Source organism: Chelonia mydas, chromosome 2 (genome assembly GCF_015237465.2).
Source record: "Chelonia mydas isolate rCheMyd1 chromosome 2, rCheMyd1.pri.v2, whole genome shotgun sequence".
Taxonomy (NCBI): Eukaryota; Metazoa; Chordata; order Testudines; family Cheloniidae; genus Chelonia; species Chelonia mydas.
The window spans coordinates 61,477,138-61,549,226 of NC_057850.1; the positions used below are offsets into that span (position 1 = coordinate 61,477,138).

General features: G+C 42.4%; 2 long non-coding RNA genes across 3 annotated transcripts; one reads left to right on the forward strand and one right to left on the reverse strand.

Annotated features, from left to right (window-relative positions):
• The first annotated feature begins 3,223 nt into the window (after window positions 1-3,223).
• On the forward strand, window positions 3,224-32,943 carry LOC122464459. Its single transcript, XR_006288504.1, has 3 exons — window positions 3,224-3,284; window positions 30,187-30,262; window positions 32,472-32,943. It is a non-coding gene; the product is annotated as an uncharacterized LOC122464459 (long non-coding RNA).
• A 2,045-nt stretch (window positions 32,944-34,988) lies between these two features.
• LOC119565496 lies at window positions 34,989-42,831 on the reverse strand. Of its 2 annotated transcripts, none has more exons than XR_005224167.2 (3): window positions 42,649-42,831; window positions 38,071-38,340; window positions 34,989-35,702 (listed from the first exon to the last, which is right to left on the reverse strand). It is a non-coding gene; the product is annotated as an uncharacterized LOC119565496 (long non-coding RNA). The 2 variants fall into 2 exon arrangements; XR_006288503.1 differs by lacking the exon at window positions 42,649-42,831 and adding an exon at window positions 38,918-39,286.
• Window positions 42,832-72,089: the final 29,258 nt, after the last annotated feature.

The following is a 72,089-nucleotide window of genomic DNA, read 5'->3' on the forward strand; positions in this document are numbered from 1 at the left end:
AGGGATTGTGTTTTTCTCTGTTTGTGCATGTAAGCAGGGTCTGAATGAGTTCTGCCTGGACAATGAATTGGTGGAAAAAAGACTTCAGGAACAGCTTGTATTTGCATAGACACACCTAGTCTGCTTAGGTGCTCAGCAGATGGAGCTGCTTTGCTTTGATCAATTTTGGCTGATTTTTGGGTTACAATTCACTTTAGTATTGAATGAAGGGGTAACGAGATGTCATCATCCTTATTGTATGAGTGTTAGGCGCCAACCACCCATGGGTGCTCAGCACCCACTGTAAGCCCCACAGATCAGCTCCTCTGCCTCAGCACCTACCACCCACCAGTGATCAGCTGTTCAGAGATATGCAGGAGATGCTGGAGGGGAAGGGGGGGCGGAGTGGGGGCAGGAAGAGGTGGGGTGGGGGTGGGAGCGTGCGGGAAAGGATGGAGGGGAAGGGAGTGGGGCCTGGGGCAAAGCAGGGGTTGAGCACCCCTGGGAACTCAGAAAGTCAGTGCCTTTGGTATGAGTACAGGACAGTAAAACTGTACTTAGCATGCCCTGATTGAGGGGGTCACCCTAAACTGAACCTCACTTGTTAAACATGGGTAGGGATGACAAATCCCAGTGAAAGTGGGGTGCTGGTGTGTGTGTGTGTGTTCCTACCTGATGATATGGAGTCTACCCTGAGTCCTACACCCCATGTGGCTCTCCCCTCTCCAGTGTTTAAAGATGGAGCTGATTGGACTCAATTGAGAGTCTTTGTTTCTGTTCAGTGATTATTAGAGCTGAAATCACTGGTGAGTAGGTCTAGTGGCTAAGCCTTAGATCTGATATGGTGACAGTGTTTCAGTAAAAGACAACAAAGAGATAGTAGCACAAAGGTTCCCCACTGCCTAATGAAATCAATAAGAATTGAAATCACTCAGACCTGGGCTCAGTGGGAGAACCTTAGAACACAGCATCACAAACGTGGCAGTGAACGGCAGCAGAGATGAGTGGTGGTAGAGGTAGCAGACCTAACAGCAGCACCAGTGAGCCAATTGCAGAGGCATTGCTCCGTAACCTCCCAACCCCTTTTCTGCGTGGGAGGTGGTCCTGTCTGAATACAGTTTTGAACTCTGGATCTTAACTGATTAAGGACCGCCAACCAGGAGTGGGGAAAGCAGAGGAAAAGGAAAGTGGCGTGTTAAAAGGGACATTTGTTCATTGAACTTTCACACTGCAAGGTGGGAAACTGAGCCAAAGAACACTGCCCAATGTACTGTGGGGTGGGCGTTTGCTTACCGTTACATGCTTTCGAATCGAGGTTGTGGTGTTTTCCCAAATTAATGGTGGATTCCGTTTCCCTTTTAATAAAAGTTTTCTTTTGTTATACACAGGCTCAGTGCTGGTAGGTGAGGAAGTATTACCTTTTAGAGACACCAGCAGTGGTGTTTATTTTTCCTAGAATTACTGGGTGGGGGCTGAGGCAGGATCTGTTTTGGATTGTTAAGAGGAACCCCTAAATATTGACCATTGGCCATTTTGGGGGGCTTATCTATAAAGTGGATTCAACTTGAGCCCTCATTGAATGCCTCAGGTATCCCTGTTACTAGAAGACAGTTCTTAGGATCAGCATTCATTCATTCCCTTGCACCAATCCTCTAACGGCTGTTTACACATTGTGTATACACATTGTAGTTTTCCCAAAATATAACAAAATGTTTCCCCAAATTAATGGTTTACCCAAGATGTGCTTGTGAGGGGTGCTGACCCAGGCATCCCAGATGAGCCCCTCAAAATGTAACCCTTCTGCCAGGTGGGGTTGGCAACAACAAGTGCTGGGTTCAATATCTAGGGGTTCCTCTTAACAATACAAAACAGACTCCTGGTATGACTTCAGTTAAGTGTGTCTCTGTGCCTCAGTTTCTATTTGAAAATAGGAAAGAGGAGTACTTCCCTACCTCACAAAGTGTTATGAGGATAAATCCACTAAAGATTATGAGCTGCTCACATACTACGGTAATGAGAGCCATAAAAGCACTTTAGATAGCATGCAAGCAAGTGAATAAAAATAACAAATGGGGCAATGAAGCATATTCTGTATAAAGGGAGTATGTAGCATGCCTGGTGGAAGCAACATTTCTGCATACCAGGTTCCCAGAGATTTTCTATTATCTATCGGTGCGAAACATATAAAATGCAACTGCACTGAATAAAATGTGATTTTCTATAGCATCTCATATGTTCCCAGTTTCCTAAAGTGCTTTCCTAAGTAATGGTAATGATGTCTGTATGCAAATGTGTCAGTCATTCTGCGCTCAGAAACAGCCTTGGACATTCAAACTTCTATTCTTCGACAGAAGAAATGTGGACTAGGGCTTTCGGTCTATTCTGTACTCTCTTCGCAATGTACTATGGGGAAAAGCTGTGCAAAGAACCAACTTTTCAGTTTCAGGTTGACCCAAACTGAAAAGTTCTTGAATTTTTTGTTGACCTGAAGAAGTAACTGTGATGCTGGCAGACAAGGTGCCAGCTCATGTGAAAGCCTCTGGGCTTCACTGAACGTTGAAAAATGCGAAGCTGGAAACCAGTCTGGCTCTCCTGTGTGCTAGTATTATTAAATAGATATTAGAGTTATAAGAATGTGCTTAGATTTTATGAAATGCTTGTAGGATGCTGAATGTATTAATCCTACTTATAATATCTCTATCCCGTGTTACAAGGTAGTACTTAAATATTTGCTCTGTAACTAAAAAAATGTTTGCTAAGACTGAAAAGCCCACAGTCAGGGGAGAAACATTACTAAGTGTGAAATACAAGTTTACCACAAGAGGTGTCATATCGTCCCCAATAAAGAAGGTCCATAGACATCAGACAAACCATTGTGGAATATCTGTGGACAAAAGACTCTGTTGATTGCTTCCCCCACACCCATGAAGATGGTAGGTGCACAAGCACATCTTAAATACTTCAGGAAGGGAATAAAAACCCCTGCTAAGGAGAAATTATCATCACCATGCTGCTTGCAATTCGGGAAGGGCAATATTTCTAAGCACTAAGGAAGGGATCTCCAAGCTACTTAGTTTGGATTAGCCCTAAAGGACATATAGAGCTTGCATATATAGCAGTGTAGCGGGGCAGTTACCCTGCTCCTGAAAAAGGTAGGCTGATTGGGTGCGGCTGCAGCTGTGGCCATTTCCCCAATTAGACCATAGCTGCCCCTATAAAAGGGCTGTGAGCCAGGAGCTGAGGCAGTCTCTCTGTAGCTCTGGAGAGAGAAGAACCTGACTGCCTGGGAGAGAAGAGTACCTGAGGTAGAGTAGTGCTGGGGAGCTTTAGCCTGATAACTCTGCAGGCCTTGTGCAAGGCCTACAGAGATACTGGGGCTGCAGAGTGCAGCCTGGGCTTAGGCCGAGGCAGCTGGTCCAAACCCCTTGCCAGTGATGAGTGGTTTATAGACTGCAGTCTGCCCCAGTGTGTGGGGGCTAGATGATGACTGGCAATAGCCACTGAGGCAAGGTGGGGATAGAGGGTTGTGGGTTCCCCTGGGAGGGGAGACCCCGAGCGGGGTGGGGGGGTACTGCGGAGGGCAGAACCTTGAGGTAAAGGGAAGAGGGGTCTGGGAGGGACACGGGGCCTGAGGCAGGCTAGACACCGGCCAGTAGGAGGCGCGCCATATGCTGGGAAGCTAATGCCCAAGATGACCAGCAGAAGGTGCCAAACCAGTGAGTCATAGCTTTGCTGCAAACAGCTACTGTCACCTTTTGGAACCTAAGACTGTAACTCATTTGTGTGTGTATGGTTACTTGCTTTAAGCTTGTAAACAATGCTCATTTCTTTTTTTGAGATAAGAATCTATACTTAAAATGATGCATAGGCATTGCTGTAGCACTTAAATGAAGATGTTCTGCTGATGGGAGAGCGCTGTCCTGCTAGCCTAGTTAATCCACCTCTCTGTGAGAGGCGGTAGCTATGTTGGTGGGAGAAGCTAACTTAGCGCTGTCGACAGTGGGGGGGTTAGGTCGGTATAACTACATTGCTCAGTGGTGTAGATTTTTCAACCCCCTGAGTGATGTAGTTATACTGAAGTAATTCTGTAGTGTAGGCTTGCCCTGAGTTAATAAATCTTTAGTTAATGACAGGATTGGATACAAGCATTGCCTTTGTTGAGAGATCTGGGGTAAGAGACTGGCCCTTTGGGGCTGGGAGTAACCTGAGTATTGTTGTGATTTTTGGTGTAAGGAACCATCTATCACTAAATCCGGCTTGTCAAGATAGACAGACCGTCCCCTGGGGTACTCTTGTGACTCCACGGCAAGGCTGTTGTAGTGCATGTGGAGTTCACACGTGTTACTTGGTTAGAGAAATCTAATTACAGACCATACAACGACTTTGGGGTTTGTGCCCTGCTTCTTAACGGCGCACCCTGAGGATAGCACCCACGTTCGTGAGCCTCTTTAGACAGCCTGACAGTAACACAAATGTCATTTTAGGTCAAACAAAATCTTTCATTCTGAGTTTTATCTTTAATAAAATGAGGAAAACTTCAAGAGCCATATCAAATTGAAAAATCACATTTTGAAAATGTCAAAACAAAAAAATGGAGGTTTTTTCAGATTGTTTAATTTGGGGAAAAGAGAAAAAAAAATCTGGCAAAAATTTACAAAATGTTCTGGTTGATCCAAATCTGCATTTTTCAGATGAGAAAAAATTTCAGATGAAAAATTTCACATGCTTTAATAATGGGATCTTTAAATAGTAGCTCAATAGCTGTCAGAAATCATCTGAAATAACTTGGTTTTCCTCGGCAATTCTAATCATGCGGTATCCTATTACTATGAGACAGAAGTGGAGTTCAGTGTGTTGGCATTAACAACTGGCATTTATCTACATTCTCTGATTGCATGTTTTAATCAAGAAATAATGTATGTACAAGACCTTGCTATATCTTTACTTCCTTTTGGAAGGCTATAGATAGGGCTCACACCCTTCTACCTCGCTCTTGAAATATGGAAACTAAAACAACACCAGAAATTCGTACATGTTTCTGGAGGGAGGTAACAGCTTTCACACTAGAAGTACTTTTAATTTCAGCACGTAAAAACAACAACAACAAAAAATCCAACATATTGCCACCATGGAAAAATTCCATGTGTGCTGAAAAAATAACAGCATATGGTTGGGTGGGGTGTGACCAAACTGAACATAGTTATCACATTTTGAACTTTGCTTTGTACAGACTACCTTTTTTTAAAAAAAGTGTTCTGGGACAGAAGCCGGAATGCTCCTAAATTATGCCTTTACAAAAGTGCACCTGTTGTGTGGGTAACTGCGAGGTTCCTCTTGTATAAACTACAGCTTAAAATAGGAGATGGACATTTTGTCTTTACATACGGAGCATGCACAAAAGAAACCAAAAGGACAAATGGTAAAGAGACAGGCAAGCTGTCCCTGAGCTGTGCTTTTGGATGGGAATGGTGCTGAGCTCAGAAGAGAGGTGAACAAAGATACTTGAACTCTTTGTGATTACTGCTGAAACAGCAGATATCAGATCCACTTATATAACAGAACCAATTTAAAATAGACTAGCTTGGTGGGACTGTGTGTTTCATAATCTAAAAGTAGCCTCTGGTTTTGCAGACACAGTTTGGCCCACAGTTAATTGTGGGTGCAAATGCTAGAATTTCTGGCCTAAATCTTCACATGTGACTAGTGATTATGGATGGCTTAGGTTTTGGGTGCCTAACTTGAGGCAGCCTGATTTTCAGATGGCAAGGGCCAGATTAACCTTTTGTGGGCCTGATGCCAAACATATTTGTGGGCCCTCATAGGGGCAGTGGGGCATGGCATGGGGGGTGGGGGGGAAGAGAGCGAGGAGCTGGTTGGGGGCAATGGGGTATGGACTGGCAGGAGCGGCCCCACTCCACCCAGCCCAGTACAAGGACACTGTTTACAAACCGGCAGCCTCCAGATGCACACTGACCCGCCTGGCCCTGCGCTGGCTTCTTCCCCTTGGGGTGGACCCACACCACACCATGTTACCCCCTCTGATCCCCTACGCCCAGTGCCACACTGCCCAGTGCCCTCCCACAGACCCCTATGCCCAGAAACCTCCCCACAGATCCTCTCACTGCCCGATTCCCCCCTACCCAAACACCCCCCACAGCCCTCCCACCACAACTGCACAACACCCTGCACTTTTCTGCCCAGAGCCCCCCCACAAATCCCCTCGCTAGCCAGTATCCCCCACAGCCCCACTGCCACAACTGCACAGTGCCGTGCACAGACCCCCCCACTTCCCAGCGCCCCAATACACACATCTCCCCCACTGCTGAGCACTCCAACACACACAGATCTCCCCATCCCACACTTCCCAGTGTCCCCCAAAGCCCCCCACTGTCCAGAATCCCAAAACATGCAAACCTCCCCCATTGCCAAACACCTCCCACCCCCTCACTGTCCAGCAAACCCCCCCACCCCGCCCCACGGCTCCCTAGAGACCTACTCCCCTATGCCCTGACCCCCGGCCACAATAGCTGGCCCTGATGGGAGGTGACTGTCTGCCAGGCTGATCTGGCAGCGTAGCCAGGGATGGTCCCAGGGCAGGATCACTCCGGGAGTAGTGCAATCAGCCAGGCTGGAACAGGAATAGGGCCTGCCTGGGCCAGGTTCCTCAGGACCCACATGCCTAACAGGACCAACCTAAGCCCCCCCACATTGTCCCCCACAGCTGGTTGAGACTGGCCTGGCCTCTGCAACAGTCCCAGGTGGCTGTGCCCCTGGAGAGGCAGGCTGGGTTCCACAGGTCCCAGGTAGCAGAGACCACTCAGATCTGGAGCCGTGCTAGGGAGTGGGGCAGATCCCTGGGACGTGACTCCTGAGATCTCACCCAGCCCAGCCACAGTCAAATAGGCAGTGTAACCAATCAGGCAGCCTAACATAGGCCAACTGTGCTCGTTAGGTTGCCTGGAGACTGGCTCTGCTGCAGGCCCTTCCTCCTAGGTTAAGATGGGGTTTACAGTTTCTTATAACTTTTGCCAAACGTTAACCATTTGGTGTGCAATTTTCCATGTTGGCTGTCTGCCTCAGACTGACTTTTGGAAATTTTCATCCAAAGCAGTTCTGCCATTTACAAGAATGAGCTTAGAGAAAAATACATTGTTTTGCCATGTTTTTTTAAAAAAAAAAAAAAAAGTCTGGTGATCTTTTCTTTGAGAAGTTCTAGAGTCTCCCTGCTTTGGAGCAAGGAGGTGGAGCATGGCCTTGGTGTCAAAGATAAGCCTTTTGCCATCTCCGTGAAAATCCAGCCAAATTTGGCCAAGTTATAAGCCTTTGAAAAAATCACAGTTGGCATATGCTCTGTAGGGACTTACTAGAGTGTGGCTAAATTTCCCAAAGATGCTTTTCGCACTGAGCATGCTCAAGCCCAGGCAGCAGAGGCTGAGCAGGACTTTCCCTGCAATTACAGCTCTGGGCTGCTGTGGACCAGAGCTGGGCACCAGATTGGAAAGCAGAGAGCCTCTCTCCCCTGTGCTGTCAGTGCCCCCCACTTCTCGTTGGTGCCCAGGTGGCATAAAGGAGGAAGCTGGGCAAGGAGATTGGATTTGGAGCTAGGGAGGGAAATGCTGAGGGAGGACAGACAGATTGGATGAGGAGCTGGGGGAGACTGAAACTGGGAACCATTGGGGCAGAGGATGGGGGAATGATTTGATGAGGAGCTGGGAGGGGAGACTGGGACTGACTGAGAAAGGAGACTGGGGGTGAGGGGGGCTGCAGGTGGAAGAGGGAACTGGGAATGGATGTGACTGGGAGCAAGGAGGTGAAGACTGGGACCAGTTTCAAGTACTCCATTAAAGGACATGAAAGGGTAATTATATGAAAGGGCTCCATGCTTTTTAAAACTAACCTGTCTTTTTATTATGTGACCTATTTACAGAGGTGCTGCAACTCGGGTGAAAGTAAGTCCAGTGACTTACCGGTACTCTGGGGCCAGCTCTGGCCCCCGGAAGGGGCGGGGCCTGGGGTGGAAGGGGCGGGGTTGAGGGGTCAGAGCCAGCTCCAGCCCACCTTGTAAGGTAAGTGCCCCCCCCCCACCGGGGTAGCAGCAGCAGCCTGGAGCTCCGGGGGCTATTTAAAGGACCTGGGGCTCCCCTCTTTTACTGTCCTGGCCCTTTAAATAGCCGCTGGAGCCCTGGGGAAGCGGCGGGGCTCCAGCGGCTATTTAAAGGACTGGGGCGGCAGAGGCAGCTGGAGCCCCGACCCTTTAAATAGCCCCTGGAGCCCTCACTACCCCAGGGCTCCGGGGGCTATTTAAAGGGCCCATGGCTCCCCTGCTTCTACCCCCCATTCTTTAAATAGTCGCCGGAGCCCTGGAGTAGCAGTGGCGGGGCTCTAGCGGCTCTTTAAAGAGCCCGGGCGGTAGAAGCAGGGGAGCCCCAGGCCCTTTAAATAGCTGCTGGAGCCCTGCAGCTGCTACCCCAGGGCTCCAGCAGCGGGGCTCTGGAGGCAATTTAAAGGGTCTGGGGCACCAGCCACTACTGGGAGCCCCAGGACCTTTAAATTGCCCCCTGGGGAAGCCAGGCTGCCCCAGTATGGTGCACCGGCTCTTACCGGTATGCCGTACTGGGGCGTACCGGCTTACTTTCACCTCTGCTGCAACTGTAGGTGGCATTCTAACCATGTGCACACAGACTGACTTCCTCATGCCTCCTCTAAATTCTTTCCTCCTGCAACCTGTGCTCCTCCCTTCAAGCTCCTTGCAGGTTGCTACAGGAGTGGTCAGGGAAGACTCAGACTTGGATGAGAAGTCTGAGGACTGAAGATTGGAAATGGCGAGATGAGAATGGAACTAGGATGAGGGGCTAGGACAGAACATATTGAAGGGGATGCGGCAGAAGGGATTAAGCTGGGGGCGGGGAGAAGGCAGAGGAGTCTGTGCTCACTAGCACATACTTTGCTCCAGAACCTGGAACAGAATCTGTGATTCTTGAGTCTCACAATTCCTCTATCAGCAAATATTTATAAAACCCACTAGCACAGATTATATGTGCCCTTCTAGTAGTGGTCCACAGAGAGGATGGCAACCTGCTATCAATAACTCAGATCGAGTAGCAGAGGTCTTTGTGATGGATCTAAAGTTTCCAACCCAGCTGATGACCCACGTGGGTGTCAATATGACACAGGATGGCCTTTTCTTTTCAATTTGCTTTTTAAAATACCTAGGAAATTACAGCTCCTTCCCCACTCTCCCCATAACAAACCCAACACCACCACCCCCCAATACCCCCCCACCCCCAGTTTTAGAAGAACATTATTAAGGTTGCAAAGTCAAGTACTGAAAAGTTAGAAAATGTTAGAATAGTTTGTGATCATGCCATAAAAGACTGAATCATAATGCATATTCACAAGGGGGACAGCTTAAGGTTGCACAAAGAACCTTCATTCTAGCATTTCCTAAATGTTTAGTGCTTGATTCTGGAACATCAGTGCTCTTTCAAGGTAGCTATTCTGTGTGCAATTTAGAGGTAAGCTGGTAAAACTTGCTTTGTACACAAGTAAAGAGATGTGAACAGAACCTCTTGTATCCTTAAATGGTCACTTGAATAGTTTGGGATATGGATGTGTAATAGACTCAGTCTGGCATTTGGCTCAGGATTCTGAATGGATTGCAATTCAGTCTTTTTCAAACTGTTCTATACAGCTGCTAAGAAGCATCAAAGATGTCTCTTGAGCCTTTCCAATGCCCAGTCCTAGCTCTGCAACATATCAGACAGCCCATCCCAGGCTGCCAACCATGGAAAGTGCTTTTTTATACGTTTTTCCTGTATTGAACGTGCAGAAAAGGGATTCCTAGGTAGATGATTCAAGGGAAAACAGCTGCTGTGTTCTTGATTTTCTGGGTCTTTTAAATTTTGCCTACTGTCCTTAACACCTTACTGATCCCAGATGCATACTGCATGCTGGCACTTAGACAAATAGCTAATATTATTTTTTAAAGCCTCATTGAAAACTATTGGAAAACATGGCTCGTTTTGTTTTCTGGGAGAGCAAGTTGGAAGGCTTTTTGAATATGTGAGGTCATGGACTAGTCTGCCTTGATGTCTACCATAAGCCCTTGTGATAAAGTCTTCCCCTTACTTTAGTGCCCTGCCCCCTCTACCTAGCAGTAGGACTCAATGTTTTCAACTCTCATGGTATGTGATATTTGTCTTAGCCCCAGTCCCTGGAGTCATTCGATTAGGTGGGTGAGACTCTGACTTAGCTTTGTTTTTTTTTAAAAAGGGTATCTAACCTTAATGGCTGTGGAGAAAAGCTGGAAAATGTGAATCCTACAAGCTCAAAACACAGAAGGTAAACAAACAGAGCCCACAATTTATTTTTAAAATCTCATTTTTGAGCCAATCTCATCATCTTTTCGGGGCCTAACTCATGATTTTTGAACACTTGCAGCTGGCAATACTGGCACGGCTGCATCTTTCACCTCTAACATGTTACAGAACTGCTGATCTTCCCTGGGCTGCGGTAGATTGATAACAGCTCAGTTTGATACTTAGGGTTTTTCTACCTGGGGAAATTGACCAGTATATCTATAGCTAGAATTATAACGCTATAGTTCTGCTGGTACATTTCCTTTTGTATACAAGCCCTTATGCACAGAACACCTCTCAGGACTGGCTGGTACTTGGGTACTGATATTAATTATACAAATGTTCCAAGCTTGGTTCCTTATAGTTCTCCCATGATTTTAACATAACTACTAAGTAATGTGAACACTGTGCTGGACACACTCCCCCCTCCCTTATCCTTTCACACCCTTCTTTAGCGTCTATTAAGAAGGATGATGTCTGGCTATATTTTGGGAGAGATGGGAGTTATTTTTTTCAGGTTTTGCCCATTTCTGTGGAGTTTCCTGGGTGTATTATTCCCCAGTTGTCTTTGTGGTGTGTGTGTGTGTGTTTTGTCATTGGTGCATATCTCTCCAGCATGCCCTCTTCTGGTCTTGTAGGTTCATTGCACCCCGTGCCCCTTGGGTCTTTTCAAACTATTACCCAGACCAGGTTAGTTCAATGCCTCTTTGCAGGGTCTGACTTATTCACAGTTCCAGCATATACCCCTTTACAGAGTGGGGTTTATTCACTCCTTCTACAGACGTAAGTCCTGGTCAGTTTCCTTCCCAGTTCAGGAAGCCCCAGACCCCTCCCGTAGCCAGGGTCTACTTCAGACTGTCTCCCTGTCCCTCTCCTTAATACAGGAGCCTCCTAGCTCTCCTCCTTGGAGCAGGAGTTAAGGCTTGTCTTCACTACCATGCTAAATTGGTGCCACTGCATTGATGCAGCGGCGCTGATTTACCACGTCTGTTGAAGATGTGCTATGTAGACGGGAGAGCATTTCCTGCTGACAGAGCGTGGTGCAGACCCCCCTTTAAGTTGATGTCCGTTATGTCACTTGGGGGGGTGAGTTTTTTCACACTCCTGAGCGACATAAATTACATCTACTTAAGTGGTTGTGTAGACAAGCCCTTAGAGACTTTAGGACAGCTGTAGAGCCTCATGCAACTTCTCCCCCCAGCTGGCTCTTTTCCCAGTCAGTCCTTTCAGCCTCAGGCTGGGGCATGGTTCAGCCAGGTGTAATGTCAGAGACTGCTTCTGTCTTCTCCCCGTTAACTCAGGGTCCTCCTTACTCCCGGCAGCATCAGCAGGCATCTGCTCTCCTATGAAGGAGAAGGCAACATTTATACTGACCCCTTCGTATTGTGTGTGTGAGAGGGGAGACTTGCTCCACCCTCTCTGCAAAGCCCCAGGTCCCTGGTTTGAATGTGAATTGGAGATATCGCTCGCCAATACTGCAAGTGCCTCCCTGTATCCCCCCAAATACCTTTCCCACCCTTGGGTGAGATCATTATTCATCTGCCTTCCCCATCTCATCCCCAGAAATACTGATGTGATGCAGACTTTCATACAGAAAGTCAATTTGGCCCTAAGACTTTAACTTGACTGCCGGGCACAATCCTACAGCTATGGTGTGAGAAGATAATCTGATCTTGACAGTCTGTGATTCCATGAGCTCTGCACAGAGGGAAGCTTGACTTCTGTTAATATAAATGACCATTCTTTATGGTTTGAGGGGTTACCGTTTAAATTCTCCAAAACAGATGAGAGGATTATTCTTAAAAAGTAGGGACAAATCTGGCTCCTGATTCCATAGGTGCCGGGTGGCCTTCAGCAGCAGAACTGTTGTGGTTCAACTGTGCCAGAGGGAGTGTAGTTGTCACCCTCTCTCCTTCTATGCTACTCGGCTGGACTGCTCAACCTATAAATGGAGCCCTGCTCTGCACAACCTCCTTGCATAGCAGTGAGATAGGGCACTGTCAAGGGCTGAAGAATCAACAAGTACGTATTCATACACCCCAGCATGGTGAGGGATGGGCGAGAATTTCAACGCCTTCCTTACCTCAGACTTTTGCCCAGCCCAACGTCTCTGGACAGGCACTGGGCAGAGTAGTTGTCCTCTAGTGTGTTAAATCTGAATGCTGGAATACATTAACAGAGGGCATTCAGATGTACATAGGACCCACAAGGTATTTGAAATCTTCCAAATGCATATTGGAGACAATGATTGGAACAAGTAGATAGCAAGCCATTCTGAAAGACTGCTGTGCTGAGATCATTTTCAGAACAGATTTTAGGGTTTTAGTGTTTGAAATGGTCACTAGATGGCACCATACAGCTAGGTTGTCCAAGTGAAGTCTCAAGAAACAGTGAAAGTGAGCTGTAGCTAAGGAAAGCTTATGCTCATATAAATTTGTTAGTCTCTTAATGTGCCTCAAGTCCTCCTTTTCTTTTTAGTGATGAGGAGTGTGTATAGTTTTTTCCCCCCTTCTTAAAAACACAAACAAACCACTAACAGCAAACCTCTGACACTTTCCTTTGTCATTATCTGTGAGAAGCAGCCCTATCTTTTAAAGACATTTAAAAACTAAGAAAAATGTTGCTAGAACAGTGATGTGAGTATAACTTCCATGGAACTGAAACTGCTTATGGAAAAAACAAAATAGACTTCCACGTGGCATATGTAATGTATATATGTTATGGCTGCATATTCTGATAACTGTTCAAAACTGCACCTGCAAAATGCTTTTAGCTTAAGTGGGGCAGAAAACATTTCTTTTGCTATAATCATTGTTATATTGGGATTGTATAATTATAAGCAATATGGTATTATGTTACAGATCAGTTTGAAGTCTGATACTAGAGGATCATTACTGCCTAAATTATCAGTATTTTATGTTCTACCTTTTATTTAATACTTAATGTTTCCCTAATACAAGGATTTCTCCACCGTGTAGTGATTCAGGGAACTTTTCATAAGAAATCTAATTCTGTTCTGCTCTGTGTTATACAATTTAGGCTCTGATCCTGTAGCTGACTGCATACAGGTGGACTCCTCCACTTGTGTGGAGTTGCAGACTTGAGGCCTCCTGTTGCAGAGTGATAGCAGGGTCACTGAACAGGATGATCGGGCACCTTTAAATATATGTGCTAATATTCCAAGAGCAATATTTCCAAAACCTTTTTCCTTCAGGAAAATGAAATCAATTTTGTACCCTCTGCAAATCCATCATGTGATGTTTAAAGACCAGCCACCTTACCATATTTCTATGTAAAGTATGTATTTTGCTCACCATTCCTCACTCCCCAGCTTGTCCTTTGCATTCCTGGCACTTTGAGAAACTCTGGTGTAGAAATTCATAATATATTTTCTTTCCATTTTTATCTTCTTTGAGCAGTAAAATAGTTAAGAAGGCTGACAGTCAAAGCGTCACCATTGGCATCTAATTTAGCACCCATTGAATTGAACTGGGGCAGTTCTCACCTCAGAGCTATAGTTTCAGGCTCTCTCCAAACTCTGACAGATGTTTCTGCATTAGTTACAATTGCTTCATGTTTTGAAGTTTGTTTCTTTGCCATCTAAACCATATATACTTTCTGTTAAAGTTCTATGCTACCTTTGTTTTAAAACAAAAGCAGAGACTCTGGAGAACACTGAGTGGTCTGTTTGCACAACCCATGCTTTGAGAAACACTGCCTGAGAATGCAGGTAGATATTCTGCTGTTGTTCTGGGAGCTGATATCTCTCTTACTAGTCATTATTTCTATGAAAGTATTACTTCCAACATGATATTTCTGGGAATGAAGTTCTGAGACACTGGGTAAAAGAGAGATCATGATCATTTATTTAAACACCTTTGTTTTGCATAGGTCTGATCCAGTGTGAGCGGCCATGCATGTAAATCAATAGTAATGTTACTTGGGACAAGTGCATATTGAACCTTGATGGCAAATATTGTAAGTGTCCAACTATGAGCTAAGTGGTCATCTAACACTTGGCTCTAAGATCTCCCCCTTTCATATAAAAATATACACACAAAGACTGTGTTAAAAGAACTTTATTTAGGTTGCAAAGTCAAGTACTGGAAACTTGGGAAATGCTCGATTAATGGCTGCCAGTGGAACTTTAATTCCCCTGTCCCCCAGGGTGTCTAGCCTCATGGAAAAAGTGATACGTGATCAGGTAGTAAATTATATTAAAATGCATAGGTACATGGGGGCCAAATTAAGGTGCATTGGCAACTGTCAGGCTGGCATTCAAATGCATGCCTTTTTCAACCTAGACAATGTTATTTTAATTTAGTGGGTTTTGTGTGGAATGTCCTGGTAAATTTTTAAAGGAAAATGTGAAAACAAAGTCTACTGTGTGCAACTGTAACAACTCCCTTTGCCTTCAGGGGGACTACATGTGTGCTTAAACAGGAGCACGTTTGCAGGATTGGGGCCTAAAAATCTGATTATTTTTGTAAATGTTTATTTTGGCCAATGACAAAATATTTTTATCATCAACATTAAATAAAACGTTCTGCTGCCTAAAGATAGCCTAGCAAGCCCAGAAAGGAGCGCTTGGTTCTAAATAAACAGATTCGAAATATATTATAATGTCTTACATCTGTACTGGCTGATCTCTCGTTGAACTGGGTAATCTAAAAATGATGGTAGCCAATTTCTAGGAAAGATGGGAAAATACACAATGTTTTTGCAATGCTGTGTCTTTTCTTTAAGAGGGCATGACTTACAAGTGAACACTCTTAGTCTCTGCGACAGGGGCAGCGAGTTGTATGGGCCCGTGGTGCCTATGCTCCACCAATATGAGAGTACGGGGGCCCAGCTCCACCAAAGTTTGGGGCTGGGTTTCTCCCCTGGCCCCGCCTGCTGCCCCTGTGTGCCTTCCCTGGAGCATCCTCCCCGCCCCCACCTGCCGCCCCTGGGCAATTTAAAAGGGCCCAGGGCCCCCACCGACAGTGCAACAGGGCTAAGGCGGCTTCCTGCCCACCCACTCCGCTTCTGGAAGCAGCCGGAACATCCCTGCGACCCCGGGGGAGGCGGGGTGTCTCCATGTGCTGCCCCCACGCCCAGCGCCAACTCTGCCAACTGCGGCCAATGGGAGCTGTGGGGCTGGTGCTTGTGGGCAGTGGTGCGCGGAGACCCCTCTGGCTCCCCATTTGGAGCCGCTGCCAGAGGTGGGTGCGGGTCACTATCGGGAGCTGCCCAAGGTAAGCGCTACATGCCTCACCCTCTCCCGCACCCCTGCCCCAGCTCAGAGCCCACACCCAAACGCCCTTCCAGAGCCTGCCTCCTGCACCCCAACCCCCTACCCAAACACTAACTCCTTCCCAGAGCCCACACCCACTCCTGCACCCCAACCTCCTGCCCCAGTCCAGACCTGCACCCAAACTCCCTCCCAGAGCCCATCCCCCACGCCCCCTCCTGCACCCCTGCCCCAGCTCAGAGGCCACACCCCACACCCAAAAGCCCTCCCAGAGCCTGCCTCCTGCACCCTGACCCGCAGCCCAGATCCCAGGGCCGGCTCTACTGTTTTTGCTGCCCCAAGCACTGAAAAAACTTGTCACCTCCGACAGCAGGAGAGAGAGAAGCTACCGCCGAATTGCTGCTGCAGCCGGAGAAACGGAGAAGCTGCCGCTGCCGTGGAAACTCTGCCCCCCCTTTCTGACTGCCGGCCCAAGCACCTGCTTGGAACACTGGTGCCTGGAGCTGGCCCTGCCAGAGCCCTCACCCTACTTCCCTCCCAGAGCTCGACCCCTCCCTGCACCCAAACTCCCTCCCAGAGCCTTAGGCAGGGGTGTGGGGGTGTGTGTGGGGGCAGGACTTGGACCTGTTCTGGGCACCACCACAAGTTCTACAAACCTGTCACCCCATCTGGGAAATACAAGCATCTTCCACAAGGAACACTTTTTAAAAAGGCTTTTGATCTCAAAAGCTGACATCTAGCCACACATTTAGGGCCAGATTCTGCCATCCATACTAAAACTGAGTAGTATGTTATACTCTGTGAGGAGTTCCATTGAGTTCAGTGGAACTATTCAGAAAGTGAAGAGACATTCAACATGAGTCAAAGTGGGAGAATGATACCGGTTAATTTCAGGAACAACTCTTTTTAAATGTATATATTCCAATGTGATTTAAACAATAAATTATTATTAAAATAAATCTTAATCTTAATAATGCTTAATCTTAATAATCTTTTAAAAAGAATTTCAAGAACATCTTATAGTGCATGCCAGATGTATCAATTGGCTGGCTAATTTAACACACTTGTATAATTGAAATGTAATAAGCTTTCTGCTAACTCACCATACTGTTTATGGTTATGAATAACAAAATTTTAATTTTCTTATGTGCATAATCTGAAATACCCACTCCCAGCCGCAGAAAATAAGCAGTTCCACAAATGAATGTGTTTTAATTATTTGAAACACATACATCAACATCCTGCTTTATTTTATTTAAACCAAGAAGATTTGATTCCCCTGGAGATTCTGTATGTATTGCAAATACAAGTTTCAAAAAATAAGATCAAGAAAATTGGTTTATGTCCTCCTGTCAAGTGATTTGACATCTGGAGACCAGATCATCATAACAGTCCTTGAAGCTACCTGAGCAAGACCAAAAGTTTTGAAACCTGCACTAGAAGAAGCAGAGACCATGCAAACATTAGCTTTGAGATGGATACCCAGAGCAATTTGGAGGAACTGGGAATCACCTGAGGTCCGTGGATTTAGTTTTCCAACTTTCTTGCCTGTTCTGAAAGTAGTTGTGGGTGCAAATACCACCATCATGTTGGAACAAAAAGGTTGCAACTGTGAATGTGGGAAGTTGGAGTTTCTTGTCCCTTATATGGGATTTTCCTGCGTAGAGGCCAAACTGAAAATCTAAGTCTAAATTAGTCAACAGGACATTGAACTTGGCATCAGAGTTCTGGCAGAATTTAAAACTCAGCATCCTTTTGGTTTCCTTTGGGGTGACCAGTTGAGACTGGAAATGTTGTTGACTTCTTATGCATCTCTCATCCAATCACATCCAAACTGGAAAACTGATTCTTCTTTTTAGAACAGATGCCATAAATAGCAGGGGATCTTTTAAAGCTTATATTGTAATCATATACACAAGGAGCAGGGTTAATGTTGCACAGGTGCTTTAACTCATTTCCTGATTTTTGTTTTGTGTCCTTTTGTATGTAACTTCCTCTAATTTCAAAAAAGAAAAATGAAAGAAACAAATGTGCCCAGGCATGGCTATATGCTAGATAGAAGTAGAATGCTCTGCACTGAACAATTTGAATGATCAGTGAAGCAGGAGTTCTGTCCTCATCCCACATGCAGCTTTCTGTATTATCGTGGATTTTACTCTAGTCTGTTGCTTTACAGAGAACCAATTACAAAGATCATATGTTCTCAGTTCTAGAAAGATTTCAGTTTTCCGCTCAGTAAATGGGCATCATTCCTAAAATCATAGAATCCTAGGACTGGCAGTGACCTTGAGAAGTCATCTAGTCCAGTCCCCTGCACTTATGGCAGGACTAAGTATTATCTAGACCATTCCTGACAGGTGTTTGTCAAACCTGCTTTTAAAAATCTCCATTGATGGAGATTCATAGAATATCAGGGTTGGAAGGGACCTCAGGAGGTCATCTAGTCCAACCCCCTGCTTAAAGCAGGACCAATCCCCAATTTTTGCCCCAGATCCCAAACGGCCCCCTCAAGGATTGAACTCACAACCCTGGGTTTAGCAGGCCAATGCTCAAACCACTGAGCTATCCCTCCCCCCTTCCACAACCTCCCTTGGCAATTTATGCCAGTGCTTAACCACCCTGACAGGAAGTTTTTCCTAATGTCCAACCTAAACCTCCCTTGCTGCAATTTAAGCCCATTGCTTGTTGTCCTATCCTCCGAGGTTAAGAAGAACAATTTTTCTCCCTCCTCCTTGTAACAACCTTTTATGTACTTGAAAACTGTTATGTCCCCTCTCAGTCTTCTCTTTTCCGGACTAAACAAACCCAGTTTTTAAAATCTTCCCTCACAAGTCATGTTTTTTAGACCTTTAATAATTTTTGTTGCTCTTTTCTGGACTTTCTCCAATTTGTCCACATCTTTCCTGAAATGTGGCGCCCAGAACTGGACACAATACTTCAGCTGAGGCCAAATCAATGCACAGCAGAAGAATTACTACTTGTGTCTTGCTTACAACACTCCTGCTAATACATCCCTTTTTTTGCAACAGTGTTACACTGTTGACTCATATTTAGCTGATGGTCCACTATGGCCCCTAGATCGCCTTCCGCAGTACTCCTTCCTAGAAACTCATTTCCCATTTTGTATGTGTGCAACTGACAGTTCCTTCCTAAATCTATGCAAACAGTTAAAAGAAAAATAATGGGCTGGAGCTGAAGTATTCTTTATGACAAATAAGAAAAGAGGCCATTCTTTCCAAAGTGGGGGATACTGATATTTCACTGAAGACTCATGTGTGTCATCTTTGCCCAAGACAACATATTAGCACTTAACATTTCCCTTATGGAAGAGTCCTATAGAATGGATTGGGGATAAAATCCTTAGGCTTCTATAGAAATATAATGGAGGAGAGATGGTTGAAAATTACTTTGGAAACCTACAGAATTTTAATAGGGATTTCCTTTCTGCGCTGGGGGATTTTAGTTCTATAAGATTCTGTAGCAGGGATATAATTTTCACAGTTCCATAGGACTTTTCAAGGATGATCATTTTCTATTAAATTCAATAACTTTTTCATTAGGGTCAACATTTCAAAATACATTGGACCAGATTTTCCCTGTGTTAGTGCAATTTTGTGCCACCTGCTGATGTGAATCAGCCCTGCTACTGGCTTAGCTGGCCAATAGGCGGTCCTCAGGTTCCTGGGCTGGCATACAGCTGCTGTAGAGATTTCTCTGCCAACCCCTCTCCTTGTGACTGATACAAGGAGTGTGGCAGAGCCATGGAGGTAAGGATGACATTGTCAGTTCATTCCTTCACGCTGACACCCTCTGGTCTTTAAACTCAGTGTTTGGGAAAGATGCTGGATTTATAGCCTTACAACCAGCAATTCTTTCCTTAGGCCTGGCCTATACGTAATTTTTGCACTTTCGTTAGAGGTGTGATTTGATTTTTTTTTTTAAACCAAAATAGTTATATTGGTTCAATCCCCCTATTGTGAGTGAACTTATATTAGTGTAAAGGTGCCTTATACCAGTAGAGCTGCTGCTTCTTCCCTTACAATAGCAGGCTGGGAGATTGACACAGGAGTTTATATGCTGTCTCTACACCAGTGACGGGTCCCCTTGCACTGAGAGAATCCTCCTGTGTCAGCTATGCTAATTCTGTAAACAGAATCCCCAACAGCACAGCACAAAATGGCTGCCCAGAACTGGAGTATTCAGAGATTCCAAGCCGAGAATCTATCTAGTCTGACCTCCTGTATAGCACAGGCCATAGAACTTCCCCCAAACTAATTCCTAGAGCAGATATTTTAGAAAAACATCCAATCTTGATTTAAAAATAGTCAGTGATGGAGAATCTGCCACAACCCTTGTTTAAGTTGTTCCAATGGCTAATTACTTTCACTGTTTAAATAAATAAATAAATAAAATGTACAGCTTGTGTAGCTTCAGCTTCCAGCCTTTGGATTGGGTTATACCATTCTCTGCTAGACTAAGGAGGCCATTATTAAATATTTGTTCCCCAGGTAGGTACGTATAGACTGTAATCAAGTCACCCCTTAACCTTCTTTTTGTTAAATTAGACAGATTGAGCTCCTTGTGTCTATCACTATAGGGGATGTTTCCTAATCCGTTAATGATTGTCATGTATCAGGGGGTAGCCGTGTTAGTCTGTATCTACAAAAACAAGAAGGAGTCCGGTGGCACCTTAAAGACTAACAGACTGATTTGAGCATAAGCTTTCGTGGGTAAAGTGAAGTGGGGTTTTTACCCACGAAAGCTTATGTTCAAATCAGTCTGTTAGTCTTTAAGGTGCCACCGGACTCCTAATCATTGTCATGGCTCTTCTCTAAACTCTGTCATATTTATCAACATCTTTCTTGAATTGTGGACACCAGTATGGACACAGTATTCCAGCAGCGGTCGCACCAGTGCCAAATATAGAGGTAAAATCACCTCTCTGCTCCTACTCAAGATTCTCTTTTTTTATACATCCAAGGATCGCATTTGCCCTTTTGGCCACGGCATCACACTGGGAGCTCATGTTCAGCTGATTATCCACGTGACTGCTTATATCTTTTATGTGAATTATTGTGGTGCTTTTTGAAAAACTAATCAAAACTTCTTACCTGTCATTTTTTATACTCACAATCCTACTATGATAGAGGTTATCTGCAAAAACACTGCTTCTAAGGAATGATGTTACACCATCAATATCACAATGTTTTTCAGCACAGGTGAGCTACTCATGGAAGTACAATCAACTGAATGCAGATCATCTGGAAATGATCCCTGAAAACTAGGAAATAAGTAAAGAACTGATAGACTAATTAGCATAACGGCAACAGTTAATCCATATCAGTTGTGGATATGAGCATATTCGCTATAGCAGGTTTCTAGTTATAAAATGTTGAGAAATAGCAATGGTCTGTAAAAAACCATTCAAAACTTAGCTACTGACTGAGTCAAAAAGATTGCTGCTGGTATGTCAACAGTGCAGCTGGATGTCAGCCGCCCAGCCCAGGCAGACAGACTCACAAGGCTTGAGCAAGTGTGCTAAAAATAGGCCCAAGCTGCAAAGGCCACAATGCTATTCTAGGTTTCAGAGTAACAGCCGTGTTAGTCTGTATTCGCAAAAAGAAAAGGAGTACTTGTGGCATCTTAGAGACTAACCAATTTATTTGAGCATAAGCTTAAGCATAAGCTAATGCATCTGATGAAGTGAGCTGTAGCTCACGAAAGCTTATGCTCAAATAAATTGGTTAGTCTCTAAGGTGCCACAAATGCTATTCTAATGCACTAGCTCAAGCCCTGCTAGATGGGTGTCTGTCTACCCAGGCTGGAGTATATCTATAGCTGCAGTGTAGACATACCCTGTGTGAGCTTGTAATCTTACTGGCCAATTATACCACACAATGTGGACCAGGTGTTCAGACCTTTTAATTTAAAATTGATCATAACAAAAATGGATCAAATATTGTCTCTGGCATTTCCTCCAATGCCACTAGATGAAAGAGAGGATATAAAAGAACATTCACAAGAGAATGAAATGCTGCCTTACTATGTATGGAGGTAGTTGGTTGTTTAAGGGGACATCAGTTATTTAAAATGTTTAATCATTTTCAAAATATGAATTAAAAGAGCTGTGCCTGCTCCGACAGTCCTGCCAATTTGGGGGATTTTTATGATCAACTCTGCAAATAGTTTTCTCTCTCTCTCTCTCTTTTTTTTTTTTCTCTATTACTATGTGAACTCTCCACCCCCACCTCCTACCCCCCAAAAAACACAACTGGGGAATTGGTGAAACTGACTAATGTACAACAAAAATAAAGAGTAAAAAAAGAGGCAATGTTGTTTGTTTGTTTGTTTTGTTTATTTGCAATCTCTTTCAGTCCCGGTAACAAGAGTGGGAGGTTAAAATAGCAAACAAACCCCTCAGACTTCTATTTTTAAAGATGATCATACGTCCATTTAATCTCAAGTAAAGCATCTCGCATGTGTTAGGAGCTTCATCCAGTGCATGTTTGGGTCTGTAATTAACAGCTAAAAGCTGTTTGGGCTTTTAATTTTGCGAGGGTAGAGGAGAGAACCAGTGCGTATTGTGAGAGAACCTTATTCTTCATTCTCACGCACTTTACACCATTGTAATTCCATTGACTTCAGTAATTATTCATTTATGCAAGAGTATGTTCTCTACTGTGATGCCTATAGAAAACTGGACAGGGGTTAGACAGCTCGTGGGCTGGAACCACTGCTTATCGTGTTAACCAGTAGTTGTTCCTTTGCTTTCTTATGCCCATTGCATCCACCAGTTGTGCCTCATCTTATATCTAAGCTCTTTTGGGCAGGGACCATTTCCTTGTATATATTTGTACAGTACCTAGAAGAATGCGGCTTTGGCCCTCGGTGCTATCACAATAATAATGTGTAAGGGTGAGGAATCAGGCCCATAGAGTCTTTCACAAGAGTCATTCTTCTGTTTTGAGGAGAAAATATGTTGTATAGTGATTCAGTTTCATGGCACTAATAGTATGTTATAGAGAGTCATATAATGAACTGTATTGTTCAATATGTCAACATTAAATCCCATTATACACAAGTATATAGAAAAGACCCAGTTAAAGGAGAGGTACTGCTGGCCCATGCCGAAGGCCTTTCTTTCTGAAGTCACATAATATAACACTCTCCACTTTCTTTTAATGAAAGTTTCTAGCCCTCACGCTTGTGAAGAAAAGCTCAGAAGCATGACATGAGTGTAATCAACACAAAAAGAAAAGGAGTACTAGTGGCACCTTAGAGACTAACCAATTTATTTGAGCATAAGCTTTCATGAGCTATAGCTCACTTTATCAGATGCATACACATATATATATGTATATATAAAACCAACACTGTGGTGTCTGCCTGAGCCTATGGCCAGCATGGAACAAAAACTCAAAGAGGTGTGAATTGCCCATGCATCAAAATGGTAATGTTAACACCAAGACACTTTGCTCCCTTTTAAGCGCCCTTTTAAGGGTTTCCCAGTTCATTACAGTGGAGCAAAAGGTGGGGAAATGCTGGTTTCTCCATCTCTCTGGGACAGGAAGGGAGCTCCCTGCCACCACCACTCTGATTGGGGCTCAGGTCCACAGCATGGGGGTGGGCCATGGGTGGCCCTGTGTTGTGTGGTGAGCGTTGGGCCCTGGATTGCCTTAATCTGGCCCTGCATACAGGGCTGAATTCTGTCACCAATTACACCCATTCAATTCCATTGAACTCAGTGGGGTTCAATGGATGTAAAAAAGAACAGAATTTGGTGGTCTATGTAACAATAGCTACGTGTTATAATTCGCTTTAAATGATGGTGTTGCAGAATCCTCTGTTAGGAACATAGGATTGATGCTTTATAGAACAGGCTTTAATACATGTTTAATATAGTTCCCTATAAACTGTTTTATTAATGAATGTACCAATAGCAGTAATTCACTTATTAATTAAGGCAACACATTTACAAATTGAACCTTAAATGCACAGTGTCCACTGTGAATCAGTGTATGTACTTCTGCCTTTCTCCATTGCTGGTTAGTGAGGTTGTACTGGTACTATAGCAATGGCTGCCTTCATTCAAGGGAAATTATTTTTCATATTTTCTTTAACAAGCGTAACTCTGTCTCTTTTACTAGTATGTTTAATAGAGAAAGTGCTTGTGGCGTCGGTGACATTGACTGATCTACTTTTGCAAGCACCATTGCTAACTAAATGCAGTTCCTCAGGACATGTGAATTTGCTAAACATTACCCTAGTGACCCTGGAAATAATAATAGAAGCAATGGCAAAGGTAACTGCAACAATACAGTAACCAGAGCTAGTAAAGGCATGTTTCCGTAGTTCACTTCTGATATTGCAGAGGTCCCAATTCCCATTCATTTTCTTGTGAATGCATTTCACTTTTCTCTTTGGAGAGCTCTGTCTGAGGCTAGCAGGAGATCACAGGGGACTGGGTAACAATGACAATACTTAGTATTTTATGTATAACTGCTGTACAACACTGGCCCACTGTCACATGCCCATAGAACTCCCAATCAAGTCTTTATTATACTTGCCCTTGAAGCCAAGTAAGAGCCTTTAACCCAGCTAGTCATTTGCTGCCAGGAAATCCCTAACCTGCAGATCATTATTGCTTTTATAAACCACAAAAGTACAGTAATTACCTTTTTGTGCAGTAAGCAGAGCTGGTCAAATATGTGGTTTGTGAATAAAGTACCCAATGACTTTAGCCCTTCTTTTTCTGATCATGAATCATTTGTGAACTCCTCCTTATTTCTGTGAATGTACATGGCAAATACGTGCAAACTACTAACCGTTTGTAGCTGATGGGTTCATTTTGACTTTTTGTGGTGCGTGACTGGTCATGAGGGCCACAGTGCCTCAGCTGGGCTGAGGAGAGTGTATAAAGCAATTCAGGTTGAGGGCAGGGAGCAAAGCTATTCTTTGTACTCTTCCTCCAATCCTAGACAGGCTGTGTGCTGGGCCGATAGCTCTGTGTAACTTACAGCAATCTGAAGGCTGCTGTAAATTGTCAGCTGCCAACAGCCCTAAGAGATTGATGCAGCCATTGGAGATGAGCAGGACATATGGCAGCACGGGCTGTGGTCCTTTCTCTCTTCCATTTACCCCTTCAGTGGCATCTGGGAGCAGTTGTACAGGAGATGCTACACTGGCTCTATACCAGTGAAAGATCCCCTACTCTAGAGTGATCCTCCCTTGACTAGTTGAGCTGGCACCAGGGTCAAGATTTGCTGCCAGCTCAGCGTGGATGAATTGGACTGAGGATTTTGGCCCATAATGTTTGTACTGTTCTCTGACTCTAACCCTAATGTGACTTTAAAACTTTTTACACAGGAGACTGGGAAGTGGTGAATAGTGTTTAATGAATACTATTCCTTTGCACAAGAATACACTTGCTTGACTGTAACTCCTGGAATGGAGAACAACATTCCCCAAACATTTGTGTGAACAAAAACTCATTCATCACAGCATATACAAAGGGCTACAAATATGTCTGGATCCAGCAGCTATTCAGAAGTCAAATGTTTGTGAAACAGGTTTCTGTGGTATTTGATCAGCTGTAGTGGTAAATTAGAAATTGAAGTGTGTGTTGCCCTGGAGATGATATTCTGCTTATGAGAGGAGGCCAAGATTTTCAAAAGTAACTAGTCATTTTGGGTGTTCAATGTGAGATACTTTAAAAATGGGTCTGTTTTTCTGAAAATCTTGCCCCTTAAAGGCATCTCAAACTGCGTACCCAAAATTTCTAGTCATATTTGGAAGTTCTGCCCCTAGTATTTTCTTATCAGTAAGACCAACACACAAAACAATAGGAAAGCAGAAGTTCATGCTGAGCACTCCATCAAATATAATAATTATTATTGATAAATATTGCCTTAAAGTCTTAGGCCCTAATTCAAGAAAGTACTTGTAAGCACATGTTTAAATGCTTTCCTGGGCAGGGATGTTTTCCAGAACAGGGGTTTTAGCATAGTAATGGGCTTACAATTAAAGGAAAACAAAAGGAACTGTGGGAATCAATACACCAGACTTCCATAGATCAAATAATGGAGCGGTCAGATCAGGACTGAAAGTTTTGTGAAAACTGTGGGGGACACGACGGGACGGGACTATGTTTTGGCAGCATGTTTTTTTGAAAAATCCAAAATGTTTTGTTTCGGGAACCTCTGGTTTTAGTAACCATATTACACTGTTATGTCAGATATTATATGAAACAGAAATAAGTATATTAAGTCAAAACATAATACAAAGGACAGATAAAATTTAAAAGTATGCACTGGCATGAAAAGTTGCTTATGTAGTACATTTTGCCAGCACTGTGGTTGACCCAGCTTTTTAGTTTTCTTCCCATTCTGAACTATTTTAAGCTACACTAATAATGCCATAAAAGTGAAAAGCAGAAGGCTAACAAATTTTTTCCTCCAACAATCTGAGAACTATAGTAGATTGCATGGTCATAAGCACTAAATAAAAATACAATTTTAAATAGACTGCTGCAAAGTTGAGTGTCCTTCCCTTTGAGTATTTCCCAGTGCGACAAAGTTCCTCCTCTACCTTGGTGGGTCTTGCGCTTATTGGCAGATTTGCTCACCTTGGAGCTTCACAACAGCCCTCAGTTTGGCTGTTTTCATGAACCCACAGTCCAGGTCAACTCCTCCTGTGTCTGATCAGGAGTTGGGAGCTTTGGGAGGAACCCGGGCCCGCCCTCTACTCTGGGTTCCAGCCCAGGGCCCTGTGGAATGCAGCTGTCTAGAGTGCCTCCTGGAACAGCTGTGCGACAGCTACAACTCCCTGGGCTACTTCCCCATGGCCTCCTCCCAACACCTTCTTTATCCTCACCATAGGACCTTCCTCCTGGTGTCTGATAATGCTTGTACTCCTCAGTCCTCCAACAGTCCGTGTTCTCACTTCTCAGCTCCTAGCGCCTCTTGCTCCCAGCTCCTTACACGCGCACCATAAACTGAAGTGAGCTCCTTTTTAAAACCGAGGTGCCCTGATTAGCCTGTCTTAATTGATTCTAGCAGCTTCTTGATTGGCTGCAGGTGTTCTAATCAGCCTGTCTGTCTTAATTGTCTCCAGAAGGTTCCTGATTGTTCTGGAACCTTCCCTGTTACCTTACCCAGGGAAAAGGGACCTACTTAACCTGGGGCAAATATATCTGCCTTCTATTATTCTCCTGTAGCCATCTGGCCTGACCCTGTCACACCAGTTACAACCCTCCTGGTTCCTACAGTACTTCTTAGAAGCTCTTTAGCAGCCCTGATCCCTACAGCACTCCGAAGAGCATCCTTGCTCTTGCAGAATTTAGAAAATATGCAGCTCTAGATAATTGACCGTAATCAGGCTATGTCAATGTAGCAGCTTCTACTGTATGAAACTGTTGCGCGCTATATATATATATATATATAATATGGTAGCATCCCATGGCTAATGGAAAGTTTTTACACAAAATCATAGGCATTGGAAACTGAAAAGGCCTATTATGTTTGCTAGTTTGTCTGCCCTGCCAAAGTATTCCACATGGGTACTTTGGAATTAACCAAAACCTAAGTCGACAATGATGCAGCTTTTGTAATCACCCACCTTAGCAATTTTTCAAATCCTGACCTTCAGTACCAAAAGCACAGTTAAAGAAGGAACTTTAGCTGGCAGCAGAGTAGGCTGCAGGAGTAGTCCCCAGCCTCTAGTGGGTGACATAACACATTTGGTGTGTAATACACACACACTCCTGCTAGGGCAAGTTGATCCCAAGCATCTGAGGTCAGTAGGTATTCAAACCCAAGCACAGGTCACAGCCACAGGTCATCAGCTATGATTCTCTTTTATGTGGAGCAGCCACTAGAAGGAACAAATATTGTAGACTCTACAAGTCAGCCCTCTACCTATCAAATCTGCATGATTGTATGTGAAACAACTAACTAGTAGTGGAGGCCTGAGAAAATACGTTTGGCAGATGGGTCCTTCTTGCAGTGGCTGGGGAGGATTGTGCAAGTTTTATCTTGCCCTCCCTATAGCTGTCGTGGTGCAGGATACTGCTCTGGAATCAGGACTGCCACATTCAGACATAAAAGAAATGGATCAGTCCTGAGGCCCTCATGCTGAGATAATTCAGTGGGGCTCCTGTTCCTTTTCTAGTGTTCTGATCTTCTAAGGATTTTCATAAATAAAATACTGGATGATGGTCTTCTCATGGTCCTTTTAAATACTTTGTGTTCAGCACATTAGCGCGTGAGAGGTTTTTAACCAAAGCAAGGTAAGTCATCTATTCTTACTACTTTTGGTTGTCATCTTATATTTCTTTTGCTCACCAGGTTTCTTTGCATTGTTTTAAATATTTACTGCTTGGGAAATTTCTTGAACTGAAGAGATCAGACATTTTTGATCCGTTTATTGGGCCTTCCTCAGGTAGCTATGATACCCATTGTTGGACTAGGAAAAAATAATTAAGGAATCTCTTTTATTCACCTTAAGCAGTACTCAAAATGCTTGGTTTTTCAGACAGCACAGGGACAGTAATCTATTCCTATGGTATTTACCATGAAATAGACCTAAGTTTGATTTCCAATCCAGATGTCTTGTTCTTCAGGTTAACAGGGCTGAATTTTACAGCCAACAGACTTAGCCTATAAGTAGAAGGAATGTTTCATGCCACTTTGCTTTTTAACTGACCAGTGTTGATTGGTATCTGCGGGAGGCCGTATTCTGTCCTCCTCAGCTAGAAATACTGTGGCTACAAGTGGAAAGAATTTCTGAAATTCATAAAACATTAGGCATGGATATACTCCACAGGATCCAAACTTTGGGTTACGAGAGATACCAAGGGAAACAAATATTTGATTTCTGAAGTGTGAAAGCAAGAGAGGATTTTATACAGTACAATTTTGCATTATACTAATTTATTGTATGTGGTATGTAACATACATGTTAGTTTAATATTTAGGACAATTAATCTTTTAGTGCAAATTGACAAACTCAGGAAAGCTAACTTTCCACTTTTGTTATATAGGTTTTTTGGAGGAAGTGTTAGAGAAACATTGTAGCAAGTTATAGCTTTATAACCTTCCCTCATCATCAATTCATCAGCTCATCATAACTTTCTTTCTCTTCAGTGTATCTGTAATTTTGTGTCCCTCTAACCAGTAGAAAAAACACCTTTAACCAATCCCTTAATGTCTCATCTCACTCCTCTGCTCAAAACTATCATTCTTCATTGTCAGGTTTGTAGTCCATAAATTAAAAAGTGACTCCTGGCCCCAGTGAAGTCAAAGAGAGTTTTGCCATTGACTTCAATGGAGCCAGCATTTCACCCACTCTTCCTTTTTTGGTCTGCAAACCTGTTTGCTTTCACCTCTGAAATATCTAACACTGTCTCAGTGATGCCTCTGAAGTTGTTTATGTCTTCATCTTCTGTGATCTTGACTGCTGCAATTCCCTTCATCATGGTCTCCATAAGTTTCAACTCTCCAGATTTCAATATTTCATTTGAGTAGCAGCTGGTCTGTTATGCAGAAATGGAAGCAAGAATTTGTTTTCCTCATCCTGTGAAACCTCCCCTGAATTCTTGTTCATTTCATACTTCAGGATGAAATCTCAATCTGAGCACTCAAAACTTTTTACCTCCTCACAACCTTTTTGACCTCATCTCTTCATTCACCATCCCATCCACATGTCTCAAATACCAAACTTATTTCTTCATTCTCTTTAAAGCAGAATAAATATTTTACAATAATTTATTTTGGCAAATGTGTGAGTAGATCATAATTTCCTCAAATGTGTTCATTGGATTTTTTTAATGTTCTTGATTGATCAGGATCAGTTCTTTGAATGATGAATACATACATTCACTTGAGCTGCATTGGTTACTTACCAGATAGAATTGTTTCATCACCCTGACTGGATCAGCGCTCAAGCATTTCCAGCATGAACACTTACTTTTCAAGACATTTTTTGGTGTTTTTTATGAATTTCTGCCCACAGAACTTTGAATTTTTGATTTCAACAAACATTACAACTCAATTGCACAAATGTTAGCACAAGGCAAACATAAGTGATGAGAAGATGACTGAAACAAATGTATTTAAAAATTCAAGAAAATCAACTTTTTTGCAGCTGTATTCCTCTCTACGCTGAGTATTCTTCTCTTGCGGTCCTTCCCTTCTCCTCCACCCAAACGTCTGAAATAGTTGGTTGATTTCTCTTCATCTAATCCATTCACTTTGTATATTCTCTCACACCCCCATTTCTTTTCACTGGCCCATAATTCCTAGCTCTCTCTAATATATCTCATTTCAGTACTAATCCTTTCTCTGGCACATGATTGTTTTATTAGAAGGAAAGAAATCAAATTCTGCTCTCCCAAAATCCCAACATGCTAGCATTTTCCTTGCACCTTGGGAAGTACTACCTTTGATCTCTGCTCTTTCACATCCATAATATGAGCTATATGCTATAATGTACATTACAGGAGCATGTATTCTGCTGGGCCTGTGGCATTGCCTGTATAACAAAGGGGTAAACAATGTTTAAAAGTTTCTAGTCTCCTGTGTTTACAGTTATAATATTCCAAAATGTTCTCATCTTCAGGTGCAGTTGTCCATGACTGGCCTCCACCCGAAGTTTGAAGAAAAATAACTTGAGATATTTTTGACAAGAAACTCAGGTTAGACATAATTTTCATTGATGATTAATACCTTGGTTGAAAAAAAAATTGGTGATGGTGTAACAAACCTGAGTGACATGCAATTTTCAAATAATCAGGCAGTGTTGTTTAGGATTCATATATATTGTGGTACATGTGTTTGTGTATATATGAATGTGCGTGTGTGAGAGGGAGAGAATGCAAGAGAGAGAAAGGGATCACCATTGATGCACCTGGAATTTTTGTGGACCTACAAAAACTAGGTCTACAGACTTACGTTTAAAAATGAATGTACTGAATATGCATGTGAAGCTATTGTAGTTAGCTAAATGTAAGCTATGAACTGTTCTCTTGTTAGTTCAAAGAATTTACGAGCAGACTACATTTGTATTTTCTATTCATGTGTCACCAAAAAATGCTGATTCGTTGAAATTGAAACAGGGTGAGTTTCAGAAAATCTCCTGAGTAGAGAAATTATTTGGGGGGGGGGGAGGGGGGAAAGGTTTGAAATGGTTAATGTCCCATTTTGACATTTTTGAACTGGAAAGTTCTTTGTTTTCAAGTCAAGATGACTTTTTGTTTTGAAATTGCAGTAAATTTATTCCAAAAAAGGTGGGGAAATGAAGGGGGGCGGGCAGGGGATCAAAAGAAAACATTGTTAGTGACTTGAAATGAAAATTTGTTTGGGTTTTCAGTTAAAAAAAATTGAGGTTTTGACTTTTCATCTTTATCTGGGCTGGAAAAATCTTTTGCTATCTTGCCAGTTTTCACAGGATGGGAAAACAATTTCTTGTCCAGCTCTGTTTTGCATGATTTTGGTCACAATCTTAACATTGCATTAATGTTGTCTTTTATTTGTATTCATTATTGTGTGGGGTTACTTGGAATTGGCTATACTTCATGAGAATGTTGGTCTCAATCCGAGCAACTCTTTTACATGTGAGTAACTTTATGCCTGTGAACTGCCCCATTCAACTCAATGGGAGTAGGCACATGCATAAGTGTTATGGGGATATGTCAGTCATGAGTGAGGAAAGCATCCATGCTCTGGACAACACTTAATCACGTGCTTAAATTGAAATCAGTTGGATTTAAGCATGTGCTTAATTTGCAGCACGTACTTAAATGCTTTCCTGAATTAGAATCTAAGACGGGAGATATAATATCTATTACTTTGTTTTTAATATTACTTTTTTGCCTCTATGTCATGTGCAGGTGTGTGTTTTGCATATTCAAATCCAGGTAGTTAGATGTACAATTACCCAAATTGCATTTCTAAATCTGGTCTTTTACATGCCTTTAATGCGGGGGGCTGTGTGCACAAACAGATGCAGCGGCATGTTTGGGGACCAGTTAAAAACTGTTTCAATTTTATGCTGAGAACACTAAGACTAACATTTCCTTATTGTAACCCAGTAAATCAAGCTCCTGGGCAACTTTTTCAGGATATGGAGATTTCTGATCTGCAGCCTTTACATTTCTTAGTTTAAGTAGAGTAGAGTATCTAATATTTAACCTTAGTTCAAAATGCAGTCAATAGAGGGGGCTGGGAGACCTATGTAAAGCTATTTGTTTTGTCTTTTAAACACAAACTATTTGCTCTGATGATATGTGGGACATTGTACACAACAAAGGGTGTGAAAACTTTGACTTTTTTTTAAATGGTTACATTTTTTAAATTCTCTTTTTAAATACTGAGAGCCAAATCCTAATACTTGTACTTACTTTTCACCTAATTCATACAAGTTCTCATAGAATTCAAGAGGCATCTGCCTGAGAAAGGACTGAGGATGAACTCCTGACCCTGTGAAGTCAATGAGAGTTTTGTTATCTATTGCAATAGGGCCAGGATTTCACCCAGTATATCTGAGTATCTTAAGTCTCACTTAAGTAAACGTGCTAAAAATGTTAAGGATACACTTTTAACTGTGTCCACTTTATATGCTCCCCTCAGTTTACACTCTCAGCTCACACTGAAGTTAAAGGCAGTTGTATGGACTGAATGCAGGGGGAGTATATAACCCAAAAAAAATGACTTACAGTGTAAAATTCTTTACTAAGTTTTGAGAGGAAAAACACATATTGCAGGTGAGAACTATTTTCTAGTGACCTGTACATTCTTTGAAAATGACTTGATTGAACCTCTTGCACTCTGAATGCTTTTAATAGTGTAATTATAGAACTTAGAAGGGTTCAAAACATCTCTTAATATTAATGTGTTTTATTATAGGTTTGGTGAACTCTGGATATTATGCTGAGGAGGATTATACATTTGGAGAACCATGCAAAAGTTCTTTTACTGAAGTGTTCTGTACTGTGATGTACATTAACAATAGTAAAATGTATCATTGTCAAAGACAGAAAAAGACCTACATATTCTAATTATTTTCTCTGTTAAAATAACTGCAAAGTAATTTTCAGAGAAGTGTTTCAGTTGTAATTGCTGAGGGAGAAATGGCCTAGCACAAACCTTCCATACAATTTTTTCTTTTCTGTTTCCAAATTTATCTGTTTACCAATTTATGAATAATATAGTTAGTTAATATGATATTTTCTAGTGCAGAAAAATTGTAAAAGTATAATTGCTAGGGACTGATTTAACATTAAGGTTAAATTAGATATTCAGTATTTTCATATAAAACCTTAGTTTGCATGAAAGTGAGTATCATTTAAGCATTGCATACTGACACAATTTAATAAATCAAATTTTATTTCTGGAGGATTTATTATAAACTAGTCCTTCAAATCAGTGTGAACAATAAATTAACTTCATTACATCAGTACTGATAGAATTACTACATTGTATTCTTTTATTTGAAAATTATTCAAGTGTATCTATGGTCCTATTATAATTTAGTAAGTCAGGATATTCAAGTAATACAGCTGTACATATATACCAATTTGTATAGAACAGTTGAAGAAGTGTAACTATAAAACAAGCTTCTCCTTCCCCCTCATTTTCCAACTGTGCTGCTTCTAGTCCACTTTTTAAAAAGGAACAGTGTCAGATATTTAATTTTTAAAAATACATTACTGTAGCACAACTGTACTATCTTCTAGCTCTACCTCTCCATAGTTTGAGATACTTAATTTCTTTTAGATCCAAATTTACAACCTGGTATTCTATCACTATTTACTGCAGTAAATTGACATCAGAAGAGCTGAATAATGCAATTGAAGCAATGAAGTTTGTGTATGCATAGCAGGGATTGGGACATGAATCTCATGTCATTCTTTTACTAGTTCTTGTTGGACCCCTCTTTTATCTTGGGTTCTTGTCTGACCGTAAAAGCCATTGTCACACACTAGTCTTTGGTAGGTTGAGAGTTATGCTTTATTGCCCTTTTCTTCCACCCTTTGAAATCTGAGGAACCTGTTCCTGAGGATTTCAGGATAGGATTAAATAAATTCAAGAGGGCAAGTTCTGTGGTAGAGTTTTCCTTGATCTTCCCTCCACTTACCTGTGTTATTTCAGGTGTCCCACGCCACATTTAAAATGTCAACACTGGAACTCTCTCCTGATCTGTCTAACTGGGCAGTATCTTGCCTTTTGTTCAGCTCCCAGGCTTTAATCTCAGTCCCTTGCTCCTGAGTGACTCTGGAGGGCTTGGTACTGGGCTGCAGACCAAACGTTCTCGAATGTCGAACTCCTTTTCTCCCTGAAGTCGGCATCCCGCTTTGTGACCTCAAGACAATAGAGGGAAATCCTCGGGTTCCAAGCGGCCGGTTTATCTCGCAGTCCTTTAAATTGCAAAGTACTTAGAATAATCTTAAGTATTACGTTACTATGTCATGTTTAGTTTCGGGTTCTTTTCCTAGATGTCATCGAACACTTTTGCAAATCGATGTTCTTCCTGTTTTGGCCAGTAGAGGGTACCATGACCTAGTTAACTAACCTACTTTAAGTTTTCTGCTCTGGCTGGCTAGAGTGAAATAAGAAAACAAACGTCTGCATACGTTTTCCCAATGGTGCAGCCTTGCTTCATCTCAAACAAAATAGGAGCGGTTCACTGGGCAAAACAGTTCTCCAAGAAGCTTTAACTTTAACCAAACAAACACAAATCTAAATGCTTCTGATGCAGAGGGGGCCCCAAGACAAATCTCTCTGCTCGCCTCCCACTGGGCAGCCTTCGTTGAGTTAGGATAGGACATTATGCTGCACTGTGTAAAAACTGCTGAGAGCAGAACTTTTGACTCCATTTTTGAAAGAGAAAGGAAGGTGGTAAATAGTAAACTCCGAGATTATTTTCAAATGAGAGAATTTCTCAGTATTCCTAGAGAATCAAAAATCTCATCAGACCTGGAATTATTCAGCCTTTAATAAAACCTTTCTTTATGAGCTCATGGTTCCTCCAGATCATAGCATACTGTCCAGTTCCAATCACTATATTATTTCCATTTAGAAAATACCAGGATTCCTTTTGTCTAATAAAAATGGGGAAGTATTTTTAACTGCCTCAGTAATTGGGCATTTCATTTATATGCCCTATTTGGTATTATACAGTATACATTGAATAGTATATATGACTGACTTGATGCATATGCGAAAGACAGAGGCGGGTTTCACCAGCGGGGTAATCTAGTATTTGAAATCCTTAAACCAATTAATTTAATGTTTCAGAGCTACGCTTTTATATTGCTCAGCTAACCTGTAAATTTATAATCTATTCCTGAGTTAGAATTTGCTTTGACTTTTAATGGATTAAACAAAATAGTATATGTTCTCATATATACATATACCATGATGTGTAGGTCTGGATGGTTATTTTATTGTTCCAATAATTACATTTTTTCTTAATTAAATTCTGGGAAGCTGTTCACAACGAATTGTAAACATAAGTCATGCAGACTCAAAGCATTAACAGTTCGGGCTTTTAAAAAGGAAACACTAGGTACGAAATTAAAGCTTCCATTTGTTCGACCAGCTCCCAGGAAAGGGTCTGCAACTGTCCGTTTTGACTCCTCTGCGTCAGAAAGCCCAAGGAGAGTTCAGTTGTGAAAAGTTCCGGGAGGGCAAAGGGAGAGAGGTAATCCTTCTCTGTTCTGGTGAATGTAATAGGCCCGAGCTGCAGTCTTCACTCGGGCAAAACTCCCACTGCAACCAATGGTTTCTTTGGCATGAGTGAGGACTTGCGGAATCAGGGGTTCACTTCTAACATGCTTGTTCTGCTCCAAAAGTATAGCACGTTTCCTGGTGCCTGTGTTTGTTATATTTACACCTAAATGCCCAGAGGTGGCTGTGTTGGCCTATTGAATGTTTGCTAAATGAATTATTTGAATATATTAGAATTAGGCTAAACCGTAGGGAGAGTAATATGCCAAAGTTAAACAGACCCTACCCCCGCCAGCAGCCGGTTTCTGTTCTTACTGAAGTCAATGGGAGTTTAGTCGTTGACTTCAACTACGGCAGGACCGAGACCCCAGTGACCAAGATAGCGGGAAAAGGTAGTTTTCACCTCGTCTGCAAAAGAGATCAATGTTAAGGGAGTGTCCTGATCTCCCTAGCAAATGACTAAATGTGCTGTAGAAAGTTATCACCCTTCTCTATTGCAGCTGTGCTTGCGCCCTCGGTACCCTGCCATGCTAATGTTCAGACAGGCAGTGTGTAGGAAGTAATGCACTTTCCTGCCCCTATATATTAATCTAGATTAAGCAGCAGTGTGTCCTATAAATACCTGAGCCTTCATTATCTGCAGTTATTTTGCAGACCCTATATTGCTTATTTTAATGTTCCTTTCTCCCCCAGTGGCATATTTTAAAGGCATGCACTTTCTCAGCGGCTGGCATACTCTGTGAAACGCCAAGAATCAATAGATTCTGGCGCTGTAACGTTGCATTTTGTAGACAGACGCATTCTGAGTACTATTATCTGCTTGCCGATCAATATGGTGCCTGATACCTGTTATTTTGGGGGAAGCGGTTAGAGGGTTTTAGAGTAATATGTCAGAATAGGTAACACAATAATCCCGCTTTACAAAATTCTGCTGTTAAACCGTAGGTATGTAATAGTCACAGCGGGTCTCTTTTTCACTGGGGCCTTTCAGTTACAGCCCGGATCCTGAGTGAATGAAATATACTTATGTCCGCAATCTGCAAACTATTCAAGGTGGGGGAGGTGGAAAATAAAGTAGCCCTGATCCAGTCGTCTGTTTTTTCTGGTCAGAGTATCCAGGTCTAGTCTGGATCGCAAAGCGAATGTGTTTTCCTGATGCGAATGAGTTAGCGTCAGAGAGAACCGGCGTCTTGCTGTTCCGAGCTGGAGAGTAAAGCGCAAGAGCTGCCTTCAGGACCATGGACAGCGGACGGGCTCCGGCCGCTGCCGATGGGACCTGAGCAGAGGATCTCTTCCCCCGCTTTGTTCCTCTGCAGGCGTAGGCCCGGCGAAACAAAGACATTGAGCAAGAGTTACATTCCGAGCCCTGGCTTCTCCCCCTAGCTCCAGCACTCCCATGTCTGTCTACCCTACTCTCAGGCGTAGGACGTTTTAAGACTTCCACCCAAAGCCTCTCAACAGAAGTCAGATTCTCTGTTCTTTCAAGCTTCCCTAGCTGTGAAACCTTCTCCCCCCGGGCCCTCGTGCGTTTAGAATTGTTTGGCTGCTTTAATTTCTTCAGCATCACGTTACTTGGAGTGCAAGTCAAATCAGGTAGAATAGCATGTCAAGAAGCCTCACAAGGGGACGAAATAACAAGCGGGCATTCCGAGCCTAATGCTCCTGGACGGTTGGTAGGAAGATGCATAATAAGCAATCCTGGGAAGAGGATGCCAATATATAAGGTGTCTCTTTAATTGACTTTACACTGGTTAGCGCAGAGAAGCAAAAGAGTAACCTACTTCTCCTGCTAAAGCACGGCTGCTGTATTGCCTATAATAAACCAGCCCCTCCACAGAGCCTTCTCGGGACAACTGCCACTTGAAAGAGCTGACCCAGTGGCAGCGTTCCTTTCCTCACCAGAGGATTTAGCCATTCCAGCTGTGCATTCCTGTCTAGTCTAGATTTTCTTAGGTGAAGGACTGTGGATTTTTATTTCTTGCGTCTCGCCTGTTTTTATTTTACTGTTGTGTTTGTTCTATGGTCTATGATCTTCAGTGCTGGCTTCAGGCTCCGCTCTTGGCATTCACCGCGTGCCTTAATTGTATGACATTAAATCAAGGTCCGCTGTGAACACGGAGAGTCAGAGCCTCGGATCTCTCACTCCGGAAACAAAATAGCAACTGATCTTTGCAAGGAAGGTAGACTCCCCCCCCCCCCCCCAACCCGCTCCTCCTCCAGGCCTGGGCTGAAGGTTAGTCATGTCCGAGTTGTCTTCCTAGCCCATCTGTTATTTCCAAGGGCCAGGGGTCTGTGAAGTGTGCGTGCCAAGTTGCTGCTCTAAATTGGCCAGCCTTTTCTGGTCGCTTGAAATAGAGAATCTGGTTTTGCCCTAATTTTGATTTCTCAGATTGATTCTTTTTTTTAAGGCTAGCAAATGTAGGGTTTGCCCCCTCCCCCCACCACACACGCTAGCTTTGGCACTCTGTGCGTCGGAGACAGGCCCAGCATCTCCAGCTCCTCTCCGCTAGGAAAGGTTTCGGAGGGGGAGCGCTGAAAAATGAAAGGACAGGACGTGTCATCTTTCTTTGTAAAGCAGAGAAAATTAACCCGATCGCACCTGCCCGTTCCCGGGAGGCTACGGACAGCCCATCTGGCCTGCCTAGAGTTACTGTGCAGTGGAAGGAAAACAACCTACTCTTTTACTGCCCTTTTAACCGTTTAAACGGGCATCAAATCCAGACTGATTCGGACGGCATCCCTGAGTCAAGGAGGGTTGCTGTGCAAAGCGTATTACCCAGTCTGAATGCGATCAGCGCCCTAAAACTGGGCCAGTTGACCTCTACCGGTGGCCTCTGAAGTTTAGCTTCAGTGGGAGAGAGAGAGGGAGAGAGAAGGCACATTGGGCTATTTCTTTAGACGAGCGCGGCTCCATTCTGGCAAACGGAAATGGGTGGCTCCAGGAGTTTGGTTTCCCAAGGACTTCAGTTGTACACCAGCTTCTGTGCGTACAGGACGTGGGGACGCGGCTCCTACCCTGACCACCATAGATCCGGAGAGTGAGCTCCTAGAAAACAGACAAAGCGCGAGAATTAGAAAGGACTGGGGGTGGGGGAATAGCGCTACAGCCCGCACGCAAAGCACTGGCTAATGTATGCAAATGACAAAGGAGGAGAGGGGAGGCAGTGTGTCGGGAGGGAGGGAGATACACTGAATAGGGAGAAATAAACGGGGAAATCGAGTTTCCTGAGCTGCCCCTTCAGCCAGGGAGAAGAGCTAATGAAGGACAGGAGTTTCCGGGGCCGGGAGAAAGATGGGGGAGCAACCCCGCGTTTGAGTTTCTATGTAAGCAAAGCGGATTTGCCAGTCGACGACACCGTTCGAGCCAGATAGGATCTTTCCAGAGCTCGCAAACCTCAGCCACAAACGGGCATCCAAAAAAAAACAAACAAACCCAAACCAAAACAAAAAAGGCAACAAAAGGTCCCCCTCCCCATCCCCCCAGTTTAGGTGCATTCAGAATACACGAGCCCAGCGCGAAATCCGTCCGGAAAATCAGAGCACTCCCCATAAACCGCCCCCCCCCCCACACACACACACACTAAAAAGGGAAGAACCAGCTAAACAAAAAGAAAGGTTCAAACCTGCGGAGAGCTCAAGCTTTTCCCCTAGCAGCGCCGGAGCCCGCAGAGAACGCGAGGTGAGGGTCCTCTTCGGTGCTAGGTGCTTTTTGGGGTGGGGGGTGGCGCGGTCTGGTCTTTCCCCCTCGCTTGCTGATCCCGAATTAGGGATTAATGGCTCTCCAGCCAAACAAATAAGGCATCTGCCTTCAGTACAAGCGGATTACACGGGGCTGCTGACGTCACCAGCCAGGCAGATGTTGGCTCCCAAAGTCCTGATCATCTCCCCGTGTCCTTGAAACCAGAGCGAACCCGGCAGGATCTCAGCCCTGAGCTGCTCAGCCCGGGGCCGTCACGGGCGAGAGAACCTCACCCGAGCCCCGCAAACCAGCTCTCTCTGCAGCAACCTCTCCCACTTGGGAGGGGGAGGTGAAAGGTCGATCCCAGTGCAGCTCCCCCAGCCTCCGTATCGCCTTAATCTGCACACTGACAGCAGCGAAGTGGCTCCTAATCCCAGCCTCACCCCATTCAACCCTTCCCCAGGAAACAGCTGAATTCAATGAGATCCCCTTCACTGCGGCACCGCTTTGGTGTTTATAGCGTCATTCGCTGTGGTTTGACAACAGGATCCGCTAGCTCACTACAGCCCATGCATTAACCACCGTTTCACCGCAGACTGCAATCTAGTTATGATCCAGAGTCAGTCTCCTAAAACTCTCTGTATTCCGAACAGGCACCCCTTACCCGTGTCCTCCAGCGGACTGATTCATCAGACCGAAACAGACGCTGTCCTAAATAACAGTGATCTGAAATTCAGACCCACAAATGAAACCAGTTTGGCCTTACCCTATCTATATCCTTTGAAACACAGGGTTTGAGCAAACCTAAACGGGTTATATAAAATACTCTCTCTTCATATTATTAGGATAAACTTTTGTTTATGGTTAGATCTATCCATGTCAATCAGAGGGATTCTATTCAGAGAAACTGGAGGTAGGGTGTTTATAGATGCTTATCTTTTTGTGTATCAAGTAAATCTGTTTAGATATTAAAAACAAAGCCAAAAACCCAAATAATCCAGCTGCACTCAAGGCCTCACCCAAATTGATGCTTGTTTAAAACAAAATCGAATCTTATATTTAAATGACTTAAATGAGGGAAAGTGTATTTATAAATCTTGTAGGTCGAGGTAAGGCCTTTCCATCCATAACTCGCCATTTCTAAGCTCAGATATATTTAAACTCCCGAGTTCGGGCGAGAGCTTTCTGTGCATGTTTCTGCATTGACTGGTTTGGGAGGATTTAAAAGGATTTGAAAAGGCAGCTCAACTGGCATGATCAAAACGAAAAGGAAATTTGCCTTAGAGCCATGGCTGTAGATTTGCTATGGAATAAAGTCGATGACTCATCATCCTAGTCTCTGCATCAAACAATTGTTTCAATAATGTCCGTATCGCAGTCAGGCAAAATAAATGGTATGATATAATGTAGTGGGGTGAGGAAAGCAGCCCTTCAATATCTAGATTATTTTTAAGGAGCTGTTTTATAGATCTGTTCCATATTATCCTTGTCTGTCAAAGTGGCATTTAATTTTCCCAATTGTGGAACTTGGTCACTGATCAAATCAATTTAATTTACACCAATGTCACTCAGCTGATGTTAGAATTGAATTGTAGATTTATTTTTGTCTCTGCGTGTAAGAAAAAGCACACAAATGCAGAGTGGGTTGATCTTTCTGACTTCCGTAACAGGTAACAACGGATGAAAGTCTTATAAATACTAATTCAATAGAATAGAAGGCGGACTGCTATGCAGCAAAATTAGAAATGCCACTTCCCTCATCTTTTGTTTTTGAAACTTCTACTATTACAAGAAATTGAAACCACATGTATTGAGAAAGACAGAGCAGCTAGTTTTCTTATTATTTTCACATGTGTGTATTTTGAATATTATCCTGTGGTCGCTTTACTCTATATTTTCTAGCCTGATATTCCTTTCCCATTTTAGTTTAATATCCGTTCGCTGTCCATGGTTTTGATCTGCATGATGGGAGATGAATGCTACATCTTAAAGAATGTAAATCGCTGTGTATTTGCACAAACTCAATAATGCATTTGAAGTTGTTGTCAAACGGCGAAGTAAACTGCAAGTTTCTCCAGGGCACTTTTAAAAAGCAGGCTCTTTGTTTTCCAGTGCAGAGCACTGAACACAGGTGGGAATTTGCATTTATTTATAGTTTATTGCTTTTAATAGCTGACAGATGTCCGATACTTCGAAATCATAATGAAATGGTGACTACTAAGCCCGATACTCTTAAAACCTAGGGCTCTTTCACCATTTCTTTAAACGGATTAACGTGGAAATTAAGAAGTGATTTTCAACTATGATTCAGGGAGCGAACATACATAACCTTCATTTAAGCTATTGGAAAACCACCATGTCTTTATATTTTATAGCGGACATAAAATATGCACGAATCTAAAATACTACTCAGAATCTAGAATCTAAAATACTACTCAGAATCTAAAATACTACTCAGAGACTCGCAATGCAATCGGTATATAAAAATCCCTTTCCTGTTTAAAAAATAGTTGATTACCACTACAGACTTTTAAAGCTTTAATAAGTTGCAAGAGACATTCAGGACCATTTCATGGCTGGATCAGCCTTTTCCCAGTTGAATTTTTCCTGTCTGGGCTATTTCGTGTTCTTGCTTAAAGTATAAAGACAATTAAACCACACAAAACACCCCCCCGTCCCCCCGAAAGGGAATAAGTATAAAACACCGCCCGCGCTTTCTAATTTCTTTCATGCGAAGAAACTCATCTGCAAAAGCGCCTGCAAGTCCCATTTCAGTGCAAGTGGCTTCGGAGCCCTGGGCTACCAATTGCCCCCTCGCCCTCTCAGAAGCAAAGAGGGGCTATCTCAAACGCGCGGTACCGGCGGCGGGGCAAAAAGCAGGGCAGCAGCCATTCACACTTCATGGGGTCGGTGGCTTCTTTCAAAGGAGCCTTGAAGTATTTAGGATGGGGGGGGGGGGGACCCTTGTACCGGAAGAAAATGGCCTAAACACAATAGGACTCGCCATTTTCTCCTGCCAAAGCACAAAGCAGCTCCGCGGCTTCAGCACCACACAAAGAAAGCATGGACCGGCTGAATTCTCTTACCTCCCCCCCACCCCCAGGATTCAAAAGCTTTCCCCTAACCGATCCGGTTTCCCAGGCGCTCTCACACAGAAAAGGCTATGGGGGGGGGCGGGGGGAGAAGGGGTGTATTGATCTCAGGATAGTGAAATCAAATCCTGCCAGAACAAGTCCGGCCAACACAAGGGCGTTTGCAAAACGGGAAAGGGATTTTGATCCCGGAATTCCTTCAAGCTGGGTGGACTCAGACCCCCACGTTGGGCTGAAGAGGCTAGACTCAGAGCACGACCACGTTGCCTTTAAAAAAAAAATTGCACGCGGGCCAGAAAAGACCTTCCAACCCAGTTGGAAATAGAACTAGCAAATCCCCCCTGAAACTGCGATGGGACCTGACATTCCACGGTGTGAAGCTACTGCGGCAGTAGCCCTGGCCAACATGTGCAGGGTGGTCCGTCCCCAACCGCCCAAGGAAGCGCAGGGCTTTCCTTTCCTTCCCTTTCCACCTTGGGTTCAGGACGGTACAAGGCAGCAGACTCCTAAAGAAAAGGAAAAACAAAACAAAACCACCCCTCGCAGCAGCGCCCTAAAATTGCAGCAGGAGGTTTGTACTTACAGCCAGCGCTAAAGTGAGTAATCCTCATCCCAGGTAGGGTTCGCTTTGCCTTTAGTTCTGGTTTGCTCCTAGTCTCCATGGTTCAGAATGGATGAAAATACAGATCTGCCGGCGGGCAGGAATGGATTTCTTTCATTGTTTAAATGCAGGCACGAGACACGGTGCGGTGTCTCTTCTAATAGTTTCTGCTTGGGATTCAGCAGCTCTCAGCCCAGTAAAGCAAGGCTCCGTGTGTGTCTCCCCCTCCTCCTCCTTCTCCTTCTCCTCCTCCCCCCCACCACCACTTTTTTTTTCTCCCAAAAGAGGGCAGGTCGCTCCCTGAATCCCAATGAGTTAAATCAGTCACTTTCCTTCTCATGCATCAGCAGCCACTTTAACAACCCCAGGGCTGCGGGCACAAAAGAGCATTTAGCTGCCTCCAATTTGTGCAGAAGGCCTGTCCTTAATTTGTTTTTGGAGTATAATTAAATCATGTATTTCGCCCGAAATAAAAATACCACGTCCCCAACTTTGGCGATTGAACCACTAATTGTAACCTTTTTAATAAACTCCTGAACGTGCACTCATACTCGGCGAGCCTGCAAAGACCCCCCCATAAATTGACGAGCAGCATTTCTCAGCTACGGAGACCTGCATCCTTTGGAAAGGTCGGCGCTGTACAATCCACAATCCCTTGCCAATGAAGTCTTATATCAACAGAATCGCTCAGAAAGGATTACAAGCCGTCCAAAATAAAGCTTTAATCTGAAATCTACCTGGTGGCACATTCAATTGCAATCAAATATCAGGGATGGTTTAAACAGCCCCGCACAACCCAGTGTAATTTGATGTGGATTTCATTTTTTCAGAGACACACACTGTGTCATTCGATAAATATTCGTTTTGGCCAGGTTATGACGCCGATTACTTCTTCGACAGCTACATGTATGTAACCGTCTAACTGCTGCTGAGGCGGAGAACTGATAAATAAAAGCAGATGCTAAAGAGATTCAGCTGTAGTCCTCGGCTTTGAGAAGCTAAAATCCACAGAAAGTCATTTACATCTTGGGTACTATCGCACTTGGAAACCAACCGGCTAACGTAATGCAATGCAGAGCGAATGTTGTCAATCGAAAACGTTAATCAGCAGAGCCTGTGCCAGTCTGCCTGTCGTACCGCAAACCTGTTCTTCATGCCCACTGACCACTAGGGTGAGAGATGACCCTTCGGGGGCGCTCACACCATCTTGGTTATATAAAAAGTTTTCCTTTGTACTTTCTTTACACCCCTGTCATCTCCTAATTCCAACTGTACTTGCTCAAATGGGTTGTAATCCGACTCTAGAGGAGATTAAAGAGCCAGAGATAGCTGCGTTTAGGATTACCAAAAGGAAATGAAGGGATCTAATCCATCCCCCCTCAAGCCCTCCACCCCTCACGTATTTTTCAGTTTCAATCAGATTTTATATTACCTTTTAGTATTTTAAATACCTGGAATCCTTTGAAGAAGGGGGCAGAAATAGACTGAGAGCTAAGGAGTGTTTTTTTCCCTTTGATGAATTCATTGGCACAGAATAAGGTGAGTTTGCAAAAGCAGCCAGTGCTGTCCCCCTGCTTGCCTTCCGCATCCCAAACACCCATTGCATGCGAATGGCTCCAGGGCCTGCAAGCTTACATAGAGCCTCTTGTCTTCAGCCTACGGTCCATAGCAAGAATTCCATGTATGGAGCTGGCATGTGCAATCCACAGAATAAATCCGAGAGTGATCTGAGTTGCAGCAGGAAGAAAGGGATCTCAGTTTCCCCACACCAGCGATGAGATAAGAAACAGAATATTATTTGCACACAATAGTAACAAGTTTTAGAATCCACTTACCTTTAAACAGAGGGACGTGAATGTGTTGCTCTAATCGCTTAACCCCGCCATGGAAACAACTAGCACTTACTACATCGATACGAAAATAAAATCGTGGGGTGCTTTCCACGTTTATCTTTAAAACAAGGAAATAGCATCATTTTGTGCTTAAAATGGCACGAAAAATCTATACAGAAGTGTAACATTTATCTAAACAAGTCTGTTACGTTGAGACCAATTTGTTCTGTGGAAGGTCTGTAGAATAAATATTATGCAGTTGAAAAAATGTGCTTAGAGATTCTAAATCTCTCTCCTTATCTGTCAGTTCAAATATACCCTCACACCTCGATGGGTTTAAATGGATAGCTGTAACCTAGACTGTCTGAACCCTGTATCATTTTGTATGAATTCTTAATTTTAATGTGCCTTCCTTTTGTTCTGATTACCCCGGGAGTAAATCAGGACCACCTAAAAGGGTATGGTAATATACTATAAGGGCCTGCATTAAAAAAAAAAAAGGGCTAGTCATCCTTTTCAAAGATTTTGTTGTGTAGAGTGCATATCCTGGTCCTTGCAAGCCTGGAAGCATGTTGAATCAAGTGCCTTGGAAGGAGCTACAGAGCTAGCGGCACCACATATAGCCCGCATTAATTATTAAGGTTCATTTCCTGATTTAGGGCTCTGGTTTCCTTAGCAAGCAGATCACCTGCCACAAAGCAGGCCAGTATGTTTGGTCAAAGCTTATGAAAATGTAACCCAACTCATTTGCAAGAAAGTTGTTGCTAATTAGTTGGTAATAAACTTCTCTGGAGAGGACACAAAAGTCTTTTAAAAGTGCAAGGTGTTCTTTGTTACGGCATCACAAGGGGGATTAGCATATCAATGCAGAAGGGGAACAATAGACTAGGGTTTGCCTCCCCCACCCCTTTCAACATTTTAGGTGAATCTAGTAGTCATGAAAGTGAAAGGCTGAGGTCCAGTCGGGTTTAGCAAACCCTTCACCTCCCTCTGGGTCTGTCACACCCGTTGCTAATCCAGTTCTGGGTCTGTCCGGAGCAGAGCTGCCAATTCTGCACCGCCCATGTTAAATTTTACAGGAGATGGGCAAATGGTTACTAAAGACTGACCTGAGACCACTAGATTCATTTCACTTGGAACCAAAGCCTACTTTGAATACAAGCCTCCAGGGGTGAAAGTCTACAGCATTTGAATCATTGGACCACCTGGCAACCCACACACAACCCCAATGGCTTTATGAGCCCTCTCCCTGAATGGAACTAACAAATTGTAAAACTTTGGCCTTTTGGATTTTTCTCCCAGGCTGGAGTTTTACTGTCGAAGATTTGCAGTTGGATATTTTACAGGACAAAGGCCATCGACCTAATTCTGATATTCAATATCCTTAATAAAGCCTACTTTGTTGTCCCCCCTTCTCTCTTTATGGTGTTTAAAAAGTCATCCTGGCAGACCCTCATTCTCCTTGCTTTCAAATCCATGCATTTCTTGATCTTTGTAGGGATGTGTTAACATCCTGGCAAAGCAATGGGGCATTTAAAAATTGTTCAGCCAGAAGGGAAGACATGGCATTTTTTCCTCATTCTTAGCTATTTAGCAGAAATCCCTCCATCCCCGCAAATAGGAAACCCAAGGAGCAACAAAAACAAGGTCAAGGCTACCAGAATATTCCAGCCCTTTGGTTATAGATATAAGTAGAGGTTATGTAGCAGTAGAAATTAATAATAAAAATAGCCACAGGTCAGTGGAACCAATTAAACAAATCTCCCCAACTCTGAAGCCCCTGATCCAGCTAGTTGTCCTGGCTTGACAACCTGTATGGGTTATTTACCCACATGGGTAGAGTGCAGCTAAACTGTTGCGAATTAGAATTGTGGCTTGGGCCCCACAGGGAAAGCACAGAAAGTCTATGGCCGCCTTCCCTGGTGGCTGGCTGCGAACTCCTGGGTTGTAAGGCGGGAGCAGAAGGAGACAAAAGCGAGGTTTGCCGAATCAGAGCAGCAACAAACCGAGCAATTGCAAGCGTTTGCCTTTGGAAAGGAGCTGCACTCCAGCGGGTGCCCCTCGGAGGAGACGCTGCTCGAACGCAGCTATTTTTAGGGATTGCAGTGCTATGCAATATACATTAAAGTACAGCGAGTTGCCAAAAATAAAGGAAGCCCCTATTTTCCTGGCAGTGTCGTTGGGGACGAGGAACATAAAAGTGTCCTTCGCAAGAACCAACAGCAGCAAAACAAATAAGTGCGGACATTAAAAATATATATATATATATATATCAGAAAAGGTATTTAGCGTTTGATTCTCTGGTTCCATGTAAGGACTCCTGAGAAGTGTGAATAAACCCCGAAATCGTCGGAGTTGACGTCAAATCCATCTTAACAGCCATCAAGGAAAACGTACAGGATGGGGTTTCCCTAAATGCAAACCATCAGCGAGGCATCTGAAAGGAGCTTTACTTTCTCCATTGTTGTCTGGCAAACAATGGGAGCCCCGGGCGACTGTAAGGCTGTGAGAATGAATAGGGAAGCCGCAGGATGTGTGCGGGTCAGTGCTTGGGGTCTCTGTCCTAAAGCCCCTTTCTCAGCTTGCCACAATAAAGGAGCACAAGGTTTAGGCTTTGTTGGGTCACCGGCCATCTTCTGTTATTCACCACAGCCGCAACAAAAAACACTTATTAATCAGCGCTGACCAGAGGCCCCTTTTGAAACAAGGACAGGGGGGTGGGAGAGAAAAGAAGACAGAGAGACCCTGAACAGACCCTCCCAAAGTAGAGCAGCCATAGGCATTTTTCGGCTGGACAAAGTGGTGTTCCCCCCCACCCCCCCACGCCCCAATGCCATAACAAAGTTTCAAATCAGGCCCCAGAGGACTGGTCTTCACCCCTCCCTCTCACTCTCCCTTTCCTTCTTGCTCCGAAGAGGATGGAGACTTTGTTGCAAGTAAAGCTGGCTTGAGGTCAGATTGCCAAGGCCTGAGTTTACAGGTATAGGACTGCTCATGGAAGAGAAGCCTGTTTCCCATCTGGGCCTCAAGTCCGGAGATGGCGCAGGAGAGAAGAGGTTTGCTTGGGGTGCGCTTCTGCTCTTGTGCTTTAAAGCTGATGGATGAGATGTCAGGCCAGGAGCTGTTTGAGGACTTGTTTCAAAATGGTATGAGAGGGAGTCAAATGTGCCCCTGATTGACTGTGCTGAGAGCAATCCTCAGGGTGGTGGTGGCTGTTCCCGATTTCTAGTGCTGTGTATTGCTAAAATGGTGAGCTTTGCTGAAGAGCAGCTCATAGGCTTAAGAGGGCAACATTTATTCCTAGGTGTAAACAAGAATTCAGCGGCAATGGAGTGCTGAGTGATCTTAAAGGATGTATTAAAACCGAATAGGTGGTTATTTAATTCTGGGGGAGGAGAGAGGGATTTTTTTCTTTATTCATTTCTGATAATTTTGCAAGCATAATTTAATTATTGTCAAATAAGCTAGTGTTTTTGTGTAATTAACTATGCCTATATTACTATATAATACACAGTCTTAACATATCCATGTTCACACAAATATATAACACCTGAAAATGGAATCAAGTAACTTGATACAAGTAAGTTTAGTTTGACTGGAGTAAAACTAACCATTTTTGGATGGAGAACTTTTCTGGAAAATCCTCTCTATCTAGACAGTTGGGTTTTTGTTTAAGTGCACAGACTTATCTAAGTAAACAAAGCATTTTGTACTAGTTTATATTTTCCAAATGAACAGGGAAAGCAGATATTGAATCCCCTGTCTATCAGCTGAGAAAAAGAAATTGTTCTCTTAAGAGGAAAAAAAATGTCAACACAGAAGATAGATTCTGCTTTAAATGTTTACCGACTATATTGTGTGTGTGAATGTTTCTCTTTCTTTCTTTCTTTCTTTCTTTCTTTCTTTCTTTCTTTCTAGCAGAACCCACTATATCTGCGGAAAAGCACTAAATAGTAACAGCTAACTGAATCTGATGAAAAGCTTCCCCTTAAATTTATGAATATGATTCTTTATGGCATGTAGGCTGTAACATTCTGAGCTGTGGAACGCCTAAGTAAGGGCTTTGTTAATGAAAACAAGAATAAAGAATGCTTTGGTATGTAGCCCCCACTGGTATTTACCACAGTTTACATTGCAAATACAAGACTGCCTTGCATATTGTGTTCTCATGACATGTATTTTACTTAAGTGCTTACAGTATTCTTAGGGTGACCATATTTCCCAAAGAGAAAATGGGACACCCACAGCTGCTCACCCAAGGCCCACCCCCACCATGCTGTTGCTGGTCACTGGAACTCTGCCCGGCCCCCGCCCTCCCCCACACCAGGCTGTTGCCTGGTTGCTGAAACCCTGTGGAGGGGCCTTCGCATGCTGGAATGCTGCTTCCCTCCCCAGCCCTACTTCCCCCCTGTGTGTGTGTGTGGGGGGTTGGCATCACCGCTCGCCCCCTCTGTACCGCTTGACAAAAGTGAGCATTTGTCCTATTTGCTCTTGCCAATTGATCAAGTCAGCAAGAGCAAACGGGGCAAATGCCTCCTTTTGGAAAAAAAGTCAGGATGGCCGGGACAGGGCTTAAAAAAGGGACTGTCCCCGCCAAAACAGGACATATAGTCACCCTAAGTATTCTCTCTTTTCTCTTCCTGTCCCAAGCCCAACCTCAACCATTGTGTGACTCAGATGTTGCAGAGCTTGACGTTCCAGCAATGGAGTAATCAAGTGTTACCTAAATTATTTAAAGCCTGGGATTAAAGGCCTTAGTGCTGAGTGCTGACAAGTTTTCAGATATAGACTGGGGAAAGTTTTGTATTCTTTCCTCTATGTATACACTTTGAAAATAATTTGGTAAAATCCAGTGAATTATTCTCAAACTGTATGCACAGAGAGAATGAATAATTCTTTTACAAGTTGTTCTCCAAAGGAATTAATAAGACTATTCAAAATACAGTGGAAACCTATTAAATACACAATATTGTGGGCTCTCCAGTGCCACTCTTTTAACTGCTCTGTTTCTTTCACAGGTGCTTTTTGAAAGCAGATCCATTATTTTACTCTGGTTTGGTTTGGCACACAGAGCATGCACTAATTCAACAAATCTGGCTGTTTCAAATGTTAATCTTCTTTACATGTTGAGGCCTGATCCTGCAATGCTTGCTCTCCCTAAATTACCATTGGCTTCAGGTTCCTGTGTACTGCAAATTAGTGATGATAATTAATAATGAAACTTGTCATTTAATTTACAGAAATTTAGTTTAAAACAGCTAAACTAATTCCATTTCCACATCTGGGTTTGGTGAACTGGATATAGGATTATTTAACGGTACCATTCTTTTCAATAGGTTTCCTTGTGAATGATTTCTGCATTGAACGGTTATATGTGTTACTATGTTAAACAAGGGAAGAAATCTTTAAATTAAATGGTTTACTGCATTCTACTCTGCTATATTTATAGAAAAACAGACACAAAGTATTTCAAAAAGTATTTTCTGTGAGCATTCATTGCACGGCATCATAATGATATCCCCTTAAATATACCAGTTAATGCTAATGCTGCTCATGCAAATTAGGAAGGATTTTCCAAGTTTGTTGAAAGAGAAAAGGCACATGTCAATGTTATATTTAGTTCAATGTTATATTTAGTAAAGGTTCACATTTGAATAACATTAGCACATTCTTTTATGTTAACAGTATTGTTTATTTTTTTACATGTATTAAATAGATTATTTTATTAGGTCAGATTCTGTTACTCTTACAAATGCTGAGTAGCACCTGATTATATGAATAGTCCCATCAAAATTTGTGGAAATGCCCATGGAATAAGGGGACATCTTCACTACAATAGACCTGTGGAATGGTCACAGCTGGCCCGGGCCAGCTGGCCTGAGCCAGCCAGGGTAGTTGGGCTTGGCTGCAGGGCTAAGAATTGCAGTGTAGACATTCGCGCTTGGGTCTAGAGCCCAGACTCTGAAACCCTGCGAGCGGGGAGGGTCTCAGGGCCCGGGCTCCAGCCTGAGCCCAAATGTCTACACTGAAATTTTTACCCCTGCAGCCTGAGCCCCATGAGCTTGAGTCAATTGAACCTGGTTCAGATACTCGGTGCTGTGGGTATATCACTGCCGAGTAGATGTACTAGATACTATGCTCCATAAGAAAAGACAGCAAAATTTGGCCCATAGGAATGAATGGGACTATTTGAAGAGCAAGGTACTATTCAATGTGAGGAAGGGTGGTAGAACTCATCCCTTATATAGCACAGTATCCAGTGCTTTAAAAACATAGTTTAACATATTGTGTACCTAAACATTTGTGGGTTAAATAAGAAAGATAGACAAAGACAAGACACTGGAACAGCTGAGATGAGCGAGGCTGGTGCAGATTGTTGGTGTTGAGAAGAAGGAAATATTGATTGCAGGAAGAAGTAGGGCTTAACGGAGGGGAGGCCTGAAAGAAGAGGGCAAGTGTGCTTGGTTAATGGAACCAGAATAAGTGTATCATGCATAGGGGACAGCATGACAGAAAGTGTAAAATTGAGGATAGGGGAAGAACATAAAAGGAGCATCAAGTTCAAATGACTGTAAAGGGCATAGGGAGCAGGAGGCGTTCTTGAGTTCTTATGAAGCAGCAGTTATTCCAAATTGCTTTAGTTTATATTTCAATTGATATTTTAAGGTAAAAAGCCATTTATAGCCAGAATAGCAATCTAAAATTTGATTTGGTACATACCACATCTTGGGCTTGGATCCTGGACTTCTTATTCAAAAATAACCCCTCCTGATGTCAATAGGCATTTGGATGTGCCCGGTCTGAATAAGAAGAGCCAGCTCAGGGCATGTCTACACTTACCTCCAGAGCAATCGATCCATCAGGGGTCGATTTATCGCGTCTAGTGAAGACGCGATAAATCGACCGCTGAGTGCTCTCCCGTTGACTCCGGTACTCCACCGGAGCGAGAAGTGCAGACGGAGTCAATGGGGAACGTCAGCAGTCAACCTACCACAGTGAAGACACCGCAGTAAGTAGATCTAAGTATGTCATTCATGTAGCTGAAGTTGTGTAACTTAGATTGATCCTGCCCCCCTAGTGTAGACCAGGCCTTAGACTCAATAAAGATTGTTTTACTCATTTGGGAGTTGTATGTGCCCTGTGATGTGTCTTACTAAGGGCCTGATTCTGCCCTCTGATACATTCATGCAAGTAGTTGTGCATGTATGTCTGAAGGCAGAACTAGGCTCTAGGTTTTCAATTCTATATATGTAGAACAATTTTTAATAAAATGAAGTGTCTGGAAATTTGGCAATGAAAGAAAGATAGATATTCTTTGCACAATGTGTGTGTGCATGTAGGTATCACACACAATCACAGAACCATATTTTTAAGTGGGCATGCAACAGCTGGCTTGTATGCACATATCAGCATCTAGCTGTGAAAAACAAGAGATTGCAGGCGCACATAGTACCTTGAGTACCTGCAGGTTGGATGTGGGCAAGAGTAGTAATAATACTTAGGTATTATATAGCATTTTTAATCAGTAGATCTCAAAACACTTTTCAAATGGAGGTAAGTATCAATGTGCTCATTTTACAGATGGGGAAACTGAGGCATGGGGAATGACTTGTAGAGGTTACCCAGGAGGCCAATGGTAGAACCAGGAATAGAATCCAGCTCTCCTGAGCCCCCATGTGCACTGCTCTATCCTATAGACCACACTGCCTGGTGTATTTGCTAGGCAAATCTGGCCCATGAAATCTAATCAGAAAGCTAAATTTATTCAAAGTTAAGAGCACACAGTTAACATTACAGACACAGGAAATGCAAAATTAAGTTCCACCGGAAATATGAATTTAGTCACATTGGAAATTGCAATCTCACACATAGTTTATAGTGCTGTTGTTGTCTGAAGACAGTTTTCTGCAAAAATGGATTCAAAGTGAATCAGTGCATTTGTTAAAACTATGATGGTTGTAAATTCACAGTTGAAAAAGATACACATTTTGTTCAATGAAAGCCTCTAATTTTTAGAATATAGTAGAATGCAGTAAGAAAAGGAGTACTTGTGGCACCTTAGAGACTAACCAATTTATTTGAGCATAAGCTTCCGTGAGCTACAGCTCACTTTATCGGATGCTCAAATAAATTGGTTAGTCTCTAAGGTGCCACAAGTACTCCTTTTCTTTTTGCGAATACAGACTAACACGGCTGTTACTCTGAAACCTGTCATAGTAGAATGCAGTGATTTTTTTACTGAACCTGATGGTAAGGCAGGTTTGGATTTTGTGGAGGACTTTACTTGCATTGATTTCAATGAAAGTTAGGAGCCTAAACACCTTTTGTGGATCGAAGCCCTCTCTTCCTGGTCCTTTAAGGGCAAGCATTGCTCAACATGCCTTTTACAGGCCTCAGATTCTTTAAGGTCAAGATTGTGGGAAGTGTAATTTTGATGGGGGATGGTGGTGTCACATGATGGATCACATGGCTAGCTTGAGTGCTAGGCATGCTGGGAGAAGAGACAGGAAATAAAAGCAGCCCCTGTTGGTTCAGCTGAGAGTTAGTGAGCAAACACACATGCTAGCTGAAAGCTAACAGCTATAGCTGTGTCCTAAAAAGGGAGTCTGACTGGGGCTATTGCCAGAGGCCAGTATTATAAAGTCCATGTATTCAAAAATCATGAGTCTGGGCCCACAAAATTTAAACTTCATGAGATTTTTCCCCCCGAATAATACATCTTTTGTTTATTTGCTTTTTTGTTTTCTGAGCCTTTAGGGTGCATCTGTTTCATATTTTCAGGACTTTGCCTGCAACCACGAAGGCTAGAAACTACTTAAAAAAAAAAAAGCTGAGATTCTCATGCAAATCTCTTGAATGCAGCAGCTGGGACTTCAAGGAAAACTCCAAATATTGTGTAGCGCCCCCTCTCCACCTGGTTACCTCCTTTAATGCCAATCCGCTTACAGGTTTTGATGGACAGGTCTGGGTTCTTTTGGATCTCGCCACCCACTCAGCGGGGTGTATCTTCTTTCTTTTTTTCCTATGAAATTATTTGGCGGTGCCTCCACCCCCCTTTCTCCTTCCTGGCACGGTCACCAGGGCAGCTTGGGCGGAAAATTCTAACTACAGAGTAATCGCCACTTACTTGCCAGATAGTTGGAGACTTCCAAGGAATAACACAAGCACATAAAAATATATTCAACACAATAATTATATTAAATAGGAGACAAATACAACATAACAGGGTAAAAACTATTTTTAGGCTCCCACACTGCAAATACCCTTGACTTGATGTAGCAAATGTAAAATTAGGGTCCCGTTGGTACACGTACTTTGCTGGGGCCCTTGATGACCTATAACCACAAAATTCTTCTCTGCAGTGGTTTAGCAGCAGGGCTGACGGGTTCAGTACAGCCCAAAGGACTCACAAGTGGGAGAAGGTGGTAAATCCATCCACACGTGTAATATACAGGTTATAAAATCCTCAAACCCTTATTCCCTGGCTTGAGGACACAGTTCAGGGAGTAGGGGGTCCCCAGAACAAATTCCCTGACTAACTAACTAAACGATGGTGCACTCACAAACTCCATGAATGAACCTTAGGTTCAAAGATGACTTTGGACTCCTCAGTCACTGCAGAGGGGCTGCTCTCTGCTGGCAGGGATCCTCCTCAGGCAGGAGTCAGGCTGCTTCTGGTCCCAGGATTTCCCTTCACCACAAAGGGGTGTAGGGCTCAAGGTGTAGATTACACAACTACACTAACATCCAAACAGTAGCCTCCTAGCCCAGCCTCCAGTCACACACTCAGCAGGCAGCCTCCCTGGACTAGCAGCCAGAGCAGAGCTGACCATGTGGTGACTGGTCTCACCTAGGGAGCTGGAGGGTAAACTCAGCCTGGCTGGGAAGTTTCCCAGCAAATGCTACAAATTGGGAATCATCAGTGGGGAAGGAAAAAACCCAGCTGAGGGATCTGCTGTCAGATCCCTAGAGGCCTGTTCTCAGGGGGAGCCCTGGATGCAGGCCTGGGACTCACCAGCTCCCACACAGCCAGCCCTGCCCTTTTCCTGGCTGGCTCCAGGCTGACTCCCAAATGGCTTCTCCCTGGGAGGGCCTCTCACTCCCTATTGGTTGCTGGGCGGACTCTGAGTCTGCCTTTGTTCCCCCTCCCTACCACGGACAGAGTGCCTCTCCCCGAGCTGCCTGCAGACAGAGTCCCAGGAATCTATGTAATCTCCTGGGGGGTAACAATTGCAAATGGTGAAACTAAGTGATGGCAACACTATGGAGCTGATGAAAGGCCAGGAACTGATTGGAGCGATTGTGTATTCTTGTGGCTAAGAAGGATTAAAGGATGACTATTTACAGACCCTTTCTTAGAGGACTGTGGAAGCCTATGGAAAAGGTGTAGATTGGAGCTGGTTTCTTGTGGAAGTATTGGAGGTTAATTAGTCTATCAGTTAAGCAGCCCCAAGAAGGGGAGATTTTATTTTGCAACTCTTACTGAGTGGTGTGTAATTGCTACATAGGCACAGAATAAGGATGGGGGGCCTGAGGCATGGATGTGTATCTGATGAGTGAGCAGATAAGCACCACTAGACTGAGAAGAAAAGCCCGTGGGCCTAATTTAGCTATGAAGTAAGTAAGACTAACTCCACCAAAGTCACTGGAGTAGCACAAAGTTGAATCAGAGTTGAATTTGCCCAGCTGAGATTACTGTTATGAGAGTGTGCTATAGCTGTATGTATGTAAACAGTTAGCTAATCAACATGGCACCAGTTGATTGTGCTCAAGAAAATGCGGCGTTGTTCATAGGCTTTTTAGGACTAATAAAAGTTGTTGTGCATTGCAAATAGCTTCTGATATGGGACTCTTCACAATGAGAGCTTAATAACTGCCAGGTCCCAGTCAAGTCCAGCAGGAAGAATGTGTATGTGATGTCAAAAAGGTATAGGGTTATTAAATTAGACTCTCCTACATCTACTGAGAATACTCCCCAAGTGACTTTTAATTACAACTGCCTTTTTTATTCCGCTCCCAAGTGAGACAAAAGCACATCTATTTCCTTGCTGAAGTTCAAACTTCAGCCTTCTTGGCTGTAACTCTGGTCAGAACAAGGGATTAGGTTTTGTTTTGTTTTGAGGGTTTTTTTATAGTAGGATTTTATTTTCACTGCTTTTCTTTCCACTTGTGTTTTTTATCCAAAACCTACTTGAAGGGTTTTATTCAGACTTTAGAATGTAAATCACCTTCATGCTGAGACCAAGCATGGGACATCTCAGCCCAAAAGATGAATGTTTTGGAAAGTTAAGAGTTTATGAAAATGGGTTTACAATGGAAACTGTTTTGCATCTTTAATTACAGTGGGTGTGATTGGTGTCTGCCTTTCAGTCTGTTTAATTTTATCTAATCTATTGTAGAACTGGAAATATTCAGTCTAAATTAATTTGTTTTGTGAATTTGTAAAACCAGCTAAAATTAATTTAATCTCCAGCAATTATTTTTAGTAACTGTCAATTGGCACCACATGCCTGCAGAGGTGAAAATAATGGAATGTGTATGTACAGCCACTCTCTCTTACACTAAAAATAAAAAAGGGTGCTAAGACAAACACTTTTAAATTATCAGTGATCATAGATGCAGCTGTATGTGTGTATAAGTATGTGTTACAGATCATATTTATATACAGCTTTGACCATCTTCTCCACATTCTGCCCACTAGTGGTCCATCTCTAGCAGGACGTATTCCAACATTCCAAACTTCTGGGCAACGTCAAACAGCCACCATTTATTTTAAAGAATCAGTCTGTCAGAGAAATGTTTCCTTCTTTCTCCCCAGATATATAATTCCAACTCCCGCCCCCCAGTTACAGTAGAATGAAGTCCAGGCTGGCCAATATTGAGTCATGACCCAGTGGTAAGATTTGGTCTAATATCTTGCAACTTTGCAGAGCTAGAAGTGGAGCTTTATACCATTGGAGAGAGGATGTTTCCCACTTTCAGATGGGATATACAGTTGTTGGTTCTAGCTTTAGAATGTCCTGAGACACTGAACTTATAAATCCTGACAATTTTATTAATAGAAAACCTATTTTAGATATTTTTGAAGAAGTTTAAACTTATGATTTCCCTCTCTCTGAGTTCTGTGTAGTTGTTTGCTTGATGTTAAGCTTGTTGTGCCTGTCTTGTACTGGTAGAAGGTTACAGAATATAGTCCCAATAAGAGAAAATAAAACTAAAATATTTCTCTATTAGTTTTTTCCATTAGGTAAGTGGGATATTCAGAACATGTAACGTGTGATGTATTATAAAGGCTTTATTAATGCTCATTTGCATAATTGCTCTTGATTTCACTACTAGACCAGGGCAAAATTATTTATTCAAAACTTTTGACCCAAAAATGCAGATTTGGATTGATAAAAACTCTTAGTGAATTTGGGTTGATTTTTTGCAAACTGAAAAAGAAAAAAAACGTGGAACTGTCAAATGGTTTGTTTTGGCATTTTCCAGAATGAAATCTTTTGATTTTTCATTTCTGAATGATGTTTTTATTTAAAAAAACATTTTAAAATGTTTCTAAAACTAAAATAGTGAAACAAAATGGTTAGTTTCAGGTTGATTGAAACATTACAGCTGACACTAAACAATTTTTTTTTGATATTTTGGCTCACAGCGAATTTCGAACTATTTTTGTGGTGGGTCAACCTGATTTTTTAGACCTACACCTGAACTGAATATTCAGTTATTCAAACAGCCCTATTCCTTATTCATGACAATGTAGCCATTCAAACTAATACCACTGAAACTTTACCATGCTACTGCATTCAGTCTTGTATTCTCACTTTTATATACGTGTCGGTGAATATGAGACATCTGAGATAAGAGAAAATGAAATGGACATATAATTCACTGACTATATTTGTAAGAGACTTCAATACATTTAAATATTTGTATCTATTTTATTTTCCTGGTAACTGTAGATGCCTTTTTTGCCATCTTGTCAAATTCAGTTCAAATGGATCCCAAAATGATCTGACAAATTAAGATATCAATAGGTTACAGTGAAGTGTAAATGTAAACTCTGTTGAATGTTGCCGTAATGCGTACCGTTTTCTTTTATGTAAAAATAAGTCAGTGTAAATCTCCATGCTAGATGTGAGGTATGATGGGACTGACAGAAATTTGACTTGCCTCCTATGCTTTGTCCTTCTAAACAGTGGTTCCTGTTTAGATTGTACAGATCTGAGGTTTCTGTGCAGACCTTCAACTTGGCATGAACTTAGTATGTAGGAGTAGTAAAAAAAAAAATTTCGTGAAACTTTTTCTCATAACAAAAAATGCTGGTTCATCAAAACTGAAATGATTGGCAGGAATGTATTGGTTCGATGAAAATTTTGTTGGGAAGGTTTCTCAGATCCAGTATGGTTTTTTTAGGGCGGAGAGAGAGAGAAAGAAAGAGAGACCAGAGTAGCCAGTAGCCCAGGGGTTAGGGGACTTACTTGGAATATGGAGGACCCAGGTTCTGCCTCACTCAGGCAAGGACTTGAACCTGGTCTCCCACATCTCAGATGAGTGCCCTAACCTCAGGGCTACCCTGGAATGGGTCTTTTATGTGCTTTTCTACCAATAAAAAAAAAAATCAAAAGAATTAATTTGTGTTCCCTATCAGAATGAAAACAAAGTTCAAAACCTCAATCTTTTTTTTATGAAACAGAATTCTTATGAGCCCTACTTTGGAAAACAGTACTGCAGATTTTGTGATATGTACTATGTGTAGTTTACTGGTTACCACTAGGAAATAGACACTTGTCTATTTCATGCATATAGGTAATTTCATTACCTGGCTAAAAATGATAGAAGCAACTGTGTAGGGCTAGGTCTGGGACTGAGGGAATTCCCTGATTGCCAGTGGGCTGTGTAGCTACCATTTTTATATAGTGGACCATTGCACGTATAAATGAAGATAGACAATGATATTACAGTACATCTCATTTAGCCACAACTCAAAGTTAACTGCTGTTTAGGAATATTCCTGGAAATTGTATGGAGACTCTGTGATCTTACACAGCTACCCCCTTTTAAAGTCAGCCAGCTCTTCCCTTCATGCCAAACACCATTTCTCTGAGAGTTTCTAGACCAGGCATAAACAGGGTTGTTCTAAACATATCCTTCTTCACAGCAGAGCAGGCTGCCACCAGCAATTTTGGAACCCCCCCTGCCGAGATGTTAGACTGAGGCCCCCAGGGCCAATTCAGCCACGCAAATAGCAGCCAGAGAGCCAAGATCAGGAGAAGAATGCCCCAAGCAATGGGTCTAATTTTAAAATAGTTATCATAGTGATAATAATAAAAAACCTAGAAGGTCATCAATTTCATGGCTTTGCAGGGTCACCCAGATTTATTTTACCAGCCCTGAGGTTCTCCCTATACCTTTAAAAATGTTAGTCCCTCTACTCAGTGCCATTTTCCCACTTCTGAGATGGACGAATTGCCTTCCCTTGGTTTGCCAGTTTTCCCTTTTGACATCAGCCTGGCATTTACAGGTGTGCGAGTAGTTTTTTAAACAACCTTTCTGAGGGGTCAGGGAGAGTTTTCAGTTTAGATTCATGAGCTGTAGAATTGGCACTAGTTCTTTACCTAATACTAGAAATGGAATGTGCCAAATTTAAAAGCTACAACCCTTCAAAAGGTTATTTAAAGAAAAAAATTAACTTCTGCATCCACCTGTGCTACCCGCTTCTGATGTTTCTTCTTCCTTTGAAAAGCAACAGCTCCTTTCTCTTTTATTGTCTGTCTTTAATAGCCAGGCTCATTCTGTTGTCCATTGCTGTCTCCCATATTATTAATTATTATTAAATATTATTATTTGTATTATCATACTCCTAGGAGCCACAGTCATGGACCTGGACCCCCTTGTACAAGTATTGTACAAACATATATTATACTTCCCCTCCATCTTGCTCCATTTCTTCTGTTCTCTCAGTCTGCTTTGCTCCCCAAACTCACACCTCTCTGTCACCCTTGGTCCTATCTATATTATATTGTCTTTTCGGGCTTCCCATCCTCTCTTTTTCCCATATACTTTAGCACTTATAGAATTTTACATATATGAACTAATGAATAGTTCAAACACCACTCTGAGACAGGGGAGTATTCTCCCTCTTTTACGGTTGTGGTAAACTGTAAACTGACTTGGCTTCTATAGAGGGAGTTGGTGTCAGGGTTAAGGTAAGAGCTCAGGTAACCCCTACTCCCAGATGTGTGGTTAGATTGCTAGACCATGCTGTTTCTCCTATTAGTAAGCTTCCCCTTTGTGTCGAGGTCCATGATGACTGCGAGGATGATAGGCAGTAAGCCAGAAAGGAGTTTACACCATCTGTGGCAGCGGGGTACTCACCAAAGTCAAAAGGACAGCAGTTGTTTCACAGATCACAAAGGCCTGTGAAGTTTCAGGAAAAATCACAATGACAAACTTTCAGCTGTAGCATCTGTTCATGTTTTGGCAGTTCTTTCTGCAACAAAAAGGGCGAGAGAGAGACTAATTTTTTTTATTTGAAAGGCAAGCCAGGATGTGCATTGACTGAGTCTCAAAAATCGGAGGGGTATGTAGTCCTGGGCCCCCAAAATAGCTCTGATCTCACCATTCTTGTCAGCATGCCTTCAGATTTAGACTGTTTTCCAACGTGTATGTTATGTATTTGTTTTAGACTGTAAATTTGTCTCCTATGTCATCTGACAGGGCTGTGTACTTACTAAGCTCTATAAATGAAAATACTGACGTCAAACTTGCTGGTGCCAGTTAGTGACTGGATAAGTTAGCATTACCACCTGAGCAATGTTAAGCTGACTTTTTTTCAGTGTGATGCAATATTACATTTTTTCTCCCCAGGCACATTCCCCCCCCACCGCCCCCCATGGTCAATTGTTAAAAATTTGGTCCTTTCATTTGCTTTTTTGTTATTGCCTGTATTAAATAAGTTTGCCCCACAGTTTTAAGAATTCAATTGGCAAAATTAGAACACTCTGTCTCATGAAGGAAGCTGACAAATTATGGGCTAGTAAAATACCAAATTTCCCATTGTTTTAGTTTAGAAAGGTACACTGTAAGGAGTAATCATAGTGAATGATTAATCCTGACTAAGGCTCCGTGGCAAGCAGAGCACAGTTGTGAAGAATAGCCTAAAAAAGGGCAATGGCCTCATACAATGGCTTGCACTCTTTATTAAAGGAAACCTGATATGCTTTAAACTAAAGGAGTATGTCCGGACTAAATGGGCTGGTTCCATCACAAGGCCTAATCCCTCATTCCTTGTGCACTCTGCAGCTCACAGGATCAGGCCTCATATGCATAAAAGATATTAATATTTGTACATGTAACAACCAACGTTGATTGTAAACTCTCTGTAAGTGCAGGATCTTTGTCTTATTATCTCTTCCCTGAGGTGCCTGTCATACCTTAAAGTGTGGTGTAAATAATATTAATAACCTTGTTGACTTCAGTGGGAAATGGTTAATAAAAGGAAGAAGGTGAAAGGTCAGAAAAGGAAGTTAGGAACACCACTTGATATTAGCAAGCTTGATTTTGGATATCCTGCATTTATCTATTTCTATCTATTGCCATCCTGGGGCAAATCCCCTTGTTTTATTTCCTGCAAGTAGGTACACTGGTTTTAAATGGGAACTAAGTGTGTGAGTAAAGCACAAATGATTAGTGTCCATATAATGTTTTAAAATGTCATTGCATTAGTTTATTTTAAGCTCAAGCTTAATTATAATTTGTATTACAAAAGTGTCATCAGGGCCTTGTTGTGCAAAGCATTGTATAAACACAGAATAAGAGACAGTCTCTGCCCCCAAACAGCTTACAATCTAAGTAGACAAGATGTGTGGAGAAGCAGAGTCTTCCCTTAGATCAAACACCAGCTCAGTGTTAAAACTAGAATGGAATCTAGGTCTCCCAAGTCCCAGTCCAGGCTGATACTTAAATTATAACTAGTAGTAATAAATGTTGTTGTTTCTTTAGGGCTTTGAACATGTAAAATGCTGAAAGTGTTAAATATTATTAAGAATTGTATACCAAGATATGGTAGATTTCATTATACATTGTGGGCTCTGATCAGCAGATTGTTCAATACACAAGTGTAAAATACAGCATTCTACAGTAATACAATGGTTTAACATTAGCCACGTTCATGCTGTATGGTTCAAATGTATCAATGTAATAGAAATGAATAAGATGCTATTACTAACCAAGCCATGCTAGAGTGATATGATCTAATATCTAATAATATGAAACAAGACCCAGAATACAATGCTTTCATTTTGTCCAGTTTTATTATTGGAATGAAACCAAATTGCAACCACTGTTTTAAAAAATTTCATCATAGGAGGAAACTTTCATATCTCAGGTACCATACTGTGGTAACCACTGATAAATGATGACTTGTAAATGGAAATCACCATAAGTGCATATATGTAAAGATCTATTTTTGGCAAATATACTGCAATAGTAAATTGCTGCTGTACAGCAGGACCATATTCATGCTAGTATATAGGGCCATTGTATATACTTTCAATGAGAATTATATATAATGAGGGTAATTAACCACTGGAACAATTTATTAAGGGTCATGGAGGATTCTCCATCACTGACAACTTTTAAATCAATATTGGATGTTTTTCTAAACAGGAATTATTTTGGGGAAATTCTATGGCCTGGTTTACACAGGATGTCAGACTAGATTATCAGAGGTGTCCCCCCTAGTCTTAGAATCGACGAATTATGTGTGTGGAACAATGGCAGGGTAAGATCCTCATGTCACTCACACAGTAGCATCCCTCACTGTGATATTAACTCTTTCAGGTGCATGATGATTTTTATGTCTAGGCTTACTCACCAAATCAAAGCCCCCCAGATTCCCTAATGCTACATGGCAGGGAACAACGATGCAGAAGTGTCGTGGATATAGTATTGGCAGGCTATGCAGAGATGAGAATCTTCTGTGTCACATGGATACTTCATGCATTTCATGGTGGCCAGCAACGCATGAGCTGACCTCTGTGTGATTGTGAGGGTGGTCAGCAGGAGGGAGGGGTCAAGGAACAGCCACTTTATGTGGCATGTTCCCCTTGCTGAACAATGTGCCATATGATGCAAAATGGATCATGAGCAGGGCCCCATACATTTCATGATTGCAGAGTCTTCCCTTTGCTGGATAACTGCTCCAGAATGCAAAATTTCTTTAAAGGCAAAAGTTTATAGATTTTAAGGTCAGAAAGGACCATTATGATCATCTCGTCTGACCTCCTGCATAAGACCATAGAATTTCACCAAGTAATTCCTGCATCAAGTCAGTAAGGTCTGATTGAGCTCGAGCGTATCTTTTATAAAGACACCCCACCTCAATTTAAAGATTTCAAGTGATGCAGAATTCACAACATCCCTCGGTAAGTAGTTCCAATGCTTAATTACCCTCACTGTTAAAAAAGTGCGTTTATTTCGAGTCTGAATTTGTCTGGCTTCAGCCATTGGATTGTTTGAAGCTTTTGTCTGATACATACTATTAGAAATCTTTTCACCGTATAGGCCATTTTAGACTGTGATTAAGTCACCTCTCAACTTTCACCTGGATAAACTAAATAGATTGCACTGTTGTAGTATTCTGTAAGGCATGTTTTCCAGCTCTCCAATCATTCTTAGTAGTTCTTTTCTGAATCTATTCAAATTTGTCAATATATTCTTTAAGATGTGTACACCACAACTGGACACAATCATCCAGGAATGATCTCACTAAATGCCATATTCAATGGTAATAATACCTCCCTACTTCTGCTTGATATGCCAATGCTCATAAACCCAAATATCATGTTAGTCCTCTTAGCCAATGCGTCACACCGGGAGCTCATGTTTATGGTTATCCCCCATGAAGTCCCTTTATAACTCTTAGGATTGTAGGAAGAACCCTGAAAATATAACCTGAATGTAATGGATGGAGCATTGTCTTCCTACATCTACTGATAGCCTAAAACAACAGCTCTGAAAGACATGAACCGGGCCATTAATTTAATGGTGATTTAACTCTAAAACCTAAAGACGACAATATTGTAAATATTCTTTCACTGCTGACCTATTGAATTTTAGCAAACAACTAGCTACTGTGTTTATCCCAGAATCCCAAACTATTGCTCAAGCTCCCACCAGGTACCCTAATATTCCATTTCAATATTTAGCTGAAGGTGCTGTAGAATTTTCCGCACAACATCTGAATTCAGGGGCCAAGCTTCAGAATTTAGGTCAAACTTGATGCAAATTCACAGGGACTTAATCATAAGTTACTCATAAGTAACTGGCTCTCCCTGATCCATTGGGAGCTAGTCAATGGCAGCATAGCAGCATTAGGACATAGGCTGCCAGCATCTGAAGGCGTTGCGGGGGAGTGGAGGGTGGCAATGTGCAGATCATTCAAGATCCATAAGGTCCTGCACAGCCCCAGCTGCTGAGCTATTACGCCTTCTGCCTGCTCCCCAGTGGAACATGTAAGATTTTGAGATCTCTCAAATAGTCACAGGAGGCATTGCAGAGTCACAGGGCCTCAGTGTGGACAGTTGTGACCAGTAGAGCCTCTGAGGTCAGTGGATTCTGGGGTATGAACAGTCTGTGTAGTCTGGGTGAAAATGGGGTGGGCAAACCCTACCCCTTCTCTTCCACACCCCATGGAAGCTGGTGGAAACTCTGCAAAGGGACTTTGTGGTGTCCTGTAGGTCATTTCTTCCATGCAGCATTAGAACATGAGCCTCAGGAAAACAGAGGTTTTGAGACAGAACATTTTTGCCAAATTATGTGTTTTCTCCTTTCATTTCCTCTGTTCCTGCACACTTTATCTTACACAAAAGTAATTATCCCACAATTCTCCACATGCTTCCACCAAACGCAAGAAAACAGGGCTTTGATTTTTAATCATCACACCTAGGGTCTGAGCAGGTTCTGTGAAAACCCTACTTCTCCCTCTAGTCTAATTGAAATCAGAATAATAATCATATCAGACATGCCTAAATCTGCATTAAATATACCATGCATGAGATATTGTGGTGATATTAATACATTCAGCCATAGCTGCCTCTCTGATTGCCTAGTTTCTAATGAGCTGCCTTAGGGCAGGTTTGCCATCTTGCCAACTTTTTTCCCAGCATGCCTTTCTAGGGGCTGTTCCTTTAAATTTGGAAGAGACCAGCAGCTGTTTCCATAAAGTGGCCATTTTGTTACTAGCTGCTGCGTTTTCCTCTCTTCCAGCTGGTAGGTGTTCTTACCTCTAGTTATATTTCCCCTCACTGGATTTGTTTTTTCTTATTCTTGAGATATGGTAATTTCTCATGATGCATAAGCACAATTTGACATTCAATTAAGTATTTTTGTAGTGATTTCCTTTTAAAGCAAGTAATATCACTCTTATTTAAGAGCCACAAGTGTTGCACAGAACTGCACAGACAAATGAGAGACAATCCCTTCTCCAAAGCATTTACAATTCAATGTCAGATTTCATGGTCCTTGGGAGTAAGGGGAGTTTTCCTTTCTTAAGGACCACTGAATTTGACCTTAAGTCTCAGTCATAACATAAGAAGAAATAATATATGGAAGAAAAGCATGAATTGAAGATGAGGCAACATGGCTCAAATTCTTGCTATACTTAATTGAGCAAAACTGCAACTGAAGTCAATTGGAGTTGAGCTTGATTAGGGACTACCGATTTAGCAATTAGGTAATTGTTTTCATACTTATCATGATGAGAAGGTTGTTTTGTCCTTAAATTAAATAGATTTGTTCTTAAACCCTATTCCTGCAACTGATATTGCACAGATTTCAGCTGGGCTCCACATGGAGGCGGGAGTCTATCTGCGCAGAGCTCTTTGCTGGATTCGGGTCTTTAGTAGTACAAATTCTTTATGGTAGGGATCATGTCTACCTCCAAGGCCTTGATCTTGCAATCTTACAATAAGATCTTCACAGAACTTCACAAAACAATAAGATCTTCCACCCTGCACCGTGGTGGAGTTCTGGTACATCTACATGGGCACAAGGTCTGTTTGTGTGGATCTGCAGGATCTGAGTTTGCATAATGGTTAGCACAACAGTGCCCTGGTCCTGATGGGGACAGATGGGTTCTACTGTAATACAGATGGTTACAATATTTTATTTTAACTTTGGAAAATTATTACTGCTTATAGAATTTATTTTAATGTTTATGGTGGCCCTTTGGGGAGGAGATTGAAGTGGAGTTTTGGGTGTACAACGTGAAATACCTTGGCCCTGACTTTCAGAGGTACTGAGTACCCACAATATCAACTGAAATCAGGGAGCTACAGGCACGAAGCACCTCTGAAAGTTGAGCCCATAGTCCTCTCTCTCTCTCTCTCTCTCTCTCTCTCTCTCTCTCTCCATTTTGGAGTCCTGTGCCATGGCCTAGGGGACCTATGTGTTGCACGGAAAGAGGGGGTTTGCTTGGGTACAGAATACTGGGGGGAAGGTACCAGAGGCACAGAACAGAGGGAGTGAGGAATACAGAGCGAACATAGCTACTTAGTCACGTCTTCAGTGACTCAATATCTTTACAAATCTGGCTATCAGTGACTTACCCAAGGTCATACAAAAAGTTTGTGGTGGAGATGGGAATTGAACTCTGGTCTCACAGGGTAGTGTCCCAACCATTGGACAATTCTTCCTCTCCAAAAGCACTTTTTTACCTCAGGGAGAAAACACTGTGGAGGATCCTGGACTAAGCTAAGACCAAGAAGCACTGAAAAGCTGGGAAACTGAGTATCTTGATGACCTAGAAGGGTTGCATAGCTACTCATCAGATATTAAGTTAAGGACTGGTTGTTTCTCTTTTTGCCTCTCTTTGATCCTTGGCTGAAGCAAGTCATCACTGGGATAGTATTTTTCCCTCTTGTTGGAGCTGGCTGAGATAAGCTATGGTGATTTTTGTACCTTAGCCAGGGAAGAAAAAGACTCTACATGAAGAAGCATGTTCACTGAAAGGACATGGTCCTGTATTGTGTCTTCCTTTTTCCCCATTTTTCCTTACACACAAGGCTATGTCACTGGAGGACACTGGTATAATAGAAAATTATTGTGAGGGAAACTAGGGCACTGAAGAAAAGATGTGTTAAGCTATGGAAAAGGCAGAAAAGATGAGGGGAATAGTGACACAGAATTTTAAGAAAATTCTTCAGTTTATGAAAATGTTTCACTCAGTGTTTTCAATTTATCATTTAGTTATGGTTTGAATGTTTCCAGTAAAACAGAATCTAAAAATGTTCTGGCCCTCGGTGGAATGTGGGAGGATTGATACCCAATCCCAGGACCTGACATTCTGTAATCTCCATCCTCGCACGAAGGGAGAGATTTTCCTAAAGCACAGATGGCAGTTAAGTGCTTAAACTCCTGTTGGCTTTTGGTGGGAGTTAGATGTCAAACTGCTCTGTGTGCCTTTGACAATCTCTCCCATATTCTTCATTTTGTTTCTGAGACATTGACAGGCATGTGAGACAGCATCCATCCCCACATTTGGGGAAGTTTCTGGAGACGTGTTTGCAGTTTGTCTTCTTCACTGGCAGAAGGTTCTGTCATCTTTTGTGTTTAGTAAGTTTCTTGGATCTCCTACTGGCTTATGTGTGTTTTTTTTCTTAAAAAGGAGATCCTCTGGCCTTTCCTGGTTAACACGCACCAGGCTGAATTTAAATATAGTTCCGTTCTTAAATACATGATACATTTTTTCTTCTAGATGGCTGCATACTGCAAACACCAGATTAACTTCCCTTAATTCCTTTACAGAGAAAATTGCATACTACCATAGTAGATGTAAAGCATTAATGTTAGTTTTTTGACTGAAATCTTCAGTGATGACCAGACATCTGGGTCAAATTCATCTGTAACATAACTCCATTGACTTCATTGTAGCTACACCAGGGGTGATGTCTTTGTTCATTAATTCAGAAGATATCCAGAGTGAGGAAGGATTTCCTCATAAAAATCAGGTTCTGTTTACTGAATCTGGGCCATATTTTCTTTTATGCTGTTACGAAATCACTGAAGTCAACTTCCTCATCAAGCAGCTGGGGCTAGGATTTAAAGTATTTTGCCTCTGTTTTAATTTAAAACCAAGGCTGGGCGGGGGTGGGATCTGTGACTATTCAGCAGGGGTTCCTGGGCAGCCCCAGCACAAAGTAGGAGAGACAGGCCAAAAACAGGGAGTTGTGTTGCTTAGACAGTAGGGAGATCCATTACATGAGCTCTCCACCCGTTAGCTCTGCTACTCCCACCAGCTGAACAGGTGACTTGGAGAGGCAGACTGGGTTTTGCACACCAGGGTAACTTCTCGGTTGAAATTACATCAATGAAGTCTTCAGAGACTTGGGTGATCCTGTAGGTTGTGTAACTTGTGTAATGGGGTGCTCACTGTGCCCTGCTAGGTTCAGTCTCCTAGCTCCACTCCCCAATGAGTCAGGACAACTCCAAGCTGGTGCAGCACCCATGCTCTTTATTCCTTTGTCCAGTCCCCACCACCAAGCTCTAACTATTTACAGCTTATTTACAGGTTTGGCCTAGCACAGGCCTCAGTAGCAACAGGGTAGCAGGCTCCTGGCTTCTTCTGAGCCTACTCCTCCCTCCTGGTCTGCACCCTCCATCCCCTTTGCGCTCACTGCCTCCCAAGCTTTTAGACCCTGTTAACAAGGCTGGCAGGTGTGGCCAATTTCCTAGCCAGCCCAAACCCATTTCCCCTGATTGGGGCTGGAGTGTCAGGAGCTAATTAGGGCTTCCCCTGCAGTGCCCTGCCACACTTGTCATATGAGAGTGTCTCTTGCTCTGTTTGATGGCATATACAACACACACTACAAAGCCATTCAAACCACTTAACACTTCTCTCCGAACTTTATTGACAAATAGTCACCTTTCCAGGTCACGTCTTGTTGGAGGGCACAAGGAAAGCAGAGACTTTTCCACATTTTCAGGTGTTATGGGACAAATTCTGTACCTAGTGACATTTGTGAGCACAAGTTACATTAGGTGCGGTGCACACATTAGGACACCTTGCTGGACCTCTCTTTTGTATTATCATTTCGATTATTGTTTGTGTTGCCAAGTGCCTAGCTGTTCCTTAATCACTCCTTAGTCTGTATGTGTATATGTAATCAAAGCTTGTTTGAGCCCCACTCAGTCTAAAAATTGTCAGTGTTATTGGAGTCACATGATGGCAGGATTTGGTCCACTGTTATGGTCCATTTACGTCATTGCCTTAATCCTAATGGTAAAAGGCCCAGTTATCTGTTAAGGTTACAGTACTAACACAAAGCGAGGTCTCTTGTTGTTTAACTACACCATAGATGTGTCTGTGGGGACACTTGTGGAAGGGGCTTTTGGCAGAATGACGTTAAAGCCAACCATGCAAAATCCAGCAGACTCAGGGTGAACAGGAAACTTTCTCTAGTGTCTATAACCAATGCTATTGACTGCTGTAGAATCTTCGCTCTTATTTTAAAAGTCCTCATGACTGTGAAGAGGACCTTGCAAAGGAGAAGAGTGGTGTGAGGTCAGAGAGGTAACTGATGTTGTAGTTGCCAAGCCACTATGAGAACAGCTGCTGCTGTTACACTAATTGTCCAGTAGAGCAGCACTGTGTCTTAGTTCAGCGGCAGAGAGAATGCAGGAACAGATACAACAGTCCTCATGGAATCCCCTTGGCTCCTCCTACCCTGTGGGGAAAGGGGAAATGAAGACCAACAGCTTCCCTTTCAATGAGGGATGTTTGTTCCCTCCTTGTCCCAGTCTGGCTCAGGTTCACAACACTTCTGCTCTGCCATCTGCAACCTACACCTATGGTCAGCCAGAGCTATCCCCTCCTGCCCAGCTCCAGGGTGTGAGGAGCCCATTCAGAGGGGCCACACCGCATCTTCACCTTGGATCCCATCTCTGGGAGGCAGATGATGGCTTTGCAGAATTTGAGGGCTGGTGCCGGAGTGGGCTGGTGAAGGAACAGGGGAGGAGCTGCTGCAGTTGCTACTGTGGAGCCACAGGACAGAGCAGCAGGGTTACTTGCAGCTCCAGGCAGTGGCTCTATGACGTGAGTTTAACAATATGAAATTAACTAGCTGTGAGGGAAAAGCAGGTTTCTAAGGTGACCTCAAGCAGACCTCTTGTAAGCACTTATTTGCAACTAACAACTCTCAATTAGCTTTTGAGCTATACGTTCCAATTTATATAAATCCCTAATGATAGTATAAATTACTAATGAAAGTGCTCAATCTGAGGGCCAGCATCTAATTTCATTTACACTGGAATTAATCTAAGTAACTGTATTGACTTAAATAGATTTACTCCAGATTGACACGGGTCTAACTGATGTCAGAACTGAATCTTCAGACTTCTACATTAGAGAGCATAGACACTAAACTGAGTGAGCAACAGTACTTCAGATTCAGTTGCTGTTAGTGAAAATGTCTTAAGCACAATTGTGTGGGGCTATTTAAATGCATTGGTCTGAATTAAGACTATTTGCTTCCTTTAAAATTGTTTTAATCTTCCAGCCACGGGTGGTTTCAGTGAGTTTCAGAAATGTGAAACTTAAAAGTATTTATTTCACATCAGAGAGTCTGATATATTTCACTATAAATGTCAAGTCTCTTATATTTATTCTTAACTATTTTTAAAAATTTCTTAGCATGACTCTTAAAAATAACAAGCAATTTAGACGTCATAAATGTTGGAATTTGAACTAATACATGCACTTTCCCCCACTATCTCATTTTTGATATGTCTCTAATCTATCATCATATTAAAAGGCTTCTCCAGCAAAAACCCTAATAAAGCACTTATTGTATTCAAGTTTTAAACCATTCAAAAGTTTGCCAATACTTTCTCCTCAAACTTGGGTTGTGTTGTCCAATATATTCAATTAGAAATAGATCAATGCTTGAAAGGCCCAGACCCTGATTTAGGAAATCCTCCCAATACTGGAAAATGGTAAAACATGTGCTTAAGTGCTTTCCACTGGAGTCCCAAAGTTGCTGTCTTTAAAGGCAAAGGGAAGAAGCCCCATTGACTAAGTGCTGTCGAATTGGGCCCTAAAATGGTATTTTAGCATAATGGGCTTGATCCTGCCAGATGCTGAGTTGTTCCTGGGCACCTCAACTCCCACTATTGCATCTGGTGGTGTCCTTACTCAAGTCAAACTACCATTGAAGTCAATAAGCTTTTAGCCTGACTTAAGGACTGCATGATACAGCCAATTATACAACAGATATAAAAAGTGGAATGTTATAGGTAAGACTTGTATTTATAGTCTAGAATATTAATAAAATAAGGATTACAGCTGCATCTGTTGGTTGTGCAAGTTACTTTTCTTAATGAGTTCATTTAGCTCTGTTAAGATGTTCAAAGTGTTTCTTGCACAGTATGTACAGTAATTAATTGAAAATACTAAAGGATATTAATTGAATGATAAATTATAAAGCTGAATTTGTTATATCTTCAAGAAAACCAAAATATAAGCTAGTATCATGTCATAACTGAGTGAATAAAAATTTTACATTTTTTATTATTTCTCATAAGTTGCGGCAGTTCTTAACATAAATTGTCCAGTCAAGGAAAAGAAGAGATTATTAAATACTGAAATACTGATTCAATTAGAGTAAAAACTATTTTACAGCGTGAAGTGACAACTCTTTAGAAAGTCCCTTTAAAGCTACATGACATGACGTAACTTAATGTGTTAACATTTTATAGCAACCAGTTTTACAAAATGTTACATAATATGTATTATGTATCACTGCACCTGCTTATGGTCAATAGCAGGAAACAAAATTAAACTACAGACAGCTGTAGTTACTTTGCTACTACTTGTCATGATCTCAGCTGAAAAAATAAAATACACAATTCCTAAAATTTTGTATTTTTGTAACAAAGAAGCAAAAGAACTTGCTCTGTGATGGAAAATATGCATTTTTAAAGTCTAATATTAAGTTTTAATGTAACAATTTCACTTTAAATTCAGCCGCTCCTTACTGTATCTTGCAAGATACTGAGCACCTGCAGCTAGGACAGTATAAATTGTAGGTGCTCTGTGTCTTGCAGGAGATTGTCTGCATCTTACAGGATCAAGTTTTACGATCTATGAGGTGATATTGGATTTGTGATTGCAACACTTACACATGTGCGTTATCCTTACTGAAGCAAGTATTCTTTACAGCAGGTTGTGTGAGCTGAGACTACTTGTGTAAGAATTTGTGGGATTGAGATCTTAATTTTTTGATTTGGTGACTTAGCTTTTCTAATGAATAGACTTAAATAAATATTTCAAACTTATTCATCAAAAAGCATAGATTCAATGTCATATAGTTGGCAACTACAAAAGTTGTAGTTAAGCATTTCAGAATTCTACATGGTATTTCTGTACTTTCTAAAGTGACATTTTTAGTAATCTAAAAAACAAAGTTGTCACACTGATAACAATACACCTGTATATAAAAACAGTAAGATGATGCACAAAATGGAAAGATACATGGAAAATATTTTAACAGCTTACTGTGTTTGCTATTACTCTCTGTTTAGTAGTATGCCAAG